This window comes from Malus domestica, chromosome 03, assembly GCF_042453785.1.
Source record: "Malus domestica chromosome 03, GDT2T_hap1".
Taxonomy (NCBI): Eukaryota; Viridiplantae; Streptophyta; class Magnoliopsida; order Rosales; family Rosaceae; genus Malus; species Malus domestica.
Window position 1 is genome coordinate 21,823,311 of NC_091663.1, and position 60,948 is coordinate 21,884,258.

The window sequence follows — 60,948 nt, forward strand, 5'->3', positions numbered from 1 at the left end:
GTGCTTGGCTGCCTCTAAGGCGTTTCTGGGCTGAGTTGCTGAGCTCGTCGGAACCTCCGCCAGTTTTCGCGCCTTTAACATTGTGCGTCTAGATTGTGTAAAACATCGCACCATGATGATGACTGCGTACGTCTGAAGGTACGGCTTAAGCTTCTGGGTTACGACAACTAGCGCCAAAATCAAAGTTTTGATTTTCAGGTATCTGGTTTCTGTATCGAATAGTGCTTTTGAATTATGGAATACAGGTGGTCTGGCCCCCAGCTCTTTTCATATAAGGGTAAAGCTTATTGCTGCTTCAAATACCATCATATAGATGCATAGATCGTATGAGGGTAGGGGAGGTGATGTCAGGTACTTCTTCAAGTCCTGTAATGCTTTCTCACACTTCATCGTTCCATTTGGCCATACGTCCTGATTACCTTGAAAAAAGTTTGCATCAGTCGGTAGGTCGCAAGAGAAATCGATTTAGTGCAGCTGCTTGTCAAGTCAGACCTTTAATCTCTTGTGTGTTTTGTATGGTCTGACCGCTGCTTAAGGTCAAGGGAGATGTGCTCAGTCTTCTTCGGGTTTCCATCATAATTCATCTATCAGGGCATTGTTAACCTTGACACCATTTTCTTGATCCGTCTGCTGTGATTCCTATTTGGTAGAGGTAGAATCGTCTTTCTGCACTTCAACTGTTACCGTTGGGGCAAAAGACTTCTTCTTCGTCTCCTTGAGAACTTGTACAATGCATGGCCAATACATGGCCTGGTTGCCTTTGATCTCTCCGACTACTCTTCCGAGGATGTGAAATCGGATCTTCTAATACTCGATCAAGGTCACAGCTCCAATCTTTACTAGCCAAGGTTAGCTAAATATCCCATTGGGGAGATGGGTCACTGACGATCATGAAGGTCTACGATAAGACAATTGGAAGGGTGGTTACATCGAGCATGATTGTGTCAATGGTAGTTGAGATAAGTCCATTGAATTCAGTTAAAACATTTGCTTTGCGTTTGATCGTGTTTTCCAGGCCCATCTTCTAGATAACTAACAGTCGTTGTCCACCATAATTTTGTCAATGATAGTGCGGGCTAATTGAGCAGAAATCTCCAAGGCGTCGTCATGAGGAAAGTCTACTCCATAGCATCCTGCTCGATGAAGCCAACAATTGGTCCAAATACAACATCTATGGCTTGAACTTGAAAGACCAATCCCGTCTGCTGGATCTTCCTCTTTGCTCAGATTCGGCAAAGATATCGTTGATTCGGATCGTCTTGGCTGGGGGTTCAACTTCGGCATCTGCTTCTCGCCTTGGCTAGGCAATTAACCTGTTGACATACTGGTCATACTTATCTTCCTTCACGAGCTTCTCAAGGTACTTCATCCATATGGTACAGTCATTGGTTGCATGCCCCGGACCTCTATAGAATGTGCAGTACTTTGTCTGGTCCATCTTGGAGGTGTCTTCCCTTATGGGTGGCGGCATCTTGAACCATGGCTTGTCATTAAGGTTGCGAAGGATTTGGTTGATCGGGATTTAGAACATGGTGTATGTCTTGGGCGTCGTGCCTCCCTTCATCGAGGATCAGTCCTCGCGTCTGCTTCATAACTTGTTCTTGTCATTAAGTGGTTTATCGTTCCCCTTCTTCTAAGTCAGTTTTGCGTCTTAGCGTGGCTACTTAGGCAGCTTATGAGAACGTTTGGCCTCATCCTAAAGGGAATGATTTTTCTGCCAAAGCATAAGATTATGCCAAGGTCAAGTTCTCACCTATAATCAGCTCTCTGAAAAGTGGGTGATCTGCTGAGAGCCCCTTCTGAAAAGCTGAGCATGCAATGTTATCATCATATCCGACGATCTTCACCTTCTCTGCCTTGAACCTCTTGACATATGTGTGAAGTGACTCATTCAGGTCATTTTTCATGTTGAAGAAGTGGTCAAACTTCTTTTTGATCGAGCAGTAGGATGAATATTCCTTATTAGAAACTAAGGAAAGTTCGCTGAAGTTCCGAATTGATCGTGGCGACATGATGGGGAATCAGTCTTGCGCCTCGCCTTGGAGAGTCATGGCAAAGATTTTGCATATGAGAGTCATTGCGACAGTAGAAGGTCATGGGGCTTCGGTAGTACGTCAAGTGCATGTCTGGATCTTCATCTCTTTTGAATAAGGTGAAATACGACGGGTTGAACTTCTGCGATGGCCCTGTCTGCTTGATCTTGTCTATAAACGGTGACCTACTCATGTTGGCCACATCTCTACAAAGGGCATTATCGGTAGTAGCAATACGCTGGAAGTCGTGCAGCTACTTTGCTATGAGCTTTTGTACTTCCTTCTGAATTTACACCTAGTAGGGCAGCGAAGCCTCCAGTTGCCTCGATGTTGACCTGTTGGTCCATGTTGCTCTTCGGCATGTCATGCTTGTTTGTGTCATAGTTATGGTGCATGTGGTTCATTATGTGTTGCTCTCCATTGCGCTTGGCGGGGGCTGCCAGTGGAACTTGAGCTAGATTGCTCTCGTACTCTCCTCAGCCCGTCATGTTGTTGCCTACTCTTGTGCCTCGTAGGAGGATCTCTTTGTGGGCCTAACCTCGTGTGGACGCTTCGTTTGGAATGTCTTGAGTGCTCGTCCGAGTGTGGACCCAATCTCGAATAAACACTGACTCATAAGCCGAGTCAGGAATGGACGCTTCTCTGTGCATCTAGGCTGGAGAAAATGGTTTCTCGATGGCCCAAACGAAAAGGCACACTACCCAAATACATGGTTCATGCCGGGTTAAATGAATTTTTACCAGGACGTTGCTGGAATGAGTCACATTCTTCTGTCCTTGTCCTACTTCGGGACACCTCGTCGGGGGCGTACTACGCCTCGATGCGCTCAAGGAGCTGGTTCACCAAGGTGGTCTACTACGCAAGGGCACTTGTCAAATTGGTTACTTGTTGGGGCAGGTGGTGTTCTCTATTTGGATTGGAAGAGTGTGGATAATATGTTTCTCTATGTGTGGTGGAAATGTAGTGGACTGCAGGTACAAAGCTTGAACCCAAAGCGAGCATTCCTACAAAACAGTGAGGTGAAAATAACCCTAAGTCGATCCCGGGACCGATGGTCGGAATCTGGATCGCAAGATGTGGCCTCGGGTTGGATTGGGCAACGGGTCGGGTCACGAAGCAGGCCAACCCGATTGGGTGGTCGAGCCATGCTTGTGGGCACACTAGGCTCGCACGTGTGGCGGCTGGCCTTGGGTTTACGCTGTGCTCTAAGCTAGCGTTTGCCCATCTTGAGCCTGGGCTGTATCTGCATCAAGTATAGCTCAGCTCTGAGCTTAGGCCGTGGCGGCTTGGGCTACTAGCTGGGCTTCAGCTGCTGCAGCACATGCTGTCTGGCTAGCGACTTGACCTATTACTGCTTAGGCCATCCTTGGCTCAGCTTGCAACTTAGGGTCCTAGGCCTCCTGCCCATAGGCCATGGAATCGACATGGCCCTACCGTGGCTGCTAGGTTGCGGCAATGGTGGTGGTGCGACTCCGCTGCAGTGGGACTCCTCATGACGTCGCGTTGAGCCTTGAGGATCGCCATCATAGGGCTATGTCGTCGTCTCCACTCTTCGGTCTAAATCCTTGTACATACAGGGTTCCGTTCATCGTGGTTTCTGAATTTCCTACCATTGTATCATTTCTCTAGGGATTGATCAAGAAGCTTTTCAAGGAAAAATTAATTGATACAATGTGTGAGAAATTTAACGTAACAGAAAATTCAAGAAACAAAATGCAAGAGGCTTCTTTGAGTATTTGAATCAGCTCTCAATGAAAGCACCAATTTTTCGATGCAAATTTCTATAGTCTTCAGTCTTGATGAAAATGCACCTGCAAAACAATTAACACATTTAATCAAAGAGCGAAGCCTCACGCGCCCACGTGGTGGGAGGTTAGGCCAATGGATCTCCGATGCCTAAGTTAGTTTTTCTGAGGAGAGTAAAGTGTTTAGGGCTTTTTAGGGGTAGCAAAAGCTTCTGAAATTTGGTAGAATATGGGGTATATATAGGGGACAAGGTTGGCCATAGTGTTAGGGTTTTACCTACACATGGCGGCATCCTATTAGCCAATTTTCATGGAGAAAAATTCTCAAGATATTAAATAGGAAAAAATATCTTGAGATAATGAAATAATTATCCCTAATTGATTTAAATTGGGAGTACTTACTTGATTGAAGTCAATCTTCAATTGGGAATGTATTAAAGATAGGATTTGAGTAATTAATTTTTATCTTTAACGATTTGACTTTTCCTTGCCAAGGGTATGTAAGCTATGGGCAATCGTATTTAGCTGCTGAGACCTTCAGGGATATGAGCTGCGTGTTAGAATATCTGAGGAGCCTGCCCATTTATAGAGGGCAATCTTGTCTTCTTGAGCAAAACTCCACGTGTCGTCTCTAGAATTTTTGGGATTATTTTAGGCTCTACAAGGAAGACACATCGAGTGGTCCAGACCCTTACCTCAGTAAAAAAAACTCGAGATCTCGTTAGAGTTCTCCATTTCTAATTTCTCTAATTCAAGTGCAAGTCTAAGGGTCGAATAAGTTTCTGGGCTCGAGAAGATAGATGGGGCGAGGTAAGGGTGATGGTGGTGTGGCTCACCAAAGAAGACGACGAGTTGGTAGACGGCCTCGACGTTAGTAGTTGCAAAGAGAGGATAGAGTTAGAGTGAGAGAGAGAGAGAGAGATGCGGGAGAAATAGAGTGAAGAGAGAGAGATCGTGCAAGAGCTTGGGAAAAAGGACAAGTGGCGAGAGATGAGAGGAGAATTTGGGTGAGGTGTGGGCCCCATAGGTCAAAAATATTATTAAAATAATAAAAAATATCTAATCATAAAATAATAAAATAATAACAAAATAATTAAAATAGTAATTTCTTCAAAAATAATCTTTCGGATTCGTAAATCCGTAAAATTTTAACCGTAACTCCGATTTCGATTCCGTTTACACCTACATATTCATATTGTCGAGTACCTCAAGAATATGGTAAAATAATAGCTCATACACATCTCAAAATGACGGTCAACGAAAGTCAACAATCTCGCCTCTAGGGGCATTTCCATTCACTCCTTTAAAATTAATAAAATTGTCAAATTACAAACGAGTTGTTACAATTTGCCCACCTTAAAAAAACATTTGTCCCTGAATTTTAAATAAGTTGCTATATAAAAATAGTGAAAAGATAGCAGAAAAATATATATGTAAAAAAGATATCAAGTTAGAACGGTTGCATAAAAGAGAATGTCATTTCATCGCGATCGGAGTGCAAGGATTCCTCTTTCATGCCACCAAACTCATACTTTCCTTCTCCTTTAGTACAAAACTAAAATATAAAACCTTTATAAAAATATAAAGTCAAAAATAGATATATAATGACATAACGTTAAAAATACCTATATAAAAATGTAAAGTTAAAATAATTGTACTGAAACTAAAACTAAAAATAGAAAGTTTTTCACCTATGCATTTGTAGCGTCACGTACTCCGAGAATAAACGTGTAGTATCTTTGGGTCAAGTCCAAACAATAAATAAATAAATATACTAATGTAAACGGACCTACTTATCCAATTGCTTAACGAATCTAACAAATAAGTTATCAATATTACAATCTGCAGCCCGCAATACCGACAACTCACTGTTGTCATGATAAGCAAGCAATTAATTCCCGAGGGTGTAATATTACCATCATGCCCCCTTGGGAAATACACCTAAATCGTCTGATCAAAGCCTCGATCTCACTCACACGCTACCCTCTCAAAAGATAACATCACATAATTTCCTACATCATAATCTCAATCATTCTAATACATGTTCGCAAAACTCTTCTGTCTATCATGTACTGTCCGTAGAATCCCTACACAACGTCTCAAACAGTGCCATACCCAAAATTGAAATTGTAACCATAATTACATGCAATTCTAATAAAGATAAATGTTTGTTACAACCATACTAAGTCTACAGAAAGGACAAAACTCAACATGTACACTAGTGTCTATATAGTTCGTTCAGACTGGCTGTTAGTTTGAGGGTGAAATGTGGTATTGGACAAAAACTTAGCACACATGGCCTTCAAGAAAACTTCCCAAGACTTGGAAGTGAAACACGTATCATGATAAAATATAATAACGTCGGTCACACAATGTAACCGAACAATGTGGTTCACAAAGCTTCAGTGAGTAGATTCATTATAAATTTTCTTGGGTTTAGCAAAAAACTATGCCGAAAAGGCTAAAAGAACACTCGAGAATTTGAGGGTCAAAACAAGTCCATCAAATCAAGAATACAAGGTAACTAGATTGAATGCGTTGAAGGAAGATTTTGTGAAAACATGTTCATTTAAGCAACATCATTAAGCATGCAATTAACAATTAAAGGCGGAATCATGTTTGCATGCACTTAAAAACAAAACATTAACCATGAAATTCAAAGCCTAGTAGATTGGTGAACCAATAAACAACTCAAAACAAAGTGAGTTGAAATATATATACCTTTGTAGATTCCTCTTTGTATTTAAACAAAGGCTAATCACCCAAGAGATAGGGCCTTCATTCCTTGCATCTTAGATCCATGGATTTGGATGGATCTACACCAAGGAGAGCATGGATGATAAATGAGTGACCATGGAAGAATAGATGGCTAGCTACAACTTCCATGGTGGCCGACCTTTCTAGAGAGAAATGGAGAGACAATTCTCACCAATTTTCCCCAAAACAAACCCTTAATGAATAAAAGGCTATAAAGTCATATTTATACCTTTATTCATTTGAGTGGCAAACTTGTAATTAAAGCAAGTTCACTACCCTTTCTCTATATGGCCGGCCATGGGGGGTTGTTTGGGCTTTTGGGTCTTAGTGAATCATTATTCATTAAGTTGTCATACAACTTAAGTCAATGGGCTTGACGTTCGAAGCCCATTGGGCCTTAAGGTCCAAAACCTATCCCGAGGTCTTTAACGAACTTATTCGTTTGATTAATTAACATATTAATTAATCCTTGCCATAAATAATTAAACTATTCAATTATTCTTACTCATTTAGTTTGTTTCATCCATCTCCACCTTATACGGTGTACGATCCATTAGGTTCCTTTTAGCGAGGCAGTGGGCGATCAAAACTCTTTCAAATCGATTATGAATTGAAACTTACTTTCAATTCTCCCTTTAGTGATTACACACGTTTAGGGCTTCCATAAACCATGAGTGACACCTTGCAGCATATCATGGTTACCCAAGCTAATCAGAAGAGGTAGAGAAAACCTATTCAGTCTGGGATTACAAATGCAATACGGTCTTTCTCTAATCTAATACTCCTGACCACATTGTTTGGTTTGATAGTTTATTTATTCATGTCTACTATCCAATGTGATTCGTGTGCTTATATGATTTCCTTGAATGTGATTTAGAACGACTTTTCTAAATCTCATTCATACTCTGGCCAGAGATTCTAAATCATATCATAGAGTATTCTCCCTCAAACGGTTTGAAGGTTAGAGATCCCTTGTTGCGCATTCACTTGCCTCCATGACTAAGTGGCTTAACCCTAACGATGCCGTGGACACCCCGATGGGGTGACTTTGACATAATCAAAGATCAAGGACTTAACCACAAGACAACTGTGATGCCTCAGGTCAAATGACTAATTTGCATTATCCCAAACATGAGTTCTCATGTGACATGAGTATGAGAACTCTTCGTTGATCGCGTTCAGTGAACTCATTCTCTACTGAGCACCTACGTACTTGTCTTGATGTCACACACACCAATGACTCGAGACTAGTCACTCTCCCTGAGAGAAGACATAGCACGTACCGATCTTGACGGACTGTCAATGCCCAATTGGCAATCCTATGATCAGGAACATTTAGGATGTGTCTACGAAAGAATGGTCTCATGAATCTAACTTCATTAGATTACATTCTTCCAATCACATATTCCTTGGACTTTATCGTTTAAGCATATACCATTTATATGAGACGGCTCAAACAATAATCTTTGCCCTTTATAGTTAAACTAGATTAGTTTAACATGTAAAATGTCCGTAAAGTATCATCATATGATTGGCTTTAGGGCACATTTCCAACATGCGTAACCTCTTGCTACAAGTAGTAGCTTATGGGAGATTCAATCACCAACGGTGAAGATTTGTTTAGTAGAGTATTTGTTGGGTGAATAAGGAATTAATGGTCACAACTAACATTTCAATATCCGAGCGATTCTCCTAGACAATCTGTGTGCTTAAAAAAATTGTATGAAGTGCAATAGAGTAGACACGTACCCAAGATTAACTGGAATGCATTCCAGCATAAGAGGTGACTAAGGAATCATGGTCAAGTAGGTGTCGATCGAAACGCCAAAAAATCTGATAATTTCAAGAATGAGGAATTTTCTCAAGTGATCTAAAATGTAGTCCTTCTAGACCAACAAAAAGTGGGTTGATTTGTCAAGTCGGCTGATAATCACTGAAACATCTGAAGGAAGATTTTGTGAAAACATGTTCATTTAAGCAACATCATATAGCATGCAATTAACAATTAAAGGCGGAATCATGCTAGCATGCACTTAAAAACAAAACATTAACCAAGAAATTCAAAGCCTAGTAGATTGGTGAACCATTAATCAACTCAAAACAAAGTGAGTTGAGATTTATACCTTTGTAGATTCCTCTTTGCATAAGCAAAGGCTAATCACCCAAAGAGAGGGCCTTCATTCCTTGCATCTTAAATCAATGTTTTTGGATGGAAGAATAGGTTTCTCCAAGTTCCCAAAGTAGGGAACCTCTAAGTCTCTTCACCAAGGAGAGATTGGAGAAGAAATGAGTGACCTTGGAGTAGTGGGATTGCAAGATGCACCCCCCAAGGGGCCGGCCTCCTAGAGAGAAAATGGAGAGACAAGTTCTCACCAATTTTCTCTAAAAGAAACCCTAATGAATAAAAGGCTATAAAGTCATATTTATACCTTTATTCATTTGAGTGGCAAACTTGCAATTAAAGCAAGTTCACTACCCTTCCTCTAAATGGCCGGCCATGGGGTGTTGTTTGGGCTTTTGGGTCTTAGTGAATCATTATTCATTAAGTTGTCATACAACTTAAGTCAATGGGCTTGACGTTCGAAGCCCATTGGGCCTTAAGGTCCAAAACATATCCCGAGGTCTTTAACGAACTTATTCGTTTGATTAATTAACATATTAATTAATCCTTGCCATAAATAAATGATTAAACCATTTAATCATTCTTACTCATCTCCGTTTAATCTCCAATCTCCACCTCTTATGGTGTGCGATCCATTAGGTTCCTTTTAGCGAGGCAGTGGGCGATTAAAACCATTTCAAATCGATTGTGAATTGAAACTTACTTTCAATTCTCCCTTTAGTGATTACACACGTTTAGGGCTTCCACAAACCATGAGTGACACCTTGCAGCATATCATGGTTACCCAAGCTAATCAGAAGAGGTAGAGAAAACCTATTCAGTTTGGGATTACAAATGCAATACGGTCTTTCTCTAATCTAATACTCCTGACCACATTGTTTGGTTTGATAGTTTATTTATTCATGTCTACTATCCAATGTGATTCGTGTGCTTATATGATTTCATTGAATGTGATTTAGAACGACTTTTCTAAATCTCATTCATACTCTGGCCAGAGATTCTAAATCATATCATAGAGTATTCTCCCTCAAACGGTTTGAAGGTTAGAGATCCCTTGTTGCGCATTCACCTGCCTCCATGACTAAGTGGCTTAACCCCAACGATGCCGTGGACACCCCGATGGGGTGACTTTGACATAATCAAAGATCAAGGACTTAACCACAAGACAACTGTGATGCCTCAGGTCAAAGGACTAATTTGCATTATCCCAAACATGAGTTCTCATGTGACATGAGTATGAGAACTCTTCGTTGATCACGTTCAGTGAACTCATTCTCTACTGAGCACCTACGTACTTGTCTTGATGTCACACACACCAATGACTCGAGACTAGTCACTCTCCCTGAGAGAAGACATAGCACGTACCGATCTTGACGGACTGTCAATGCCCAATTGGCAATCCTATGATCAGGAACATTTAGGATGTGTCTACGAAAGAATGGTCTCATGAATCTAACTTCATTAGATTACATTCTTCCAATCACATATTCCTTGGACTTTATCGTTTAAGCATATAACATTTATATGAGACCGCTCAAACAATAATCTTTGCCCTTTATATTAAACCAAATTAGTTTAACATGTGAAATGTCCGTAAAGTATCATCACATGATTGGTTTTAGGGCACATTTCCAACAATCTCCCACTTGCACTAGAGCCAATCAGCTTAGTCATCAGTGATGATACCTCTTTTGTAGTCATTTCATAAATGGCTGAATAGTAGGCCTAGGCAATGGATATCTATATGTTATCCATAGAAGCAACCTTGAGAATAACGACGTCACCATTATACATGATTCTCAATCATGTGGTTCAGTCTCTCATATGAGTTTGGATCTTGATGAGACCTTGATTCCCTGGCTTGAGCTATCGCCCCATTAGTGTCATAGTGTCAGTACATTAGATACACTTTCTGGTTGGAACCGAATAGAGAGTTCATAAATGAACTTTCCCATCCAAACAACAATGTTGCAAACTTCTATATGGCAATATATTTTGCATTCATAATGGAACACACTAAAGTTATTACTTTAATGTTTCCATCCAAATATCTCTTTAGTCATAATAAAGAGATATTTGTTTATCTCTTCATTCATAATGAAGAAACATCCAATGATGGATTAGATTCATAATCTAATACATTTACGCTTCCATTACGTTACTCTAATTCTTCCTCATTCGTTGAGGAATCTATCTTTTAGTATTTCTTAAATACTTAAGGACTCACTTGACAGTTGCCATGGTTCTGATCCTGGGCTTGCACTGATATCGTCTTGTACCTTTCTAGGTACAACCCATATCAATGTTTTTCATACAATATGAAATACATAAATCACCTTTATGCGTATGCATAAAGGATTCTTATTTACGCATTATTTCTTTGGGAGTCAAAGGGTACGTTCCCTTTGAGAAGAGCTACCTCCTAGTCTCACTAGAGTTGTTCTTCTGATTAAAGTTTATCATCATATGAGAAACTTCCTAGCATCTTTTGTCTATTATTAGGGATTGATATAATCAAATTATATCCTAAAATCTATCAATATAGATTTCCATCCCATGTATATAGACTATGTCTCCCATATACATTCTATCTTTATAGAATGTTTAAAGTCATAACTTTAACGAATGTTTAAAGTCATAACTTTAACGAAGAAGTATTCATTTCATTTCCAAAATTAATAAATCATATATACATTCATATATATCACATATATATTTATATATATATACATACAAATTTAGGAATATGACTAACTCCCACTAATCTTTTGTAAACCTAGTAAACAAAAGATTCATTTACATCTTTATGAGAAAGCAAACAATTTGACCTTTCTCTCATAAGACGCTTATAGCTCCCACTAGCTTGCTAAGATCCATGATGGATGGATCTCTACAACTTACATGTCTTGTGATTCATAGTTTTAGACATATATTATCAAGACTATCTTAATAATGGTTTCGGAAACCTATATTATGTCCAAACATTGAATCACCATTTAATTGTAGCTAGCAATCTTCGAATTAATTGAAACTAAGACTACGTCAAAAATGGTTCCTTCAAAGTCAACCATTCTCTTTGATTGTAGTCACCTTAAGCTACCAATTAGCTTATGAAGGTTTCATTATTTCGGGTCAAATGGTACTTTACCATTCCCATGAGTATATATCGTATATGCACTCAATGTAGTCATAAGGATTTTCATTCTTATTTCTTTCGAATTAAGAGGTGCAACTCTATGACATAGTCATAAAGTTCAAACCATTCAACTGAGACGGTTTATAAATCCTTCTCGACTACCTTGGAGCTTGTGGTATAGGATCCAGGTTGTTATATTTGTTGATTACTTTCTTGTCTCTCAAAGAACCCATTCTTTGAGTTCTATCCTTCGTTCATTTGCTCTTAGGCAAATCACATTGTAGGATTACAATGAACTACCCAACAAAACAACATTTGTTAGTTGGTTTATAGAAGCGATATCCAAAAGTTAATTTAAGGATATCCTACAAGATTGTTATCAAACAAATATTGTGTATTAACACACAACCCCAAATCTTAACATGCTTAAGATTTGTCTTTCTTTCCAACTACATCTTATGGAGTCATGAAAAATTTGGAAGATCTTCTAATTGACAATCATATTGTTTTTAGAAGTATATATCCTATATATGGGTAATAGATAACATCTAACGAACTAAATCTTATTTGAGTTTGTTCTTCTCCAAATGGAGAAATACATTATCTTATGATGCTATTTTCCTTGATATCTTTCAAGGAGACTCATCTAAAGTGTTACTTTTCCTTGGATCAAATCTAAGGAGGTAAATACTTTAGATGTCTTACTCATCAACTTACATTTCTTGAATTCTTTGAAACTTTTTGCAAAGTATTCGGACTTGTGTTTATTCAAAATAAACTATAGTCCAACCGAGAGTGATCTTCGGTGAATGTCATCCAACATGAGTAGTATTATGTTGTGGATAAGTGCCACTAACATCTAAGTGAATTAACCTCAACAACTTTGTGATTCTTTCTTCTTTCCAAAAGAATGAAGATTCAAACATTTTGCCTCTATACAATTTTAACAAGAAGGCATTGGATCCGGATCTAACGATCCTAAGTATCCATCTATGACTAACTCGTAATTTATGTTTTTAGAGGTATCACAACTTTAGTTGGGATTAGTCACTACCTTGCAACCTTTTGGGTTTTAAGCATCGTTGTATTCTAAACAGTTAACACCACCATATTATCTCTACTATAGAGACAATCAATTAGATTACCATAATCCAATCATTGATTAATAAAGAACAATGTTTTGTCAAACAAAACATTTATCCATTTCACATAGTGACGGAATTTAGTTCCTTAAAATTGGAATATAAAGACAATCTATGTTTTTCCAATTTCTTTGGTAGTTCATATGAGGAAGTAAGTACCATCTGCTTTCGCAGAGATCTATATTTGATTCACTTTCCGAATGTGAAGCACCTTTTCCTTCTCTCATATATCTTCTACTTCTTATTAGTCACACTTTTACAACGATTGTAAAACATAGTTACTAATACGGAATCAAGCATTCAAGTAGAAGAACCAACTGTTTTGAACTTTTCAAGAACAATTTACAACACCTTCGAAAGGTGTGTTCTTGACATTTGCAAGACATTTCTTGCAAATACCCTTTCCAATGTCCATCCTTTCATAAAGAAAGTTTGTTCCCTTGGAGTTAATTTTATCTTCTTCATTTGACTTCTCCTTTGACTACAATAGTCATGGTCCCTAAACTCCCACTATCTCTCTTGAAACTTATTTCAATTGTGTTATACACATCAAACATTTTGGAGAGCATGTGGTTATTGTTCACTACATAGTTTACAATAAACTTAGTGAACCATAAGGATAGGGACACAAAGGTGAAGTCCTTGTCTAGTTCCCGTCTCTAGAAGTGTTTTAACACTTCAACACTCAATGATTCAAAATCATCATAAGTCCATGTTGATGGACTATTTTTGTCAACCAACCATTATGTTCTAAACATAACTACAAACTTTCAAGAGTTGTACAAGGCAACTCTCATTTCTTCATACAACAATTTGTAAGTGAAGAATCATGGCACATTAAGTGTCCATGCCTTTGTGCTTTCTTCTTAAGTTCTTTGTTCATTTAACAAAGAAACAAGCACTAAGTGTTTGCATTGACTAAGGGTTGTTCAAAACAACTCATTATTTCTTCATACAACGATTTGTAAGTGAAGAACTAATAACACTAAAAGTGTCCTTTTCTTTATGCTAATCTTCGTAAGTTCCTTTGTTCATATAACGAAGGAATAAGCATTGGTTGTTTGTGTTGTCCTCTTCATGATAGACTTATCTAACATGTTCTTTCAATGATACATTACCAATAGAAAGATTTTGAGGATGAGACTACTTAGGTACATATACAATCCATTTAAGACATTCTTTGGGATTGTGGTACCAAGTTCGGAAACTAAAACATTCGGTTTTATTTGTCAAGTGTTGGATAGCGTTTGCAAATATATTGGTAAACAAATACATAACGAATATAAATGGATTGATTTTAAGCCATTTGATTCGGGTCTTTAAATCAAAATAGCACCACCCACTATTTTTGGCAAATTCCATATCCCTCATAGGAATTCGAGAGTTTTGGATGAAACTCCTAGTAGGTTATGGGAGGCTCACTATTACCAAGCCCACCTCACGATGATACGATATATGGCTAGCAACAATAATAATGAGAGAGTACGCTTACTCATTTGCAACTCATGCAAGTACCCATCTTATTTGGCCTCTAGAGAATGTAACCTCACAATGATATGATATTGGTTCCATTGCACTTAGTTAAGTTCTTCCCACCATGCTTAGTGTGTGAAGGGGTTCAAGAATAGCCTCACGATGATACGATATATAGCTATCCTCGTTGCCTACACTCACCTCATCATATGTATATGGATTCCTCCTGAGTATAAGCATGCACTGTGTACTCCCCCATGATAGGGTGAAGCCGGTGTACAAGTCATAAACGATTGGATCCCACCACGGTGGAAGGCCACGAAGAGATATTCTAAACATCTCTCGCTTATCAACTTAATATTGGTTTGGTTGAGGGTTTTAGGTCTCATCACATATAAACATACATTTTTAATCTCTATTAAAACAATTTTGGTCCTATTACAACTATTGGTCCATATGATTGTTTTTAGTTGTATATAATACTCCCACTATGCTTATAAAACGGTTTTTAAAGCAAGAGTATATGATACTACTAACATAACCTTTGCATTCATTTGATGGACTATATAGTTGCCTTAGGGCCTTAGGATGATTATGAACCTTTGTTTAGATTCAACACGAGCCTTGTGTTGAATCTCGGTCTAGGGATGGTGATTGATTTTAGTTACGCGTTTAATCACATTAAGGCGTGTTGTCTTAGGGGCGTTGGACCCAACTACTTCATTTTCATGCATATCAAATAAAGCAAGAAAGAAGTACTTCAAAGTAAAGGTGAGCTTATGCTCATTACAACATTTGCATAAAACAAATTACTTTAAAGTAAAGAAGAGCTTATGCCCTTTTACAACATTTGATCAAATCAAATTACAACCAAAATCTAATCTACACATTCCCATGGTTCAAACAAATTTGAAACGGCCTTTCACATAGCTCAATTATATTAGGCTTAGGTTCATAATCACCCTTTAATTAATTAACACTTTAACTAATTAAATTGAATGCAACATTTTCATTTGGTTTTTGTATCCATAAAATTGATTTAAATGGAGCTAAACAAAATGAAAATCCAATTCTCATTTAAAGAGACAAAACAATTTTGTTCTCAACCTAATTTGGGCCATCATGCAATAACCACAACTTTTGGGCCATAAAGCAATTAACCTCAACTTTTGGGCTATATTGCAAAACTTTTGGGGTCACTTTGTAAAGACACAAAAGTCCACTACTTCATGTAATTACACTAGAACCCAAAATTTAATCAATGCAAAAACTTCATTAAAGGAGCAAAACAATTTGTCCTTTAGCGTTTTTGGACCTAAACGTAAAAACGTAAACTTTTGGGCCAAAGTGCAAATACACAAAAGTATCAAAACTTTATGTAATTGCATAAAAGACCCAAAAGTACTCCCACTTGAGGGAGGGCCGGTTTTAGAGAGGGAAAGGGAGTGGAGATAAGTCCACAAAATTTTAGAAATTTTTTCAACAATTTCATAAAGCCTTGCAAGTGGAATTTGTGACATAAATTCATGCAAGTGGAATGTGACTTAAAGTCATGCAAGTGATGTGTGTGTAAGAGAAGTACTTCTTACACACCTATCACCATTTCCATCACCTTACACAATTTCTATCACATTAAAACATTTGATAAAACACAAAACAAAGACTTTATGAAATAAATCAAAACTTTGAATCAAAACACAAACCTTTTTGTTCTTGGCAAAAATGTCAAGAACAATGAAGAACACTCATGAAAAAACTCAAAATTTTCCATGAACATTTTTCACCCAAAAACATTCCAAAACCATTCAAACTTTAGGGAAATAACATCTAACCAAACTAGGGTACATAGGGGTTCCAAAAGTCACTTGAAAACACTTTTAACAAGTCAAACAAGAACCCAAAAATCCACCCTTTGGATTTGGCCGAAAATCCCCAAAGTCATGGCACCAAATTTTAGCTCCAATATTCATGCTCATATGAACTACATCTACAACATTTGAGATGGCAAATTTTCTAACAAAATTTACATTCAAAGAAACAAGAATAAAGCTTGTAACATATTACAACTTTTAAATCACAAACTATGAACTACAAAACCCAAAAGGATTCACCAACTACTAGACCTAGGCTCTGATACCACTTGAAGGAAGATTTTGTGAAAACATGTTCATTTAAGCAACATCATATAGCATGCAATTAACAATTAAAGGCGGAATCATGCTAGCATGCACTTAAAAACAAAACATTAACCAAGAAATTCAAAGCCTAGTAGATTGGTGAACCATTAATCAACTCAAAACAAAGTGAGTTGAGATTTATACCTTTGTAGATTCCTCTTTGCATAAGCAAAGGCTAATCACCCAAAGAGAGGGCCTTCATTCCTTGCATCTTAAATCAATGTTTTTGGATGGAAGAATAGGTTTCTCCAAGTTCCCAAAGTAGGGAACCTCTAAGTCTCTTCACCAAGGAGAGATTGGAGAAGAAATGAGTGACCTTGGAGTAGTGGGATTGCAAGATGCACCCCCCAAGGGGCCGGCCTCCTAGAGAGAAAATGGAGAGACAAGTTCTCACCAATTTTCTCTAAAAGAAACCCTAATGAATAAAAGGCTATAAAGTCATATTTATACCTTTATTCATTTGAGTGGCAAACTTGCAATTAAAGCAAGTTCACTACCCTTCCTCTAAATGGCCGGCCATGGGGTGTTGTTTGGGCTTTTGGGTCTTAGTGAATCATTATTCATTAAGTTGTCATACAACTTAAGTCAATGGGCTTGACGTTCGAAGCCCATTGGGCCTTAAGGTCCAAAACATATCCCGAGGTCTTTAACGAACTTATTCGTTTGATTAATTAACATATTAATTAATCCTTGCCATAAATAAATGATTAAACCATTTAATCATTCTTACTCATCTCCGTTTAATCTCCAATCTCCACCTCTTATGGTGTGCGATCCATTAGGTTCCTTTTAGCGAGGCAGTGGGCGATTAAAACCATTTCAAATCGATTGTGAATTGAAACTTACTTTCAATTCTCCCTTTAGTGATTACACACGTTTAGGGCTTCCACAAACCATGAGTGACACCTTGCAGCATATCATGGTTACCCAAGCTAATCAGAAGAGGTAGAGAAAACCTATTCAGTTTGGGATTACAAATGCAATACGGTCTTTCTCTAATCTAATACTCCTGACCACATTGTTTGGTTTGATAGTTTATTTATTCATGTCTACTATCCAATGTGATTCGTGTGCTTATATGATTTCATTGAATGTGATTTAGAACGACTTTTCTAAATCTCATTCATACTCTGGCCAGAGATTCTAAATCATATCATAGAGTATTCTCCCTCAAACGGTTTGAAGGTTAGAGATCCCTTGTTGCGCATTCACCTGCCTCCATGACTAAGTGGCTTAACCCCAACGATGCCGTGGACACCCCGATGGGGTGACTTTGACATAATCAAAGATCAAGGACTTAACCACAAGACAACTGTGATGCCTCAGGTCAAAGGACTAATTTGCATTATCCCAAACATGAGTTCTCATGTGACATGAGTATGAGAACTCTTCGTTGATCACGTTCAGTGAACTCATTCTCTACTGAGCACCTACGTACTTGTCTTGATGTCACACACACCAATGACTCGAGACTAGTCACTCTCCCTGAGAGAAGACATAGCACGTACCGATCTTGACGGACTGTCAATGCCCAATTGGCAATCCTATGATCAGGAACATTTAGGATGTGTCTACGAAAGAATGGTCTCATGAATCTAACTTCATTAGATTACATTCTTCCAATCACATATTCCTTGGACTTTATCGTTTAAGCATATAACATTTATATGAGACCGCTCAAACAATAATCTTTGCCCTTTATATTAAACCAAATTAGTTTAACATGTGAAATGTCCGTAAAGTATCATCACATGATTGGTTTTAGGGCACATTTCCAACAACATCATCCTAATCTCTACATGTACAAGATACCTCGTACCGGGAGCTTATGGTGATATTTCTCATCTCTATTCAGATACAAGAAGTGATTATAACCACTTGAACAATTTCTTGATGATTCGTAATTAACGTCAAAATGATACTCGTGAATTCCAACTAGAATGGGATACGTCAGGCTAGAGGTATTCAAGGGTACATATGTCTTTTGATGTGGCAAACAGTATTTACGTTTGCACAACCAGGGTAATACATGATAATGCAATTGTAGACGTTGACTTGGTTCTTCCATCGTCGCTGTCAAAAATTTAGTTCATTTCAAATGAAGATGTATTTTAGAAGGCTAAGGTTGGACACATTTCTCCACAGAGAAGTGTCATCTAGTTTTCAAGTAAGGATGGTAATTGGTGACTTTTGGTCATGAATAAGATGGGTAAGAAATAGACAATATCACTATGGATTTTGAAATCATCGAAATTATCGAAAAGTGTACAAACATGGGTAAGAAATAGACAATAGCTCAGTTGTCACAACTTTAATCATATTCCACGTCTCAATTTAAACTAACATTCCTCGGTTGACATGTGAGGAAAAACGCTATAGCTGAAAATTGCTAACAAATTGCCGATAAAAACTAATAAGGTCAAGGATGTCTTGTATTTCATAATAATTTATGGGAATATCCAATTTTTTGCATTTGCAACCTTTTGGAGAAAGAAAAAAATATCGTCTGCTGAGATCACGTATACCAAGAAAAGTACTTAATCTAAACAAGGCTACACTTGAGGAATTTGATATAAAGCTGATTGTCGATGTTTAGAAATTTTGATTTGGTTGCTGAGTATGTGAGAAAGTCATCGATAAGACTACTACGAATTCATCAGGCTAAGGAAGAAAACTAGGGCTCTAGAAGTTTGTCAGAGAAGCCATCAATTTGAAGTATGGGTTAACGATTTTAATCGTCACCCCGATTGAGTTGCTAAAATCTAGGTACAATACTAAGGTTTAGTTTTTTGCCTTCATGGATGGGTTTGAGGTTCCCTAGATAAAGTGTTTAGTTGGGTATATTCCTAATTGGTAGCTTTTACAACTAAGTTTTCTCGACGATGTAAAAGTCGTTTGATAAGATGCAAAGAAGATAAGGGTGGTATTAGAAAGGTGGATTGATGATGTTTCAATGGTATCTTAGGTAAAATTTTGAGAAAAGACGCCAAAGATATGCGTCCTCAGAACATACAATACTACTTCATTTCATTACACCACGTACTAAAGGCCTTCACAACTTTCTCGATACTCAATTCACTCTTACAGCGGGAATTCAACTCGTGCTTCAATTCTAATATTTGTCTGTGGAGGTGATCAGAAAGGTGATTGGTCGAGAATGTTCTGGTTACCTAGATGGGTAAAATGGTTAACATAACTGCGAGTTTACGATCATCCTACAAGGCTTGCTTCTAAGTTTCCACTATTATAATTTATACGGCTCAGGTAGTCACTGTTAACCAATCTATTAGTCACGCCGCTAATTAACGCATTAAGATATTTTGATATTGTTCGTTATCCTAAAATTGTGAACCGACGTTCTGGCACAAAGATATCACTCCCGGATACTAGTATATATGTCCGGTATCAGGAATCATACTGCCTGAATATTTGTCAATTAGTAGTGCCACTGTAGGCTGGTTACTAGTTAGAGCTCTCTCGGGTGAATGGTTTCAGATGATTGGTAAGGAATTGGTCTAAGAGGTGGTTTCATTGATTCTAGGGAAAATTGATTACTGTTAATCGAAGGTATAACAATTCATACTCTGATGCCTAAACTCATCGAATTGACTAGTACAACATCGAAGGAATTTCAGGAACTAGTGTTGGTTGAAGTGTTCTTAGGTCGGGAAAAGGAATTTGCTAACAACCTACTTTAGAATGGACTTTAACGTAAGTCGATCTTCCTACTGAAGATTCGAAATTATAACTACACTTGAAAGATTAGTATAGTCGGGGACCAAAGGTGATTGTCCCCCTCCCGATGTTCTTCCATTGAGTGCTACCACTTTAGTACCATATTGTCACTCGAGACATTTCTGGAATTTTGACGAAAAGTAAAACTTCGTAGGAATTCTAATAGGTGGTATTCTAACGGGTACTGCCAAGGAATCAAAACATTTACGATTTCCTAACTCGGACGGATTGGAAATGATGACTGGATAATAATGGTGAGATAGATTGGTAAAAAAGTCTTGACACACAATTACTGATTTAGCCCTACTTCGAGGTCATCAGCTTATCTCCAATCTAAACCTTTCCTTGGCAGAGAAATTCTTCACTTAAAGTCTAAAGACGCTCGCCAAAACGATCTTCTAAAATGTCGATAAGTCGTCTAAATTATCCAAAACTTAGGAAAAACTAACGCATTTTTCATGCTCGATGAGGTGGCAAGATTCGACAATTAGGTTCAAGAACCGAGAATGCTCATAACATGCGTGTGATGAACGCAATACTGCCCAAATTTAAGCTCTAATACCAAATTGACACACCCCGACCCGAAATGTCCATCTGGACTCCGAATCGAGCTATGTTGGCCGACACCCGGAAGGTGACGAACCATAAAGTGTAGTGAGGTGGAATATGTGAATAAATTTAAACCTAAAAGTGCCTAAATGTAAGAGTGCACATGTGAGCGAGAGTGAACCCAATTCATATGTGATGTCAGAACATAAATAAAGTACAGTAAAGGTAGGATAAGAATTATACCGCCGAAGGTAATCACCTATACCAAAGTTTGCCAAGAATCCTCATCAACATGAAAGCTCAGCTACTAAAACCAAGAGGGGCGAAAAAACAAGGTTGAGTGGGCCTAAAAATAAAGTTTTATGAAAACCTTTTCGAAAGCATAATAACCCCTCGTCGTAAAACAAATATAGTTACCAAAATATACGTACTACGTATAGCATAAAAATACTTACCGTAGCCTGCAATTTCTCAAGATTTCAATATGTCATAATATTTCATAAATAAATATCTAACGTCTGGTAATCACATAATCTTGCATAAACAAACATAACATATCGATTTCTCATCGACATATGTTGACACATGAGTCCATGCAAAGATATTTTGACATGAACAGGACTGGGTGTAATAATGATATATGCTATAGTATTATAATTACGTGAAGACTAGCGTTATGCGCATCACATACGAGTCCTAATTGCCTATAGCAATCTAGGACATGACTGGGACCTATAATGGATCCAAAGTGAGCGTACGGTGCCATGTGAACATACACGTGAAAGTCTGGCTCTGGCCTGGGCGAGTACTAACACTGGTGCAACAATGATGAGCAAATAACGTAAATAAACTCATACAACGGTAAATCAATAATTTACGTTGACATAATACTGTTCACTACTGTAAATATAAATATGGCATCACTTAGAAAATGCATTATTAATCTCACAATTTCAATCATCGAGACAATTCTTATAATGTTAATTTAATTATGGCATCACTTAGAAAATTCATTATTAATCTATGTATGAAAATTCAAATAATATATATATATATATATATATATTATATAAAAGAAAAGACCTACTCACAGATACTTGCGAAGTCATAACTGTTCAAACGACGGAAGCCAAAGCCTACGATAGTAATCGCACCTAAGTATAATAATGGGACCCATTAGTAAAACTCAACTAAAATGATTAAATTTGGAAAAACGGAGTGCGAATTTGGAATCAAGGCGTCGAAATACAATAGGAAGAGTCCCGGACAATTTTCGTAAAAAGTCAACGAAAAGTCAACGGTCAACCCTAAAAAGTCAACCGAGCCGTCCCAGTGGTCAACTACATTAGAACTTTGGAATTTCACTAAATGGATGTCAAAAACGGACTCAAGGTGTCGAAAATTAGCTTCGGTGGGTTTTCGAGAAAATTCCGAAAAAAAAGCCAACACAAGGAATATTCTAAGAATATTCCACAAAATATTTTAAAGAATATTCCTAGAATATTCTAAGCCCATTATTGAACTGAGTCGGGTTGGAACCTTTGGGCTGAGTTTGGCCAAAAGGTTGGGCCAGGTTTGGGCTCAATGTTTGGGGTAGGTTTGGGCTTAGGCCCTTTTTTTTTTAAATTTCTCTTTACCGGGTCGGGTTTGACCCGTTTGGGCTAGTGGGTCGCCGGATCCAACAAAGAAAAAGGCCGAAATGATAGAGGTTGCTTTCGGCCTCAATACTCAACCAAAATCAATGTTCCACTTGTCAAAATGAAGTTAGACGAATGAGGAACGAGATTATACCAAAATCATATCAAAACGAGGTTGAATAACGGCCTGAAAATGCTCTAAAAACTCACTGGTTCCTCGCTGGAAAATGGTGGATCTTCATACCTTCGAATATGCACCCAACGTTGCCAAAACACACGTATTGACACAATCATCATCAGAATGAGATTGGGAAGACACATCGAGTGGTCCAGACCCTTACCTTGGTCGAAAAAACTCGAGATCTCGTCGAAGTTCTCCATTTCTAATTTCTCTGATTCGAGTGTGAAGGATTATTTTGTGAAAACATGTTCATTTAAGCAACATCTATAAGCATACAATTAACAATTAAAGGCGGAATCATGCTAGCATGCACTTAAAAACAAAACATTAACCATGAAATTCAAAGCCTAGTAGATTGGTGAACCAAAACTCAACTCAAAACATAGTGAGTTGAAATTTATACCTTTGTAGATTCCTCTTTGCATAAGCAAAGGCTAATCACCCAAAGAGAGGGCCTTCATTCCTTGCATCTAAAATCTATGGATTTGGATGGAATAATAGGTTTCTCCAAGTTCCCAAAATTGAGAACCTCTAAGTCTCTTCACCAAGGAGAGATTGGAGAAGAAATGAGTGACCTTGGAGTAGTGAGATTGCAAGATGCACCCCCCAAGGTGGCCGGCCTCTTTAGAGAGAAATGGAGAGACAAGTTCTCACCAATTTTCTCTAAAAGAAACCCTAATGAATTTTGGCTATAAAGTCATATTTATACCTTTATTCATTTGAGTGGCAAACTTGTAAATAAGTCCAAGTTCACTACCCTAAACAATATGGCCGGCCATTAGGATATTTTGGACTAATTGGGCCTTTGTGAATCATTATTCATTAAGTTGTCATACAACTTAAGTTAATGGGCTTGACGTTCGAAGCCCATTGGGCCTTAAGGTCCAAAACTATCCCGAGGTCTTTAACGAACTTATTCGTTTGATTAATTAACATATTAATTAATCCTTGCCATAAATAAATGATTAAACCATTTAATCATTCTTACTCATCTCCATTGTTTCTTCAATCTCCACCTTACACGGTGTGCGATCCATTAGGTTCCTTTTAGCGAGGCAGTGGGCGATTAAAACCATTTTACATCGATTGTGAATTGAAACTTACTTTCAATTCTCCCTTTAGTGATTACACACGTTTAGGGCTTCCACAAACCATGAGTGACACCTTGCAGCATATCATGGTTACCCAAGCTAATCAGAAGAGGTAGAGAAAACCCATTCAGTCTGGGATTACAAATGCAATACGGTCTTTCTCTAATCTAATACTCCTGACCACATTGTTTGGTTTGATAGTTTATTTATTCATATCTACTATCCAATGTGATTCGTGTGCTTATATGATTTCCTTGAATGTGATTTAGAACGACTTTTCTAAATCTCATTCATACTCTGGCCAGAGATTCTAAATCATATCATAGAGTATTCTCCCTCAAACGGTTTGAAGGTTAGAGATCCCTTGTTGCGCATTCACTTGCCTCCATGACTAAGTGGCTTAACCCCAACGATGCCGTGGACACCCCGATGGGGTGACTTTGACATAATCAAAGATCAAGGACTTAACCATAAGACAACTGTGATGCCTCAGGTCAAATGACTAATTTGCATTATCCCAAACATGAGTTCTCATGTGACATGAGTATGAGAACTCTTCGTTGATCGCGTTCAGTGAACTCATTCTCTACTGAGCACCTACGTACTTGTCTTGATGTCACACACACCAATGACTCGAGACTAGTCACTCTCCCTGAGAGAAGACATAGCATGTACCGATCTTGACGGACTGTCAATGCCCAATTGGCAATCCTATGATCAGGAACATTTAGGATGTACTACGAAAGAATGGTCTCATGAATCTAACTTCATTAGATTACATTCTTCCAATCACATATTCCTTGGACTTTATCGTTTAAGCATATAACATTTATATGAGACGGCTTAAACAATAATCTTTGCCCTTTATAGTTAAACTAGATTAGTTTAACATGTAAAATGTCCGTAAAGTATCATCATATGATTGGCTTTAGGGCACATTTCCAACAATCTCCCACTTGCACTAGAGCCAATCAGCTTAGTCATCAGTGATGATACCTCTTCTGTAGTCATTTCATAAATGGCTGAATAGTAGGCCTAGGCAATGGATATCTATATGTTATCCATAGAAGCAACCTTGAGAATAACGACGTCACCATTATACATGATTCTCAATCATGTGATTCAGTCTCTCATATGAGTTCGGATCTTGATGAGACCTTAATTCCCAGGCTTGAGCTATCGCCCCATTAGTGTCATAGTGTCAGTACACTAGATACACTTTCTGGTTGGAACCGAATAGAGAGTTCACTAAATGAACTTTCCCATCCAAACAACATTGTTGCAAACTTCTATATGGCAATATATTTTGCATTCATAATGGAACACACTAAAGTCATTACTTTAATGTTTCCATCCAAATATCTCTTTAGTCATAATAAAGAGATATCTGTTTATCTCTTCATTCATAATGAAGAAACATCCAATGATGGATTAGATTCATAATCTAATACATTTACGCTTCCATTACGTTACTCTAATTCTTCCTCGATCTTTGAGGAATTTATCCTTTAGTATTTCTTAAATACTTAAGGACTCACTTGACAGTTGCCATGGTTCTGATCCTGGGCTTGCACTGATATCATCTTGTACCGTTCTAGGTACAACTCATATCAATGTTTTTCATACAATATGAAATACATAAATCACCTTTGTGCGTATACATAAAGGATTCTATTTACGCATTATTTCTTTGGGAGTTAAAAGGGCACGTTCCCTTTGAGAAGGGCAACTTGCTAGTCACACTAGAGTCATCCTTCTATTTGAAGTTTATCATCATATGAGAAACTTCCTAGCATCTTTTGTCTATTATTAGGAATTGATATAATCCAATTATATCCTAAAAATCTATCATTATAGATTTCTATCCCATGTATATAGACTATGTCTCCCATATACATTCTATCGTCATAGAATGTTTAAAGTCATAACTTTAACAAAGAAGTATTCTTTTCATTTCCAAAATTAATATATCATATATACATTCATATATATCACATATATATTTATATATATATATATATACAAATTTAGGAATATGATTAACTCCCACTAATCTTTTGTAAACCTAGTAAACAAAAGATTCATTTACATCTTTATGAGAAATCAAACGATTTGACCTTTCTCTCATAAGACGCTTATAGCTCCCACTAGCTTGCTAAGATTCATGATGGATGGATCTCTACAACTTACATGTCTTGTGATTCATAGTTTTAGACATATATTATTAAGACTATCTTAATAATGGTTTCGGAAACCCATATTATGTCCAAACATTGAATCACCATTTAGTTGTAGCTAGCTATCTTCGGATTAATTGAAACCAAGACTACGTCAAAAATGGTTTCTTCAAAGTCAACCATCTTTTTTTATTGTAGTCACCTTAAGCTACCAATTAGCTATTAAGGTTTCATTATTTCGAGTCAAATGGTACTTTACCATTTCCTTGAGTATATATCATATATATACACTCATTGTAGTCATAAGGATTTTCATTCTTAGTTCTTTCGAATTAAGAGGTGCAACTCTATGACTTAGTCATAAAGTTCAAAAACCATTCAACTGAGACGGTTTATAAATCCTTATCGACTACCTTGGAGCTTGAGGTATAGGAACTAGGTTGTTATATTTGTTGATTACTTTCTTGTCTCTCAAAGAACCATTCTTTGAGTTCTATCCCTCGTTCATTTGCTCTTAGGCAAATCACATTGTAGGATTACAATGAACTACCCAACAAAACAACATTTGTTAGTTGGTTTATAGAAGCTATATCCAAAAGTTAATTTAAGGATATCCCACAAGATTATTATCAAACAAATATTGCTTATAAGCACACAACCCCAAATCTTAACATGCTTAAGATTTGTCTTTCTTTCCAACTACATCTTATGGAGTCATGAAAATATTGGAAGATCTTCTCATTGACAATCATATTGTTTTAGAAGTATATATCCTATATATGGGTAATAGATAACATCTAACGAACTAAATCTTATTCGAGTTCGTTCTTCTCCTAATGGAGAAATACATTATCTTATGATGCTATTTTCCTTGATATCTTTCAAGGAAACTCATCTAAAGTGTTACCTTTCCTTGGATCAAATCTAAGGAGGTAAATACTTTAGATGTCTTACTCATCAACTTACATTTCTTGAATTCTTTGAAACATTTTGCAAAGTATTCGGACTTGTGTTTATTCAAAATAAACTATAGTCCAACTGAGAGTGATCTTCGGTGAATGTTATCCAACATGAGTAGTATTATGTTTGTGGACAAGTGCCACTAACATCTAAGTGAATTAACCTCGACAACTTTGTGATTCTTTCTTCTTTCCAAAAGAATAAAGATTCGAACATTTCGCCTCTATACAATTTTAACAAGAAGGTATTGGATCCGGATCTAACGATCCAAAGCGTCCATCTATGACCAACTCGTAATTTATGTTTTAGAGGTATCACAACTTTAGTTGGGATTAGTCACTACCTTGCAACCTTTTGGGTTTTAAGCATCATTATTTTCTAAACAGTTAACACTACCATATTATCTCTACTATAGAGATAATTAATTAGATTACCATAATCCAATCATTGATTAATAAAGAACATTGTTTTGTCAAACAAAACATTTATCCATTTCACATAGTGACAGAATTTAGTTCCTTAAAATTGGAATATAAAGACAATCTATGTTTTTCCAATTTCTTTGGTAGTTCATATGAGGAAGTAAGTACCATCTGCTTTCGCAGAGATCTACATTTGATTCACGTTCCGAATGTCAAGCACCTTTTCTTTCTCTCATATATCTTCTACTTCTTATTAGTCACACTTTTACAACGATTGTAAAACATAGTTACTAATACGGAATCAAGCATTCAAGTAGAAGAACCAACTGTTTTGAACTATTCAAGAACAATTTACAACACCTTCGAAAGGCGTGTTCTTGACACTTGCAAGACATTTCTTGCAAATACCCCTTCCAATGTCCATCCTTTCATAAAGAAAGTTTGTTCCCTTGGAGTTAATTTAATCTTCTTCATTTGACTTCTCCTTTGACTACATTAGTCATGGTCCCTAAACTCCCACTATCTCTCTTGAAACTTATTTCAATTGTGTTGTACACATCAAACATTTTGGAGAGCATGTGGTTATTGTTCACTACATAGTTTACAATAAACTTAGTGAACCATTAGTGTAGGGAAACAAAGGTGAAGTCCTTGCCTAGTTTCCGTCTCGCTAAGTGGTTTATCACTTCAACACTCAATGATTCAAAATCATCTTAAGTCCATTTTAATGGACTATTTTTGTCAACCAACCATTATGTTCTAAACATAATTACAAATCTTCAAGAGTTGTACAAGGCAACTCTCATTTCTTCATACAACAATTTGTAAGTGAAGAATCATGGCACATAAAGTGTCCATGCCTTTGTGCTTTCTTCTCAAGTTGCTTGTTCATGTAACAAAGAAACAAGCACTAAGTGTTTGCATTGACTAAGAGTTGTTCAAAGCAACTCCTATTTCTTCATACAACAATTTGTAATTGAAGAATTATGACATTTAAAATTGTTGTCCTCTTTATGATAGCTCATACGAATACAGTAAAATAATAGCTCATACGAATCTTAAAATGATAGTCAATGAAAGTAAACAATCTTGCCTCTAGGGGTTTTTTTATCCATCCACTCTTTTAAAATTAATAAAATTGTAAAATTACGGACGGGTTGTTATATTGTGACATAGAAAAGAGAGGTGCTAATGTTAGGGAGGAGGTTGGAGAGTTGGGAGAAGAATAATTTTTCCTTTAATTTTTAAATTTCATTTCATTTTAAATACAAGGAATTAGATGAAAATATCCTTAATTGGCTAACGGAGATACATACAAGGACTAAATTGGCCAAATTGAAATACAATGACTAAATTAACCCAATAACTAAAACACAGAGATATTTTAACATTTAAAGCCCACCTTTAATGTAGATGTATTGTATTAGGAAAAAAAAATTGTGAACTTATTACATTTGATATGGTTAATAAATAAAAATAGATATCTTCGAACGGTCTAGAATTTTAATTTTATAATTGATTGATATGTAATAAGAAAATGGCAAGTGTCAAACAAATAATACCATTATGGCTTAATTGTCAAAAGTGTTATAGTCATTTGTTCAATTTAGTCTCCGCATTTTCAATTTGGCCAATTTAGTCATCTTGTTTATCTCTATAAGCTAATTAAGGATATTTCATCTAATCTCTGTTAAAAAATTCATAAATTATGTAAATTTATTTATAAAATTAGATGTTTAATTTAAAATTTAAATGTGAAATAAATCTAAAAATTAATAGAAAAATACTCTTCTCCCAACTCTCCAACCTCCTCCCTAACGTTCTCTCCTCTTTTCAATCTTTCCCCTCTCTTTTTTACGTCCCAACCTTAATACTTTTTCAGGTTGGAAGTTTTAGCTGAGAATTTATCATACATAGCCAAAATATACACTCTAATTTCGTAAATGTTAGTTTTTATAAAAACTAAATATATCCAAAATTTCAATACAATAGACTTCAATATCCTCAAAGTTAATAACAAACCCTAAATCCAAACAATATTAGATAAAATTATAGCAATTCCACCTGTTTATGAATGAACCTGAATTCATTTCCAAGAAAATTTGTTGTTTAACAATACCATCCACACCTCACAGTCTAATTGACACACCCCGTCCCAAAGGAGGGCGTGCTGGCCGTCACGTGAGTGTGACGTAACCATTTACACAGTTCGGAAGCTTTAAAAAAATACAATTACTATGATGAAATACCCGAGAGTGAGTCCTACTTTTGTAATTTCTGTCAGAACACCGCTGGATTCCTCGTAGCCACCAAAGCTCTGCAACTAGAACCTGGAGGGGCGCAAAACAAAATTGAGTGGGTCAATACAACAAGGTTTTTCGAAAACATTTCATTTAAAACATTTCTAACCCCTCGCTGTAAAACCTGTATACTTTCCCAGAAAATAACATAATAATATATAAACATATATATATCATCAAAATCTCAAATTACAATCCTTTAACGCTTTCCAGAAAGAATATGTCATGCCATGTCATATGCCAAAATATAATATAAATGCATCAATATAAATCAGGCGAAATAATAAATCAACCGGAGACCCTACAGTGGTCCTGTACGGCTGATTCTATAGCTCAATTTCCCATCCAGCCGGAGTCACCAACTGTGACCTGTACGGCCCTGCCGGAGTCACCACTGTGACCTGTACGGCACTACACTGCACATAAGTCGGAACTACCTATAGTAGTCTGTATGACTAATATGGTGAAATAATACGCTCTAGGGCTTCTCTCATCAATCATCTGTGCACATAATCTAAGGTCACCTACCAATCGGAACCCCTCTAATGGTCTGTACGACTGGCTTGTCGGAACCACCTCTAGTGGTCTGTACGACTAGCATCTACTTGGATCCAAGGTGAGCGTGTGATGCAGGGTGACTAACATAAGCACTAACACCAGAGGTGCAGGTTATGAGCTCTCAACATAATTCACATCATCATTCATTCATATAAACCATATAAACTCACCTGATACTCACATGTGCGTCCACAGCACCAATTCACATATATATATATATATATATATATGCATCAATATCAATTCATATAATTTTTTTATATGCATCATGGCAATTGAAAACATACTTTCATATAAATTCAATTTTTGGGACAATTAATAGTATATAGGTAATACGAAAAAAAAAAAATTGCCCACTCACCTGGAGTTCGCCCAACAACTCCGTAGCACCACACATCAAGGCGTCAAGACGATCAGCGCCTAGAACAATAATCAAATCCAACCTCAGAATTCATATTGATGGAATATATAACTTATATAAGACACGTCACTATGTAGTTCGGTCCGGACGATCTGCAACTCAGATTTCAAATCCATAACTTCCAGAGGTCCACAATATACCTCGGGGACATCATCCTAAAATTTCATTACCATCCAACGGTCGGATCTCCGTCAATTTCGGAAACCAAGTGACGGTTAACATTTTATTTTATGAACTTACAACTCCAATTCCGAAAGATCCGTAAATCGGATTCCCGATCCGTAAGTTCCTATAATCCTCAAATATTACGTATTACAACGTATCAAAGTTTGGTGACGATCCAACGGTCGGAACGTCAATTCACATTTTCACCTAACCACGAATCGAAACGAACTTAGGTTCAATTACTCAATTTACGTCCATCAATTATTAAAACTGAACCTAGAACCTTAAACACATGTTAAGAATGACATTGGCGGGCCATTGGCCACGCGCCGCCGCACGGGCCGCCGCAGGTGGCGGTCAGCCGCCCCGGTTCGTCGGAAAATCCAACTATTTCCAAAAATTCTCAAAAAATACATAATTAAAGATCTCAATGAGTAGAGCAACTTTCATACCTGTGGCCAAGGCCAATTTGGCCTGGAAACACTTCAAATTCATCAAATTCCGTGCGGACCCTAGAATTGGGTGAGCTTCAATTCGACCTCCAAACTGGTTCCAACGCCTCTACTACTTCTTGGGCTTTGTTCTAGGTCCTGAAGGAATGCTAATAGTGTTAGTAATTGAAAGAAAACATTTCAAGATTTGAAGAATTTAGACAAGAAAGTCGCGGCACCCGTGTGGGTGTTCTTCGCGAAATCACCACAAAATTCATTGATTTTTTGGGTGAAACGTGAAGAGGGAAGGCCTAGGTGTTAATTGGGAGTGGTACCTTGATCCAATTCGTCGGAAAATTGAACGAGAATGGCGAGAACCCGCCGATTTGAAGGCACGGGTCGCACGGGTCAAGGATGACCCGTTTCCTCCTTTTCCCCCGTTCACCACTCTCCCTCCTTTCCCTCCTTTCCTTCCTCTGGTTGGTCAGCTTCTCCCTCTCTCTTCTCCTGATTCGCTGGACTCCCTCATTTCTCTGCCGGAGCTCCGGCTCTCTCTTTTTCTGGTTAGGCAGTTTCTGCCCAATCCTCAATCTTCTTCTTCTTCTTCTTACGCGCACACACACACACCAAAAACCTTATTTCACTTAAATTTATTTATTTTTGTTTTTCCTTACATCCAAGCCATCCATTTAATCTTCATTAAATCTGGGCCATCCAAATTTTAATAATAAAATTTATAAAATGCCCCAACTTCAAACTTTAAAATCTTTTTCGTTATAACTCCAAATAACGAACCGTCTACGCCCACGCGTCCGTAGCGACGAGTACTTCGAGGATATGTCAAGAAAACAAATCTTAAATGGCACAACATGATGATTAACCTCGAATAATGCACGTACCTCAAAGGGCACTTTTGTAAAATCCTTTATTAAAACTTTAAAAATTCTTAAAATTAGGGACGGGCTGTCACAATCTACCCACCGTAAAAAAATTTCGTCCTCGAAATTTACACAATCTTTACAATCCATCGATATCCATAAAACAACTGGAACACATCCCTCTCATTCGATCTTTTGTCCCAAGTAGTTTATTCTGCTGAATGATTCCTCCATAAAACTTTTACCAAGTACACTGTCTTATTTCTCAGGACTTCCTCTTTCTATTCCAAAATAATCATGGGTTCCTCATTATAAGCCAAATCCGGATTAATCTCCAAGGCTGAACCGAAATCATATGCGACGAATCTGCTACTTTGTAACGAAGCATCAAAACATGAACTACACTATACACCTTATCCAATCCCGAGGGTACTCAAACTTGAAAGTATTTCACCAATTCCTTCAATAGTCAAAGACAGCCTGATGTACTTAGGATTTAACTTGTCTTCCATTTCGACCCGAACCGCACCTTTCCAAGGTAATAATTTCAAAAACATCAAATCTCTTGCATTACACGTCCGGTCAGTGGCATGTTTGTCTGTTAAGCTCTTCAGCCGATCTTGGCTCACTTCCAGGTTAGACTTAATTACTTGACTATTCTGAGTAGTCTCCTTCACTAACTCAGGGCCTTGAATACCATTCGTCCACAATTCAAACAATTTTTGAAACACAAGACACAGCTTTCCACGGCCTTATGGCGTTACTCTAAGGAACAAACTGAAAGGACCAACATACCCAAGAAGTTCAATAGACTCGTAAGCCCAAATCTCTTTTCCATAAGATAGATAAATAACTGTTGCACTTCTGGAAAGGTTACTGCTCTTCCATTGAAGAATATTGCGCTGATTTAGTAAGCCAATCAATTATCACCTCAATTTCATCATAACCATCTCATGAACGAGGAAACTTGCACACATAATCTATATTAATATTTTCTCATTTCCGCTGTGGAACGGGAAGTAACTACATCAATCCAAAAGACTTCTTTCTTCCGTTTTAACCTACTGACAGATGATACGCCTACTTACATACTCCACCATTTCTCTTTTCATACTCGGTCAATAGTAAAATGTTCGAATGATATGATACATTTTAATACCTTCAGGATGCCTTGTATAAGTTGAACCGTGCGCTTCATCCGAAATTGTTTTCTTTAATTCCATAACATTAGGTACATACATTTTGTTCTCTTGCATAGGCATGCCATCTGATTCTCTAACTCTGAGGTCCTTCTTTTTTCCGTTATTCCTTGCTTTAAATAAATTCTTGAATTTCTTCGTCAAACGTTTAAGTCTCGAGTACGACCTACCAAATAGGCCTAACTTGAAAATTAGCAAGTATGTTTTCTTTTCGATCTTCCATTCCTAACTTTACTCCAGTAGATCTTAAATCCACAAGAAGATGAACATGGCAATCGTACCAAGCATTAATTCTCACTCGGGTCTTCCTACTAAAAGCATTGGCCATAACATTTGCTCGATCACCCTAGTCGTGCAATCATAATCACTAAGCAACACAATCCACCTTCGTTGTATAAGATTAAGATACCTCTGAATAAACAAATATTGGAGACTCTTATGATTCATAAAAATCTTGCATTTCTCACCAATAATATAATGTCTCCATAACTTCAAAGTAAGAATGATAGCCGCCAATTCCAATCACAAGTAGGGTAATTCATCTCATGAGATCTCAATGGCCGTGAAGCATAGGCAATCATCCTACCATGTTGCATCAACACACATCCAAGAACATTCAAAGAAGTATCACTATAGACCACATAATTACCACTATCGTCTGGGAGTGCAAAAACAGATGCATGAGTGAGGGAATATTTTACTTGCAAGCTTTACTCACAATTTTTCATCCCACTCAAACTTAACCTCTTTTCTCATCAATCTCGCCAAGGGCAAAGCAATGATTAAAAAATCCTTTACAAACGTCTATAGTAGCCTGCTAGACCAAGAAAACTCAGTACCTCAGTGACGGCTCAAGGTTGTTCCCAATTTTCCCCAGTTGTCACTCATTGAGGAGCTATCTGAATACCTTGTGTAGATATCATATGTCCCAAAAATGCCACTTGATTCGTCCAAAATTGACATTTGCTAAACTTAGCATACAACCGAGGTTCCCTCAAACATTTTAACACCAACTCAAAATGACTAGTATGCTTTACTTTCATTAAGAGTATACCAGACCTCAACTCTTTCCTGGAAAACACATAGGCACCTCTAAGCTGATCAAACAATCATCAATGCGCGGCAATGGATAACGATTCTTATTCGTTACCCGATTCAATTACCTAATATCCATACATATTCTTAAAGTCCCGTCTTTCTTCCTTATAAACAAAGCTAGGGCTTTCCAAAGTAACGTACTAGGTTGATTGAAACCTTTGTCAACCAATACTTGTGACTGAATTTTCAATTCCTTTAGCTCTGTAGGAACCAATTTATAGCATAAAGTCTGTACTTGGAGACAATTCAATAATGAACACCACATCTCTGTCTGGTGGCAATCCATGTAAATCATTCCGGAAACACATTAGGAAAATGTCTACCACTCGTACGTCATCCACAATACTAGGAGTACGATCCTGCAACACCACATGAGCTAGGTATCCTTGGCAACCCTTTGATAATAATCTTTTTGCTCTCACAACAGAAATAACAGCATGCCTAACTCCACTTTGCTCAATCACAAAAGTAACCTTTGATAATCCAAGACAATGGAAAGTAACTGATTTCCCGTAGCAATCCATATTGGCACGATTAATGTAACCAATATGTGCCTAAAATCACATCAAAATCCACGATGTCTAGCGGGATACGATTCGCTGGCATAACTACTTCTTCCACCATCACTGGACACCCTGAATAGTCATAACAAACATAGAATGACCTACCTGTTTACTTGCTTAACGAATCCAACAAATAAGTTATGGGTATTACGGTCTGCAGCCCGCAATAACGATAACTCACTGTCGTCTCGATAAGTAAGCAACAATTCTTAAGGGTGCAATATTATCATTTTACTCCTCACAGGGAAAATACATATATACGCCTCGATCATGCTCATTCACTACTTCCTTTGGCAACATTGTCCATGATAAGAATTATATCAGCCGGAGTCAGCTAGAATGACCTGTACAGCTGAGTCTACAGCTCGATCATCCATGTTAGCACATAAGTCGGAGTCACTTATAGTGACCTGTACGACTTACCCATCAATTTTCCAAGTAATATGCCGAGGAAGACTGCTAGGTAACAACTGATCCTAGGGACAATTCATACCTCTATGTCTCATCTAACCACATGAACACATTCACAACTTCCCACACTCTCCAAAGTGCCTAATATTGTACCTACGGTGCAAAGATACATTTCCTCTACCAGAGTCACCTTGTCTCTGAAATCTGGGATCACTAGTAAATCTATCACTTCGCCTAGAACCAATGGCACTAAAACCTCAGCTGGGAAAATTAGCTATAATTTCACTTCTTTTGAAGCTCTGAGTCTTCCGAGGTCTTTGATATGACGGATCTTTAACTTTATCGTCTTTCTTCTGATTCTCATTCTTTTCTTATTTCTCTTTACTCTTGCTGATCATGTTCTCAAAGTCCTCAATGGTCAACAACATCTCGTAAACTCCTAATAAAAAGTACAATGAATAGGGGTCGCCAAAGAACGCCACTTCTTCTTATTATCCAGCCAAAAACGACATAACACCTCGACCGGATTAGCAACAACATCTGAATGGAAACAACGCAAGTCTGTAAACTCTTTATAATGATATGTCGGAGGAATGAACTTTTCCTTAAACAATTCTTTAAACGACTTCGAAACAACTGTTCTTCCTATAACATCGGATAACATTCCTATCTCCATCAGAATGTAGATTCAACATTCAGAAACTAGGTAGTCATCTCGACCCACCAGTCGGGAGGAAGATTCCCTTGACTTTGCATAATTCGAAACGTCTTTTCCCAAATGATTAAGCCATCGATCTGCTCCCTAGGTTCTTCATTTCCCTAAAGTGATTCAAATTTAACTTGTAACCAGTCTCAAAGGTTCCTTTAGATAATAGACTGAATCACAATGGCAATAGTTTCCCCCCAAACTACTATATCAGGGAAATTAGGCCCATCTGAACTACGTGGCTCGCTACGAGGCGGTATAATTCTGACAGAAGACACTAGGAAATTCTCAAGATGTCCAAAATTGCAACCTAGGCTCTGATACCAACTGACACACCCCGTCCCGAAGGAGGGCGTGCTGGCCGTCATGTGAGTGTGATGTAACCATTTACACAGTTCGGAAGCTTTAAAAAAATACAATTACTATGATGAAACACCCAAGGGTGAGTCCTACTTTTGTAACTTCTGTCAGAACACCGCTGGATTCCTCAGAGCCACCAAAGCTCTGCAACTAGAACCTGGAGGGGCGCAAAACAAAATTGAGTGGGTCAGTACAACAAGGTTTTTCGAAAACATTTCATTTAAAACATTTCTAACCCCTCGCTGTAAAACATGTATACTTTCCCAGAAAATAACATAATAATATATAAACATAAACATATATATATCATCAAAAGCTCAAATTACAATCCTTCAACGCTTTCCAGAAAGAATATGTCATGCCATGTCATATGCCAAAATATAATATAAATGCATCAATATAAATCAGGCGAAATAATAAATCAACCGGATACCCTACAGTGGTCCTGTACGGCTGATTCTATAGCTCAATATCCCATCCATCCGGAGTCACCAACTGTGACCTGTACGGCCCTGCCGGAGTCACCACGGTGACCTGTACGGCACTACACTGCACATAAGTCGGAACTACATATAGTAGTCTGTACGACTAATATGGTGAAATAATACGCTCTAGTGCTTCTCTCATCAATCATCTGTGCACATAATCGAAGGTCACCTACCAGTCGGAACCCCTCTAGTGGTCTGTACGACTGGCATGTCGGAACCACCTCTAGTGGTCTGTACGACTAGCATCTACTTGGATCCAAGGTGAGCGTGTGATGCTGGGTGACTAACATAAGCACTACCAGAGGTGCAGGTTATGAGCTCTCAACATAATTCACATCATCATTCATTCATATAAACCATATAAACTCACCTGATACTCACATGTGCGTCCACAACACCAATTCACATATATATATATATATGCATCAATATCAATTCATATAATTTTTTTATATGCATCATGGCAATTGAAAACATACTTTCATATAAATTCAATTTTTGGGACAATTAATAGTATATAGGTAATACGAAAAAAACAAAAACTGCCCACTCACCTGGAGTTCGCCCAACAACTCTGTAGCACCACACATCAAGGCGTCAAGACGATCAGCGCCTAGAACAATAATCAAATCCAACCTCAGAATTCATATCGATGGAATATATAACTTATATAAGACACGTCACTACGTAGTTCGGTCCGGACGATCTGCAACTCAGATTTCAAATCCATAACTTCCAGAGGTCCACAATATACCTCGGGGACATCATCCTAAAATTTCATTACCATCCAACGGTCGGATCTCCGTCAATTTCGGAAACCAAGTGACGGTTAACATTTTATTTTATGAACTTACAACTCCAATTCCGAAAGATCCGTAAATTGGATTCCCGATCCGTAAGTTCCTATAATCCTCAAATATTACGTATTACAAGGTATCAAAGTTTGGTGACGATCCAATGGTCGGATCGTCAATTCACATTTTCACCTAACCACGAATCGAAACGAACTTAGGTTCAATTACTCAATTTACGTCCATCAATTATTAAAACTGAACTTAGAACCTTAAACACATGCTAAGAATAACATTGGCGGGCCATTGGCCACGCGCCGCCGCACGGGCCGCCGCAGGTGGCGGTCGGCCGCCCCGGTTCGCCGGAAAATTCAACTATTTCCAAAAATTCTCAAAACATACATAATTAAAGATCTCAATGAGTAGAGAAATTTTCATACCTGTGGCCAAGGCCAATTTGGCCTGGAAACACTTCAAATTCATCAAATTCCGTGCGGACCCTAGAATTGGGTGAGCTTCAATTCGACCTCCAAACTTGTTCCAACGCCTCTACTACTTCTTGGGCTTTGTTCTAGGTCCTGAAGGAATGCTAATGGTGTTAGTAATTGAAAGAAAACATTTCAAGATTTGAAGAATTTAGACAAGAAAGTCGCGGCACCCGTGTGGGTGTTCTTCGCGAAATCACCACGAAATTCATTGATTTTTGGGGTGAAACGTGAAGAGGGAAGGCCTAGGTGTTAATTGGGAGTGGTACCTTGATCCAATTCGTCGGAAAATTGAACGAGAACGGCGAGAACCCGCCGATTTGATGGCACGGGTCGCACGGGTCAAGGATGACCCGTTTCCTCCTTTTCCCCCGTTCACCACTCTCCCTCCTTTCCCTCCTTTCCTTCCTCTAGTTGGTCAGCTTCTCCCTCTTTCTTCTCCTGATTCGCTGGACTCCCTCCTTTCTCTCCCGGAGCTCCGGCTCTCTCTTCTTCTGGTTGGGCAGTTTCTGCCCAATCCTCAATCTTCTTCTTCTTCTTCTTCTTACGCGCACACACACACACCAAAAACCTTATTTCACTTAAATTTATTTATTTTTGTTTTTCCTTACATCCAAGCCATCCATTTAATCTTCATTAAATCTGGGCCATCCAAATTTTAATAATAAAATTTATAAAATGCCCAAACTTCAAACTTTAAAATCTTTTTCGTTATAACTCCAAATAACGAACCGTCTACGCCCACGCGTCCGTAGCTATGAGTACTTCGAGGATATGTCAAGAAAACAAATCTTAGATGGCACAACATGATGATTAACCTCGAATAATGCACGTACCTCAAAGGGCACTTTTGTAAAATCCTTTATTAAAACTTTAAAAATTCTTAAAATTAGGGACGGGCTGTCACACTAATCCCCACCTCCCAATCAATCATAAATATTTTGTTTTACTTATGATTTTGGTTTTGCAATAAAAACTGGAATTTGTTTGTTTAAATGCAATTGTGATGGGCTTTTGACAAAAGGAAGAGCTCTTGATGATCGGCGAACATATGGCAACATGCCGTCGTCGCTCCCAATTAGCTAGACCCTCTTCAACTTTGCCAATATATTTCCTTTTGATTTGTTAAGTTTCCAAGGCATACCGAAAGTATAAGAAAAAAAATTAATTATTATTTTAATTATTTTAATTGAACATTTAAAAACAATATGAAGGAGAAGGATAAGCAAAGGCCAGAAGGGGAAAAGGTTGTGGCGGTGGGTGGTTCGACAACTAAGCAATCTTGTTGTGAGTTTGAATAAAAATGAATTCCAACGATTTTAAGTGTTGTGTAATTTGATTTTAATTTGTAGTGCAATTTGATTTTAATTTGTAGTGCAATTTGATTTTTTTAAGCATGTTTTATGTTATAATTGATAGTTTTTATAAAAAAATGACATTTATGAAATTAGAGGCTGAATATTGGTTATATATATGACAAATTCTTGTTTTAGCTCTTATAAGTATAATTTCTCATTATCACTTATTATTACGGTCTAGTGGTATCTCTCTAAGTAAGAGGACCTATGTTCAATTCTCGTCAAATGCAAAGTTGAACCACATTATTATGGTATGTCTATTATAAGGCTTAGCCCACTTCCCCACCTTCTTAGTGTAGATAATATCGTTTGTTAAAAAAAGAGTATAATTTCTCATTTATTTGCATTTTTATTTTTCATTTATTTGCATTTTTATGTGAATTTAAATTTAAAAATTGTACATCACGTGTTTTTATGTAAATAGTGAAAAAAAATTATTTTTGAAGTTATTAACTTTTTAACATACATATTGTCACATTCCTGCCCGGGCCCCTACCACATCCTAAGCTCGACTCCACCGTAGCACGATATTGTTTGCTTTGGGTCCCAACCACGCCCTCAAATTTTTTTTCTGGGAACTCACATGAGAACTTTCCAGTGGATCACCCATCATGGGATTGTTCTCGCGAGAACTCGCTTAACTTCGGAGTTCCGATGGAACCAAAAACCAGTGAGCTCCCAAAATGCCTCGTGCTATGTAGAGATATGAATATACATATAAGGCTTACAAGATCCACTCCCATGGGCGATGTGGGATGTTATAATCCACCCCCCTTAGGGGCCCAACGTCCTCGGCACACTTCAGACTAGGAATTGGCTCTGATATCAAATTGTCACCTCCCGGCCCGGGCCCCCACCACATCCCGGACTCGACTCCACCGTAGCACGATATTGTCCGCTTTGGGCCCCGACCACACCCTCACGGTTTTGTTTCTGAGAACTCACACGAGAACTTCTCAGTGAGTCACCCATCACGGGATTGCTCTCACGCAAACTTGCTTAACTTCGAAGTTTCGATGGAACCCAAAGCCAATGAGCTCCCAAAATGCCTCGTGCTAGGTAGAGATAAGTGTTGGAAATGTGCCCTAAAGCCAATCATGTGATGATACTTTACGGACATTTCACATGTTAAACTAATCCAGTTTAACATATAAAGGGCATAAATTATTGTTTGAGCCGTCTCATATAAATGTTATATGCTTAAACGATAAAGTCCAAGGAATATGTGATTGGGAGAATGTAATCTAATGAAGTTGGATTCTTGAGACCATTCTTTCGTAGACACATCCTAAACGTTCCTGATCATAGGATTGCCAATTGGGCATTGACAGTCCGTTAAGATCGGTACGTACTATGTCTTCTCTCAGGGAGAGTGATTAGTCTCGAATCATTGGTGTGTGTGACATCAAGACAAGTACGGTAGGTGCTCAATAGAGAATGAGTTCACTGAACGCGATCAACGAAGAGTTCTCATATTCCATGTCACATGAGAACTCATGGTTGGGATAATGCAAATTAGTCCTTTGACCTGAGGCATCATAGTTGTCTTGTGGTTAAGACCTTGATCTTTGATTATGTCAAAGTCACTCCATCAAGAGGGTGTCCACGGCATCGTTGGGGTCAAGCCGCTTAGCTATGGAGACAAGTGAATGCGCAACAAGGGATCTCTAACCTTCAAGCCGCTTGAAGGAGAATACTCTCTGATATGATTTGAATCTCTGATCAGAGTATGAATGAGATTTGGGAATGTGTTCCTAATCACATTCAAGGTAATCATATAAGCACAAGACACACATTGGATAGTAGACATGAGAAAATAAACTATCAAACCAAACAATGTGGTCAAGAGTATTAGATTAGAGAAGGACCGTATTGCATTTGTAATCTCGAACTGAATAGGTTCTCTAACTTCTTCTGATTAGCTTGGGTAACCATGATATGCTGCTAGGTGTCACTCATGGTTTGTGGAAGCCCTAAACGTGTATAATCACTAAAGGGAGAATTGAAAATAGTTTCAATTCACAATCGATGTAAAATGGTTTTAATCGCCCACTACCTCGCTAAAAGGAACCTAATGGATCGCACACCGTGAAAGGTGGAGATTGGAGATTAAACGGAAATGAGTAAGAATGATTAAATGGTTTAATCATTTAATTATGGCAAAGATTAATTAATATGTTAATTAATCAAACGAAAAAGTTCGTTAAAGACTTCGGGATAGTTTTGGACCTTAAGGCCCAATGGGCTTCGAACGTCAAGCCCATTAACTTAAGTTGTATGACAATTTAATGAATAAAGATTCATTAAAGCCCAAAAGCCCAAACATCCCTAAATGGCCAGCCATGATGAAATGAATTAGGGTTTTGGTTGTTTAGGTCACTTAAAGAAGTGACTATATAAATGACTTTATAACTAAAATTCATTAAGGAAATATTAAGTGTTTATTTTGGGGGAAAATTGGTGAGAATTGTCTCTTCATTTTCTCTCTAAATAGGCCAACACCTTGGAGGGTACATCTAGCAATCCTACTACTCCAAGGTCACTCATTTCTTCTACAATCGAACCTTGGTGTCGAGAATTAGAGGTTCTCAATTTTGGGAACTTGGAGAACCTATTCTTCCATCCAAATCCATGGATCTAAGAAGCAAGGAATGAAGGCCCCTATCTCTTTGGGTGATTAGCCTTTGCTTATGCAAAGAGGAATCTACAAAGGTATTAATTTCAACTCACTTTGTTTTTGAGTTGATTATTGGTTCACCAATCTACTAGGCTTGAATTTCATGGGTAAATGTTTTGTATTTGAGTACATGTAAGCATGATTCCGCCTTTAATTGTTAATTGCATGCTATATGATGTTGCTCAAATGAACATGTTTTCAAAATATTTCCTTCAATAAGAATATACGTATAAGGCTTACATGATCCACTCCGCTGAACAATGTGAAATGTTACACATATCCCACCATTTATATAATACCATAAAATGTATCACCTCATATATAATGGTCACACTGAAAATCTATCTTGCTTAGCACCGTAGTTGTCCGTCCCCACATCCCCCAAATAGGAAAAATGAGCATATTCACAAAGGTCGGTCAACGAGGATGATTTCCCAGAGCATTTGACTGGTTGTATGATCCCATGAGGAAATTAAGGAGATTTTCAGAAAAAGAGACAAAGATTCGACATGGGTTTCTCCATTATAAGGCTTAGCCCACTCCCCCACCTTCTTAGTGTAGATAATATCGTTTGTTAAAAAAAGAGTATAATTTCTCATTTATTTGCATTCTTATGTGAATTTAAATTTAAAAATTGTACATCACGTATTTTTATGTAAGTGTTGGAAAATTTTATTTTTTAAGTTATTAACTTTTTAACATACATAGTCACATCCCGGCCCGGGCCCCCACCACATCCCGAGCTCGACTCCACCGTAGCACGATATTATCTGCTTTAGATCCCGACCACGCCCTCACGATTTTGTTTCTAGGAACTCACATGAGAACTTTCCAGTGGATCACACATCATGGAATTGTTTTCGCGAGAACTCGTTTAACTTCGGAGTTCCGATGGAACCCAAAACCAGTGAGTTCCCAAAAGGTCTCGTGCTATGTAGAGATAGGAATATACATATAAGGCTTACAAGATCCACTCCCCTGGGCGATGTAGATTGTAACAATCCACCCCCCTTAGGGGCCTGACGTCCTCAGCACACTTAAGGCTAGGGATTGGCTCTGATACCAAATTGTCACCTCCCGGCCTGGGCCCCCACCACATCCCGGACTCGACTCCACCGTAGCACGATATTGTCCGCTTTGGGCCTGACCATGCCCTCACGGTTTTGTTTCTGGGAACTCACACCATAGCACGATATTGTCCGCTTTGGGCCCCGACCACGCCCTTACGGTTTTGTTTCTGAGAACTCACACGAGAACTTCTCAATGAGTCACCCATCACGGGATTGCTCTCGCGCGAACTCGCTTAACTTCGAAGTTCCGATGGAACCCAAAGCTAGTGAGCTCTCAAAAGGCCTCCAAACTCATACTTTCCTTCTCCTTTAGTACAAAAATAAAATATAAAACCTTTATAAAAATATAAAGTCAAAAATAGATATATAATGACATAACGTTAAAAATACCTATATAAAAATGTAAAGTTAAAATAATTGTACTGGAACTAAGACTGAAAATATAAAGTTTTTCACCTATGCATTTGTAGCGTCACGTACTCCGAGAATAAGCGTGTAGTATCTTTGGATTAAGTCCAAACAATAAATAAATAAATAAATATACTAATGTAAACAGACCTACTTATCCAATTGCTTAATGAATCCAACAAATAAGATATCAATATTACAATCTGCAGCCCGCAATACCGACAACTCACAATTGTACACCACGTGTTTTTATGCAAGTGGTGAAAATTTTTATTTTTTAAGTTATTAACTTTTTAACATACATATTGTCACATCCCAACCCAGGCCCCCACCACATCCCGAGCTCGACTCCACCGTAGCATGATATTGTCTGCTTTGGGTCTCGACCACGTCCTCACGATTTTTTTTCTGGGAACTCACACGAGAACTTTCTAGTGGATCACCCATCATGAGATTGTTCTCGCAAGAACTCGCTTAATATCGGAGTTCCGATGGAACCCAAAACCAGTGAACTCCCAAAAGGCCTTGTGCTATGTAGAGATAGGAATATACATATAAGGCTTACAAGATCCACTCCTCTGGACTATGTGGGATGTTACAATCCACCCCCCTTAGGGGCCCGACGTCCTTGACACACTTCAAGCTAGGGATTGGCTTTGATACCAAATTATCACCTCTCGGCCCAGGCCCCACCACATCCCGAGCTCGACTCCACCGTAGCACGATATTGTCCGCTCTTGGCCTCGACACACCCTCACGGTTTTGTTTTTGGGAACTCAGACGAGAACTTCTCAGTGGGTCACCCATCATGGAATTGTTCTCGTGCGAACTCGCTTAACTTCGAAGTTTCGATGGAACCCAAAGCCAATGAGCTCCCAAAAAACCTCGTGCTAGGTAGAGATAAGAATATACATATAAGGCTTACAGAATCCACTCCCCTGAGCGATATGGGATGTTACACTTATATCCCACTATTTATATAATGACATATAATGTATCACCCCTCCTATCCTATGATCACACTGAAAATCTATTTTGATTAGCACCGTAGCTGTCCGTCCCCACATCCCCCAAACGGGAAAAACGAGCATATTCACAAAGGTCGGCCAACGAGGATGATTTCCCAGAGCGTTTGACCGGTTGTATGATCCCATGAGGAAATTAAGGAGATTTTCAGAAAAAGAGACAAAGATTCGACATGGGTTTCTCCAAAGACAATCTTAAAGGCGTTCTTCTGGCTTTGCTTTCAAGTGGCTTCATCGGGGCAAGCTTTATCATCAAGAAGAAAGGCCTCAGAAAAGCCGCAGCTGCTTCTGGAGTCAGAGCTGGTGATTTATTTATTTATTTATTTCTATTTTTCGTTCAAATTTCGGTTTTCCTTTCACGGATTTTGATTCTCTGAAATGGGTGTTCATTGATTCTTGATTTTTGTAGGGTATGGCGGGTATTCTTACCTCTTGGAGCCTCTTTGGTGGGTGGGATTTATTACCAGTAAGTTTTCATGTCTGTTTTTTCATTTTTTGTTGTATGTTTTGATCTTTCAGAAGCCAACGTATTCTTTGCAAATTGTTGTCGTATGAAACTTTATAGTCATTGGTCTTATCGTTGACATGGATTCTAAATTATGATTGTTTGGTCTGTTATCATCATTCATGTTTCATTTTGCAATTGAGATCAAGTGCTTTTCAATGGCAATAATTCTCCTTCACCGTGGAAGTTTCGTTTCTGTTTGATTTTAGCTATTGATGGTATCCAATGTCACTATGTCAGCGCTTTGAGATTCATTTTGTTCATTTAAATTCCACTGATGGCTAACAGAATCTGTCTTGATTTTTGATTTTTGATATAGTGATCGTTGGAGAGATTGCAAACTTCGTTGCATATGCATTTGCTCCAGCTGTTCTTGTTACCCCTCTCGGTGCGTTAAGTATAATTGTCAGGTAACTGTTTATATATTTGTTTTGTCCGTGCTTGGTTACTCCTATATACTTTTATCATGTCCTATGGCTATGGTGATGTTAAGAATTACTAATAATGTTTTAAATTTTTTGAATGGGATGATGTAGTGCTGTGCTTGCGCATTTTATCTTGAAGGAGAGGCTGCACCGCCTTGGAGTTTTGGGCTGCGTAATGTGCATTTCCGGGTCAGTCATAATTGTTATCCATGCACCACAGGAACATTCTATCACTTCAGTTCTTGAAATATGGAGCATGGCAACTCAACCAGGTTTGATATAGGCTCATTCACTTTATTTTAATTTCTATATCTCTTTGTTCTTTTGAATTATATGATCGTTCAATGAAAATTAACAATGTATACTTTCTATTTCAGCTTTCTTGCTTTATGTGGGTTCAGTGATTGTTCTGGTTTTCATACTGGTCTTCCATTTTGTGCCACAATGTGGGCACACGAATGTGCTAGTTTTCACGGGCATTTGTTCATTGATGGGTTCTCTCTCGGTAAAATGTTTGAATTACTGATAGTCATAGTTCTTTTCTGCCTTACTGTATTGAGTGCCTCTCATATCAAACTGTGGTGTTCTACACCAAAAAGGAGAAAAGAAACTAATTTTTGCACTGAGCTCCTCTTATTCCTGTCTTACTGTACTTAAACAACCATGGTTGATAGGGATGTAAGCGTTTAAAATTTTAAAATGTAGGCGCAAAGTTCACACGTGGCATGCGTTTAAATTGTTTTAATATTAATATGTAATATCTTCATGCTCGTATTCATCCTAAAGGGAACAGATGTTTATATAAAAAACCATACAGGTGGAGCCTGGGTTGGTTATTGATACATAATGATATTGGTCAATCTGATTCCTTGGTTTGATGAAGATGAATGTCTGTTAGCACTTCATTCTTGAGTCCCTCTGCACCCGAGTCTGCTTTTATTGAATTCTTGTAATGCAATTATTTCCTTTCAGTTTTCATTATATACTGCATCTCATGTCATATATATTTATTACTTTTCATGATTTTGCAGGTGATGAGTGTTAAAGCCCTAGGAACTGCTCTGAAGTTAACTTTTGAGGGGAAGAATCAGTTAATCTATCCAGAGACGTGGTTTTTTATGTTGGTTGTAGCTACATGTGTCATCACCCAAATGAATTATCTGAATAAGGTTAGAAATTCTATTACATTGTGAATATGTTAGATATGGGCAATCGTTGTCTGATTTATGGGAGTCTTCTATTTAGAAGAATTACAGGCAGCTTTGTCTTTGTATTTTATACTTAACAACTCAACTCTGAATTTTCAGGCACTTGACACATTCAACACTGCGGTTGTGTCCCCTATTTATTACGTCATGTTTACCACGCTGGCAATCATTGCCAGTGTCATAATGTTTAAGGTATTGTTAAGTGATGGTGTTATGCCTCTTTGCCAAGTCTATAGCATCAGTTCCAAGTTGCATTGTTGTTAATATGATTGATGTTTAACAGAAGGCATGAATCGGGAATGTGACTTCAAAGTATACTCTGAAAAGCAGCTCAAGCTCAGCCTTGAGTGGAGTAGTAATATTTCAACCGGAGTCAAGCAAAGACTGCCACCCCAATTAAAAAACCCATGCTTTTTGTGAACCCAAGACAAGTTCATTATGTTAGTTGACGTGAAAAAAAAATGTTGTTTTATGAATGGATTGGGATCGGCAAGGGACTTAATAGAAAACCTGCTAAAGAGTACAACAGCAGTGCGCTACTGTCTATACTTCAAAATACCCTATTAGAATTTATAAAACTTAGGCATCCGGTACTCCTGATCTTAATTCTAGGGCCCTGACTTTTATGGCAGGGATATTTCTATACAATTTATATCAGAATTCTAATTTAGATACTCAGTTTTTACTGCTGAACTGTGACTCATATCTACACTGAATAAAAAAGAAACAGTCTAGCAGAATACTATTTGTTCTTCCAAAACAACCGGTTACTAATTGCAGATTTAGTTGATGACTGTAATTACATGCTACAATTTATGATCTTAGGATTGGGATGACCAAAGTGGGGCAGCCATCATATCAGAAATATGTGGATTTATTGTTGTATTATGTGGAACCATCGTATTGCATTCGACGAGAGAGTTTGATAGAAGCTCGTCTTTTCGAGGTATGAGACCAATCTGCTATTTATTTTTATTTTTTCTGTTATCTAGTATCATATATTTCCTAACCACTTTACTCTCTTAAACGCAGGTAGTTATATGCCTGTGTCGCCTTCATTATCCGCGCGACTTTGTAATGGGAATGGAGAATTATCGAAGCATGAAGAAGAAAACGGCTCACCTTCTGAGGAAATTTGCTTAAGAAGACCAGAATTGTACTAGATCGTATCTCCTAGGATGACACCATCCCATTCCATCATGGGCAAGGAAGAAGTAGCAGAAGTTGCCCCGTTCTGGTCAAGTCCAGATATAAAATGGCCGAAGCAGCAGAAGTTGTTCAGGTGGTGGACGTTTCTCAACTGCTAGTGGTTTTGCTGTGTAGACTAGAGGGAGGACAAATGGAATGACAATTTATGCTGAGTTTCGCCAGGGCTTCATATACAGTTTGTCCAAGATTCCTGGCTTTAATGGGTGGTTTGTTCACTCTATGAAATAAGGAAATATAGCTTTAAAATCAGATGAAGCACCAACAGACACCTGGATTTATAAAGGCTGGACATTGTCCTTACCAAGATTATGAACTGCGGTGAAAACTGATTTACGGAGCCCAGGTCAGTTGAGATGTTGGAAGTTCCTACACAATTTTTCAGGTGTCTTCGGAAATAGATTATGGTAGCTTTCGCTTGATTCTTTTTTTCTTTTGGAAGAGGGTGTGGTGGTACTTTCTCTGTTTTTATGTCTCTTATTCTTTTAGCTATTACATGACACGTCTATGTAGAGTTGTTATCAGATTTTGATTGTACCTTTTGAAGATTGACCGAGTTGGATCCTGAAATCTTTTTAGGGATGCAATATAACTTGATGTTTGTGGGGGCCAAAATATTTGGTACTTGTAAGAACGGTGTTGTAAAATGGGATTAGGATAGGGTTAGGTTACGAGAAGATTTAACCACCACACGATGCCCTAGTAATTAGAAACGAATTTCAAGTCTGTATTTCACACAGCACGTTTTGGGTTTGGCCAGGGAGAGACCAAAATGCCTATGAGCTCTTTCGATACCCAAAAGGGTAGACTGCAGTGATGAAGTCACCAGCTGGTCTCTCTTTTTTTTTTTTTTTTTTTTTTAATTTAGTAACCAAACTACCCACCAAATGCATGTTGTACGCGTTTGGAGTTCGTTCCACCAAATGTGTCGACTTCAATCATGATATATGTGGTGGTATTTCATCATGATAATAAAAATTGTCAAACACAAAAACATAGATGCATAAGGAAGAACCAAATGAAAGGAAGACAATGATGCCTTTTTTTTTTTTAAGGATAATATCAGAGAATTTAAAATTTTAAACTAAATGATGTGTTACTAATGAAAAATAAATACGTTAATCAACACTCAACACTCAAGTAATAATCTCAAAAAATAATCATTAGTCTTTTTAGCATTACCCTTCTTTTTCATATTGGTAATACTAGGGAAACCAAATTTTTTTAACCAAATGACGTGGATATTTACTTAAGTATTGATAAATGTGCTTATTTTCTATTGGTGACACATCATTTATTTTACAAATGGGAACTTTTATTAGCACTTCAAAAATCTCATTTTGCACTTCTCACAAGTGTATTTTTCTTTCTAAATATAGAATGATTGGAATGACAAATGAGAATTTTAGAGCGCCAGTAATAATTTCCTTATAAATTTAGTTTTAAATTTTCATATTCCTAGCATTATTCTTTTAATAATATACTTAGTTGTATCATTAGTTTATAAATTCTTTAAAAATGATTTTTATGGTTAGTGGCCCAATATGATTGGATTAGTCAGATCTACACGTGCTAGGAAAATATAGTAATAAAAATTTTGACAGAAATTGGACGGTAGAAATATGCTCAATCAAACAGTACAATATCCCTATCGTATATATTGGTATATTCTATATTAAATATATATATTTTTGTATTATTATTCTATATAAGTTAAAAAAAATTAAGTTATATTCATTTATTTACTTTTATTATAAGAGTTTCTTATTATCATTAATAGGATAAATTTTACTTAACATGTTGTTGTCCAAAATTAAAATCAACTAGTATAGTATTAGTATAGGTAGGCAATAAGACATCCCTACAATTATGAAAAATATGAAATAATATATAAACACTCGTGATTCATCATTCCTCCATGAGTAGATAATGGTTATACTTACATTATCATTTAGATTTTTAAAACCCTCCAAACCGTCATGAATAGTGTTCTTTATTTGAGTGTAAAATTAATAATAATTATTGCAAAAGTGTAAGAAATGTAAAAAAAAAAAAAAAAATATATATATATATATATATACACACAATCACTCGTAGTGACAAGCTTTACAACTTTCGTGAAGGGTTCAACTTCGAAATCCAACACAATAATCTATAAACATTAAATTTGTATTTAACCGTCGATTGTCGTTTAAGCTTTATTTTTTATATTGAATTTCATTTTTAAAATATTCTTTTTTCAAAACATGATCTTCTAGAGGGTGTAGGAAGATGAACGGTTCAGATCTTTGATATCACGTCCTGATATTTACGATTAATTGAAATATGAGTTGATGTTATATAGTTTGTAGATACTTTATAAACACCAAGCAATATTTTCACTAACGGTAACACTTTGAACATAATATAAACGATCCAAACCATTCATCTTCTTGTATCCTCTAATATATTATGTTTTCAAAAAATAAAATATGAAAAAACAAAATTTGGTGAGAAAAATGAAGCATAAATGTAAACAACAATCGACGGTTAAATTTTGATCTATGATTTATATTATTATAGTGGCACATTTCAAAGTTAAGCCCTTTATAAAAGTTGTAAAGCTTGTCATTACGAGCGTTTATATATTTTTTCTATATTTTTCACACTTCTACATTAGCATAGGATAAATGGGGAGAGAGTGCTCATGTAGAAAGCCTCATTGAAAATATCATCAATATAACTCTTGAAGACAATATATCAAGTCAAATTTCCAATACCTTTTCCCATGGTGATTGATGAAAATTGAAGAGTTTGATTGTAAGAAAATGTGCAAGGTTCCAAACCTTGAAACATAACTCCCTTAATTTTGCAAATCTTTTGAACATTTGATATTTTGTAATGTTCTAATGTTTATTTTTTATTTTTATTATGCTCTTATTTTGGGTATGTAAATATGTAATATTTGAAAGACAAATGCGTTTTTATGTTTTGAATGTGATAATATGGTATGTACATACTTATTTAGTATTATGTTTTTCATTTGATTATTTATTGGTTTAAAATATATTTTCCTTAACGGGTAATGAGTCAGGTCATATTACCTGTTAATATTATCGGGTCGGGTCATTTTATCCATTTATTTTAACGGATGTTACACGACACGACCCGTTAAGATATCGAATATGACACGAAAACGACACGAACACAGGAAACACGACACGAATGACAGGTCTAATCAAACTTTAAATTCACATTTCAAGACCAAAATGAGGAGGATGAATTTGAAGGGACAAATTAGAAATGATACTTTGTTTGTATATATTTGTAGGGTACGTAAAGGAAACTTGAATATGGTGTTTATTATCTTTGTTCGGAGTTTGGGTTTCTCCGAGGATATGATGGCGGCGGCGGTGGTCTGGTTTATGCTGCTTGAGACTATGGTTTTTTGGTTTTTTGTTATCACAGCCTACGAGCCTAAATTTGTCAAGGTCTCCCGTTGTATCTTGGATTGTAGCTCTCATTTTACATCGGCCTTTTACGTTTTCTACTGTTGTTTATTAGATTCATTTTGAGCCTTGTACTAGTTTTTAATAGGGTAAATTACATAGTAGCCTCTCAGGTTTGAGGGTAAATTACAACCCCATACAACAACTTTAAAACATTTCACTTTCATACCTCACGTACTATTTTATTTCAAAATAACACCTCAGTTAGATTTTTCATCCAATGGTCTGTTAAATTCTGACATGGCTCCCACATTTGTGCTGATGTGGCTGCCACTTGGCAAAAATAATAATTTTTTATACATTAACAATATTATAATATTAACCCTATTATTTTAAAAAAAAAAAACCACAAAAACCTGAACCCAGATCCCCTTCCCCTTCCCTACATCCCACCCCCTCATCTCTCTGCAACTCAACTCAACTCACATTTACAAAATCCCTTCCCCCCACCCCTACACACGACCTACCTGAAAACCCACATGACCTACTACCCTCTCCCCCCCCTCCCCGGCGACCGCTTGCCTTCCCTCGACGACCCACCTGCCTTCGTTGGTGAAATCTCTCCAATAGAACAAAGCAAAGATGAGAATAGGTTCATTTACAAGCACAACGCCATGGCAGGCTGCGACGAGATGGATTCAGTTGTGTGCCCAAAACCACGTCTCCCTTCGTCCTTTCCTCACCGAGCCTCTCTCCCATTTATCATTTTCCCTCTCTTCGAATCCCATCACCAACTGGGGCTTTTGCTGCACTACCATTTCTTCAATTTCTTGGTCTTCACCATTTTGCTAAGAAAAATCAGAGTTCCAAAAAGCCAAAACAAAGAACGACCCACTTGCCTTCCCTCATCCCTAGCGCGTGACGACCCACCTGCCTTCTCCACCCAGGAGCACGATGGTGCTCGACGACTGGGTCAGTTTCATCACGGGAGCCCTCCTCCCTCTCTCTCTCTCTCTCTCTCTCTCTCTCTCTCTACTTTCTCTCTCTATCAAATGCGCATCTGTTTGAATTGGGTTTATGAATTGTATGTGAAATTGATCGAATTTATGGTTTTTTTGGTAAATTGGGGGTTTGAAAATTGTCTCTGTAGGTGGTAAAAGTGCAATACTGACAGCTCTGTGTGTAGGTGAAAAGGAGAAAGGGCTTTGGGGAAAGTGAGGTGGGGTGGGGGGCTTGCGGGGGAGGTGGGGGTGGGGGGGTTGTGGGGGAGGTGTGGGTGGGGTGGAATGGGGGGGGGGGTGTGGATAGGATGGATGGAGGGGTGGAGGGGACGGACGGACGGGAAGGAAGAGATGGGTGAGGGGGTGGGGGTGGGATGTGGGGTTGCGGGGAAGGGGATCTGGGTTCGGGTTTTTGTGGTTTTTTTTTTTTTTAAATAATAGGGTTAATATTATAATATTGTTAATGTATAAAAAAATTATTATTTTTGCCAAGTGGCAGCCACATCAGCACAAATGTGGGAGCCATGTCAGAATTTAACAGACCATTGGATGGAAAATCTAACAGATGTGTTATTTTGAAATAAAATAGTACGTGAGGTATGAAAGTGAAATGTTTTAAAGTTGTTGTATGGGGTTGTAATTTACCCTCAAACCTGAGGAGCTACTATGTAATTTACCATTTTTAATATAATGAAAGTTCTATTGACAAAAATAAAAATAAAAACAAAAAACAAAAAAGAAAAGACTTGGCCCCTGAAGTAATTAAAGAGATAAAATATCTCTATATATCAAACTCAAAGGAGTGCCTACCAAAAATAAAGCTAAAGAAAAATAGGGAAAGCTCAACTGTGACTTGTTTTGTGTGTTTTAGTCGCCTTTCTGATCCTCAATCAAAAACCCAACAACGCAGACGAAACCAGAATGGCGGATAACGTTGGGAAGTTCTTCGACTCGGTTAGCAATTTCTTCTCCGGTGGCGATCAGATCCCATGGTGCGACCGCGACCTCATCGCTGTAAGCACTTTCCCTGCTATTTTTGTATATGTATTAATATTTGGTGTTTAATTTTTGGCATACATGTGATTTGAAATGGGATTGCAGCTTTAGGGTTTCAGAATTCGATCATTTTGTTTTCTCTCAGTGGCTTGCCAGGGTCGTTATTTTTTTTTTTTCTATTAAGATTTGGAGTTCTGTTAATACAATTCTTTGGTTATTTCTTTGCATTATTTGAAGAGTGGAAGAATAATAATCAGTTGGGGATTAAATCAGATAAATATATTATTAATATTACAAAATCCCCTCTTACTGTTTGGTATCTTTGTGGGATAGATCTATTAGAGTTAAATTCATTTGAAAGGAACTTTCAGCAGCCGATTTGCCTAACAGCACTATTCTGAAAATCTCCGCCTAGGCGCTAGGCGGCTTGCCACTGCTCCGATTAATGTCTAGGCGTTTGAAAACCAAGAAAGGAGCTCTCCTTAGTCTGCCTAGCCCACATGGCGCCCACCTAGACCCGCTTTGGTCGCGACTCTCACTTAGCATCTCAATACTTTGATGAACACTCGTTATATGCTTTTTCTCCATATTTTCAATATGTTATAGTACTTTAATCTCTATGTCATTTTATTTTGAGATTTAGCATCTCAATACAATTATATTTTTTTTGAAGTATAAATGGGTACTTATTTTATGTGACATATAATAAATTTATTTAAATCGGCCTAGGAGCCTGCCTAGGCCTCGCCTAGCCACCCAGGCGCTAGGCCCCAACCCACCGTTTGACTAGCGCCTAACATCTTTTAGAACCTTGCCTAATAGTGAGCAATTTAGGGTCCAAACAGCTTCTACAGAAAACGCTATCTTTTGCAGGTGTAGTACAAGTGTACAACTTGTCGTACATGATAGCTTCAAATTACTTTACTACTAATAACAGCAAAGCCTTTCTTTATGTCTGAAGTGTGACGATTACTGTAAGCATCTAAATGTTGTTACAATTTTAATGCTTAAGTAACTACTTCTACCGCTCCATGACTCCTCTAGCCATTGAAGAGTAGTGACTGGTCCTTAACGAGCGGTATGAGCCAAATCCCATGTCTAGGGTTGAAGTTGGTATTATATACTAGGATAGTGCTGAGTGGTTGCATACTAGTAGATGAGTGAAGTTACCGGTGTAGATGGCTTCCACCTTACCAATGGTAGAGCAGCCAACAGAAACATCAGGATTTAGAATCATAGTGGAATTTTACGATATTAAAGGTTGAGTATTGGATGGTTCTTAATAGAGTCCTAATCCGGTCAGATGGGGAAGTAAATAAATGACTAAGAAACATCCTAGAAAGGAAAATGATTTGTTTATAATGTCGATGAGTTGATGAGATGGCAGGAATGGTCATGCTGCATACCGTACTTAGCAGATGTTTGCATGTGATTTATGTTTTTGAATGGATGCTATGACAGGGTATTGAAAAAGAGGTTGCTGATGCTCAGAATGGTTCCCCTGATCACGTTTTCAAGGAATGTCTCATGCGATTATCATGGGCTCTTGTTCATTCAAGGAATCCAGAAGATGTGCAACGTGGCATAGCAATGCTTGAAGGCTCTCTCTCTCTCTCTCTCTCTCTCTCTCTCTCTCTCACACACACACACACACACACACACACACACACCCCTATACGCCCTCACTCCCACTAACGTACAATACATACACAAACACTTTCTTCCTTAGGTCTTTTTAGATATGCCAATGTGCTTACCGTGACTCTTTGGACCATATGGTGTCTTTTCCTAAGCACTTAACACTGCAACCTCCTTTGTGCTGTTCAATTTATTGCTTTTTGTTACTTATTATTTTTCTGACTTGATATATTGCAGAGGTTATGAGGGATCCAACTAAAGACCCACTGGAAGTGAGAGAGCCGCTATATCTTCTTGCTGTTGGGTATTACAGAAGTGGTGACCATACCAGGTGCAGGGAACTTGTGGAACAGAGTTTGATGGTATGATTTTGTTTAGATTTGATTATGTACTTTGAAACTACTTGCTCTGCATGTCTCTTATCGTGGAAAACACTCGGTTATGATCTTCTGTTTACTGTCTCTTTCTATATAGCAGTCCAGATTGCATTAATTATCTTGACGCCAGTACTTATGCTTAAGGAAGTGTTAGTTTTTTCTTCATATCTTATCCTCGAATGTGCTCGTATGGTCTGCACTAGATTTTCCATGATATGGTTATTTTGTAGATTGCACCTGATTGGAGACAGGCACTGAACCTTAAGAAAATGAACGAAGCCCGGATCAAAAGAGGTAGAAATCAATCATTTCTCTCTCTCTTTCCTCTCTCACTCTCTGAAAATGAAACTGAAACTGTCAATACTCTCCCTTCTTTGAATGCAGATGGTGCGATTGGCATAGGAATTGCAGCGACTGCTGTTGGACTGCTTGCTGGTGGAATTGCAGCGGCTGTGGCTCGGAAGAAGTGATCCAGTATGCTTCAAAACTTTCCTGTTCATATAAATTTTACATTAGATGTAAAATTAATACAAGTGTTCGCTTAAACAAATTATCCTGAAGAAAAACCAGGAGTCAGATAATCATTGTTTTTCTCTCTTTAAGAGAGTTTACATTTTTTTTTTTTTAACAAACGATATTATTTGTTAGTAACAGCCCAAAATTTGTAGTGGATGAATATGTGACACGGGTTAGATGTGGGACTTGGATCCTCTCTGGATCGTTAACAAGAAGCCAAACGCGCCTTTCCTTCTCTCTCACGTTGGCGAACTCGTGCCTCCCTATTCACCGATCTCCCAGATCTCCAGCAAGAAGAAGAAACAGTCCAAGCCTCCGTCACTCGGGGAAAGACTTACAATGGCAAATAGGCTGCGGGAGTCTGGTTTGGGAAATCAAGTGCAGAGTGGGCAATGGGAAATAGCCTAGGGTCCTATTTGGTGGGCGGTGAGCTGAATGAGATAGGTTGTGATCAATTAAAATGGATCGAGTTCAATCCGTTGTTGTGTCAAAATGAGAAATAAGCAGGATTCGATATGATATGTTATGAATCAGCAATAAAGTGAGTCATCTAACTTACCCTCATACATGAGTTACAAGTCATTGCTAATTCAATCATATTCTTATCACCCAATCTTATCTGGCTAACCAAAGAGGCCCTTACAATTTTTTTTTTATGAACAAACGATATTTATGTACGCTTAATTCATCTCTAATGAGTTGGACAACCTTACAATTTAAGCTTTAAATCCCCTTAAACCGTCTCCAATTATTGGTCTAAAATAAGCCTCGGAGAGAAAATAGAACTTTGGGCTAGATTCTACTTAAATCATTTTGAACCCATCAAACTGTCATATTTCAAACATTTCTTTTTTATTTTTTACTTATAATTCAACGGTTGTATTCAAATAAGATCAAATCTAAAAGTATAAAAAAGGATCAGAGGCCCAAAATTAAATCTAACATCTAGATAATTTAAAAAAGATTATTTAAATCAAATTTCACTCAATACCTATGTATTTGTATTTGTGTGATTTTTCATTATTTATTATAATTTAAATAATTTTAGATTAAAATGTTCATAAAAATAAATTAAGATAATTAGGGTTGGTTTGAGGTTGGGATTCCGAACCAAAACTCAAAGCCTGAATCCCAAACCGACTCTCTTCGCGATAGGATTGTAAAACTCGAAACCGAACCAAAATTTCAGTTTTTCCGAATTTCGGGATTCCCGAAATTGTTTCGGTTTTTCGGTTTGGGATCAAGAATGAATGCAGTCAGAAGATATGAACCAAATTTAGGAAGATGGAATGAATGAATGCAGTCCCCAAATAACAAATTTCCAGTCCCCTAATCTGATGTAGAACAAATGGCGGAATGGATCGAGGAGGAGATGGAACGTCGGAAGACAAAAGGGCGCAATCATAAAAGGGGTATTAATTTCCCATAAAAGTGGCTTGAGCCACTTTTCGCAGAAACGTGTTAAAATAATTCTCTCACAAAGGTGACTCGAGCCATCTTTTGCAAAAAGTCATCGAAACAGCAGTCTACTAATAAATAGAGTCTTTTGGGGTTTCAAGGGCTTTATTATATGTCAGTTATTTTCATTTTAATTCCCTAAGTCTTTTGAGTTTCCAAAAAGGTTGTAAAAGGCTTATTTAAAGCCATGGCTTTGTAATCATTTGGACATCTTTTTATCAATTAATCAAATTATCCTTTGGGATTTCTATCAACTGGTGGACTCCAGTAAACTTTGTTCTACAAGGGATTACGCTGGTAACCCTTTCATTGCTTCGTGCTGCGTCAATTGGTACCAGAGCGGATTTCTCCCGTCTTGGCATCGTTGATTATCCTATCTATCCATGGGTGATCGTGATCGTGAACCTACCCCTATCACTCAAGCAGACTTGGATGCTCAAGCTGAACAGATTACAAACTTGACTACTCAAATTGGAGAACTTCGTGAGATGTTGGTCCAAGCCATCGGTCCAAATAATCATAGAGTTGCTGGAGTCAATAATCTACGAGTTCCTAGGCTCCGTGTTCAAGACAGCGAATCGGAGTCCGAATAAGAAGATGTGGAACCACATGCAGCTAACAATCCAAACCATCAAAACCGCAACAACTTTGATGACTTTCGGATTAAGGCCGACATTCCAACTTTTGCAGGAAACCTTCAAATCGAAGATTTCCTGGATTGGCTAGTTGAAGTAGAAAGATTCTTTGATGTCATGGAGGTTCCCGAGACAAAGATGGTGAAGATGGTGGCCTTCCGTCTCAAAGCAACTGCCGCTGTTTGGTGGGATCAATTACAAAATACTCGGCAGAGGTAAGGAAAGAATCGAATCCGCACTTGGAAAAAAATGAAGCAACTCTTGATGGATCGTTTCTTACCTGCGGATTATGAACAGCTTTTGTATCGTATGTACATCAGCTGCGTCCAAGGCAACAGAAACGTGACTGATTATACGGATGATTTCATGAGACTTGCGGAGCGAAACAATCTGATGGAGACAGAAAATCAAAGGGTTGCAAGGTTCGTGAATGGATTGAAACCCTCCATTCAAGAAAAGATTGGGCTGCAAAATCTGTGGAGTTTGCAAGAGGCCATTAACATGGCCTTGAAGGCGGAGATAATAGAGAAAGAAAGGCGACAAACCTCTTTCCGGAGGAACGTGACGGAGCATTTTGAAAACCCTGTTGTCTCGTCCACCGACAAAGGGAAATCTGTGCCACAAAGTTCGGGAGAATTGAAACCTTCAAGTTTTTCTTCTCGAGCAGCAAATGAAGGGAGTAGCAGAACTTTTAACAAGGGGCAGAATAGAAACCAACCTCCAAGGGAGAATTCGTACGCTAAGCCTATGGGAGACATTTGTTATCGTTGCAACAAAATCGGGCATCGATCTAACGTTTGTCCTGAACGGAGACAAGCCAATTTGTTGGAGGCTGAAGGGGACCAAGAAGAAGTTGGTGATGATGACTATGAAGGCGTTGAATTCACAACTGAAGTAGGAATGGATCGTCTCGCTTTGGTGTTGCATCGAGTTCTTTTAACACCAAAAGAGGATGGGCAACGACACTGCATTTTTCGTTCTCTTTGCTCCATCAACAGCAAAGTTTGCGAAGTGATTGTAGACAATGGAAGTTGTGAAAATTTTGTGGCCAAGAAAGTGGTGGAGCGTTTACAGCTACCAACGGAGACTCATGTCACCCCATACTCACTTGGATGGGTGAAGAAAAGACCTTCCGTCTATGTCACAGAAACTTGTCGTGTCCCACTTTCCATTGGTAAGCATTACTGTGATGAAGTACTTTGCGATGTTATTGATATGGATGCTTGTCATATACTATTAGGGAGACCGTGGCAGTTTGATGTGGATTCGACATTGAAAGGTTGAGATAATGTGGTGTTATTTACTTGGAATAATCGGAAGATTGCGATGGCTCATGTTTCGCCCTCTGAAGTACCAAAAGCAAAGAATACTAGTTTCCTCACTCTAATTAGTGATAAGCAGGAGATTGAAGGGGCCATAAAAGAAGCAGATTCTTTCTTTCCGATCGTGATGAAGGGACTATTGACAGAAAACAAAGAAGAGGAACAAATCTCTTCAGAAGTGCAGCAATTATTGGAGGAATTTCATGAACTCATTTCTGACAAGTTACCTAACGAGCTTCCTCCCATGAGGAACATCCAACATCAAATTGATTTGGTACCTGGAGCTAGCCTACCAAATCTTCCCCATTATCGAATGAGCCCTGCAGAAAATGAGATTTTGAGGGAACAAATTGAAGACTTGCTGCGAAAGGGGTTTATCCGAGAAAGTATGAGCCCTTGTGCAGTACCTGCCCTATTGGTTCCAAAGAAAGACAAGGAAAAGAAAAAGGCATGGCGTATATGTGTAGACAGCCGAGCTATTAACCGAATCACCATCAAATACAGATTTCCAATACCTCGGTTAGATGACATGCTAGATGTGCTTGAAGGTTCGAAATTATTTTCAAAAATTGACCTTCGTAGTGGCTACCATCAAATTCGAATCAGGCCTGAAGATGAGTGGAAAACGGCGTTCAAGAGCAAGGATGGACTGTTCAAGTGGCTAGTGATGCCATTTGGATTGTCTAATGCACCGAGTACCTTCATGAGGCTATGAATCAGGTTCTTCGTCCCTTTATTGGTCTCTTTGTTGTGGTTTACTTTGATGACATCTTAATCTATAGCAAGACCAGAGAAGAACACATGATGCATTTGAGACACGTTTTGGGTGTTTTGAAAGAAAATAAATTGTATATGAATCTCAAGAAATGCATATTTTGTACAAGTAAATTGCTATTTCTAGGATTTGTGGTTGGTGAAAATGGTATTCAAGTGGATGATGAGAAGACCAAGGCCATCCGAGAATGGCCAACTCCGAAGTCCGTCTCCGACGTGAGGAGTTTCCATGGCTTGGCTACTTTTTATCGGAGATTTGTGCGGCATTTCAGCACCATCACCGCACCCATTACAGAATGTTTGAAGAAAGGCAAGTTCCGTTGGGGAGATGAACAAGAACAAAGCTTTGTTTTGATCAAAGAGAAGCTTTGTACTGCTCCGGTGTTAGCTCTTCCAAATTTTGAGAAAGTATTCGAAGTTGAATGTGATGCAAGTGGAGTGGGAGTGGGTGCTGTCCTTTCCCAAGAGAAGAGACCTGTAGCTTTTTTCTCTGAAAAGCTAAGTGAAGCCCATAAAAAATGGAGCACTTATGATCAGGAGTTTTATGCGGTGATTTGAGCTTTAAAACAATGGGAACATTATCTCATTCAGAAAGAATTTGTGTTATTCACGGATCATCAAGCCTTGAAGTTTATTAACAATCAGAAGCATGTTAATAAAATGCATATCAAATGGGTAACGTTCTTGCAAAAATTTCCATTTGTTATCAAGCACAAATCTGGAGCTCAAA

General features: G+C 37.8%; 3 protein-coding genes and 1 long non-coding RNA gene across 7 annotated transcripts; 3 read left to right on the top strand and 1 right to left on the bottom strand.

Annotated features, from left to right (window-relative positions):
- Nucleotides 1-29,463: 29,463 nt before the first annotated feature.
- Nucleotides 29,464-38,733, bottom strand: LOC139194237 (uncharacterized). Its single transcript, XR_011578996.1, has 7 exons — nucleotides 38,461-38,733; nucleotides 38,147-38,284; nucleotides 37,470-37,528; nucleotides 31,548-36,584; nucleotides 31,234-31,371; nucleotides 30,557-30,615; nucleotides 29,464-29,667 (listed from the first exon to the last, which is right to left on the bottom strand). It is a non-coding gene; the product is annotated as an uncharacterized lncRNA (long non-coding RNA).
- A 5,995-nt stretch (nucleotides 38,734-44,728) lies between these two features.
- On the top strand, nucleotides 44,729-48,688 carry LOC103426884 (probable magnesium transporter NIPA6). Its single transcript, XM_008364969.4, has 9 exons — nucleotides 44,729-45,032; nucleotides 45,139-45,195; nucleotides 45,554-45,644; nucleotides 45,771-45,931; nucleotides 46,037-46,164; nucleotides 46,691-46,828; nucleotides 46,967-47,059; nucleotides 47,693-47,813; nucleotides 47,900-48,688. The coding sequence occupies exons 1-9, from the start codon at nucleotides 44,903-44,905 to the stop codon at nucleotides 48,028-48,030; spliced, it is 1,050 nt and encodes a 349-aa protein (XP_008363191.3). The 5' UTR covers nucleotides 44,729-44,902; the 3' UTR covers nucleotides 48,031-48,688.
- A 4,530-nt stretch (nucleotides 48,689-53,218) lies between these two features.
- Nucleotides 53,219-56,587, top strand: LOC114823970 (mitochondrial fission 1 protein A-like). 4 transcript variants are annotated; one of them, XM_029100015.2, is made up of 6 exons: nucleotides 53,280-53,516; nucleotides 54,960-55,098; nucleotides 55,374-55,498; nucleotides 55,744-55,807; nucleotides 55,898-55,987; nucleotides 56,162-56,587. In XM_029100015.2, exons 1-5 carry the CDS (start codon nucleotides 53,424-53,426, stop codon nucleotides 55,981-55,983), a joined length of 507 nt encoding a protein of 168 aa, XP_028955848.1. In that variant the 5' UTR covers nucleotides 53,280-53,423; the 3' UTR covers nucleotides 55,984-55,987; nucleotides 56,162-56,587. The 4 variants fall into 4 exon arrangements, with proteins under 4 accessions (XP_028955846.1, XP_028955848.1, XP_028955847.1 ...); XM_029100014.2 differs by having other exon boundaries at nucleotides 56,168-56,587; XM_029100016.2 differs by having other exon boundaries at nucleotides 56,182-56,587.
- Nucleotides 56,588-57,870: 1,283 nt separating this feature from the next.
- LOC139194722 (uncharacterized) lies at nucleotides 57,871-59,406 on the top strand. Its single transcript, XM_070819627.1, has 3 exons — nucleotides 57,871-58,048; nucleotides 58,178-58,337; nucleotides 58,443-59,406. The coding sequence occupies exons 1-3, from the start codon at nucleotides 57,871-57,873 to the stop codon at nucleotides 59,404-59,406; spliced, it is 1,302 nt and encodes a 433-aa protein (XP_070675728.1).
- The last annotated feature ends 1,542 nt before the right edge of the window (nucleotides 59,407-60,948 follow it).

What these genes read in the sequence shown, in the direction of transcription:
- LOC139194722 (XM_070819627.1), top strand. Translation starts at nt 57,871, where the DNA reads ATGGGTGATCGTGATCGTGAACCTACCCCTATCACTCAAGCAGACTTG. An exon ending in TCTACGAGTTCCTAGGCTCC is followed by an intron (nt 58,049 to 58,177) that starts GTGTTCAAGACA and finishes CAACTTTTGCAG; the next exon opens with GAAACCTTCAAATCGAAGAT. An exon ending in TTACAAAATACTCGGCAGAG is followed by an intron (nt 58,338 to 58,442) that starts GTAAGGAAAGAA and finishes TATGTACATCAG; the next exon opens with CTGCGTCCAAGGCAACAGAA.
- LOC103426884 (XM_008364969.4), top strand. Translation starts at nt 44,903, where the DNA reads ATGGGTTTCTCCAAAGACAATCTTAAAGGCGTTCTTCTGGCTTTGCTT. An exon ending in GTGGGTGGGATTTATTACCA is followed by an intron (nt 45,196 to 45,553) that starts GTAAGTTTTCAT and finishes TTTTTGATATAG; the next exon opens with TGATCGTTGGAGAGATTGCA. An exon ending in GAGCATGGCAACTCAACCAG is followed by an intron (nt 45,932 to 46,036) that starts GTTTGATATAGG and finishes TTTCTATTTCAG; the next exon opens with CTTTCTTGCTTTATGTGGGT.
- LOC114823970 (XM_029100013.2), top strand. Translation starts at nt 53,424, where the DNA reads ATGGCGGATAACGTTGGGAAGTTCTTCGACTCGGTTAGCAATTTCTTC. An exon ending in GCGACCGCGACCTCATCGCT is followed by an intron (nt 53,517 to 54,959) that starts GTAAGCACTTTC and finishes ATGCTATGACAG; the next exon opens with GGTATTGAAAAAGAGGTTGC. An exon ending in TGGCATAGCAATGCTTGAAG is followed by an intron (nt 55,099 to 55,373) that starts GCTCTCTCTCTC and finishes GATATATTGCAG; the next exon opens with AGGTTATGAGGGATCCAACT.